Consider the following 72,089-nt stretch of genomic DNA (forward strand, 5'->3'; position numbering starts at 1 on the left):
TAGAAAACACACTTTATGGACTCAATTCGAGATGAGCCCCGGTGCACTTTTAAGGGCTCGAGAGGAACCCGGAAGTTCCCCTTCCAACAGGAAAGGGGAACTGACTTCCCTGAAGTAACCCCAGCGAGTTCCTGAGGTCCCAGTCGCAACTCTTGAAGCACCCCCAGCTTCCCGCCGCAACTCGAGAAACACCCCAAAATTAACAAATACATGCGAGATGAGGAAATTTTGCGATGTAGCATCTCAAGAGAAATACAACATTCCCTCTTGAAAGGCAAAATGTACTTGACACCCTTTATTCGACTCAGAATGTTCCCTCACACAACCGTCCCATTTGAGAGGAGTATACACTTCATTGACACAATTCGAGATGAGCTTCTGTGCACATTTAAGGGCTCGAGAGGAACGTGGAAGTTTCCCTTCAAACAGCAAAGGGGAACTGACTTCCCTGAAGTAACCCCAGCGAGTTCCTGAGGTCCCCGTCCCAACTCTTGAAGCACCCCCAGCTTCCGGCCGCAACTCGAGAAACACCTCAAAATTAGCCCCTCAATGCGAGATGAGGAAATTTTGCGATGCAGCATCTCAAGAGAAGTACCACATTCCCTCTTGAAAGGCAAAAATTTTCTTTACACCCTTTATTCGACTCAGAAAGTTCCCTCAAACAGCCGTCCCCTTTGGAGACAACACACCTTAAAGATTCAATTCGAGATGAGCCTCCGTGCACATTTAAGGGTTCGAGAGGAACCCGGAAGTTCCCCTTCCAACACCAAAGGGGACCTGACTTCCCTGAAGCAACCCCAGCGAGTTCCTGAGGTCCCCGTCGCAACTCTTGAAGCACCCCCAGCTTCCGGCCGCAACTCGAGAAACACCCCAAAATTATCGCCTCAATGCGAGATGAGGAAATTTTGCTATGCACCATCTCAAGAGAAATACCACATTCCCTCTGGAAAGGCAAAAAGTTACTTGACACCCTTTATTCGAATCAGAAAGTTCTCTCACACAGCCGTCCCCTTTGGAATGAACACAGTTATGGACTCAATTCGAGATGAGCCCCTGTTCACATTTAAGGGCTCGAGAGGAACCAGGAAGTTTCCTTTCCCACAGCAACGGGGACCTGACTTCCCTGAAGCAACCCCAGCGAGTTCCTGAGGTCCCCGTCTCAACTCGAGAAGCACCCCCAAGTTCCCGGCGCAAGTCGAGAAACACCCCAAAATTATCCCCTCAATGTGAGATGAGGAAATTTTGCGATTGAGCATCTCAGGAGAAATACCACATTCCCTCTTGACAGTCAAAAATGTACTCGACACACTTTATTCGACTCAGAAAGTTCCTTCACACAGCCGTCCCCTTTTAGAGGAGAACACACATTATGGATCAATTCGAGATGACCCCTGTGCACATTTAGGGGCTCGAGAGGAACCCGGAATTTCCCCTTCCAACAGCAAAGGGGACCTGACTTCCCTAAAGAAACCCCAGCGAGTTCCTGAGGTCCCCGTCGCAAGTCGAGAAGCACCGCCAGCTTCCCACCGCAACTCGAGAAACACCCCAAAATTATCCCCTCCATGCGAGATGAGGAAATTTGGCGATGCAGCATCTCAAGAGAAATACCACATTCCCTCTTGAAAGGCAAAAAGGTACTTGACACCCTTTATTCGACTCAGAAAATTCACTCACACAACCGTCAACTTTGGAGAGAACACACTTTATGGACTCAATTCGAAATCAGCCCCTGTGCATATTTCGGGGCTCGAGAGGAACCCGGAACTTCCCCTTCCATCAGCAAAGGGCACCTGACTTCCCTGAAGCAAACCCAGCGAGTTCCTGAGGTCCCCGTTGCAACTCGAGAAGCACCCCCAGCTTCCCGCCGCAACTCGAGAAACACCCCAAAATTATCCCCTCAATGTAAGATGAGGATATTTTGCGACGCAGAATCTCAAGAGAAATACTACATTCCCTCTTGAAAGGCAAAAATGTACTTGACACCCTTTATTCGACTCAGAAAGTTCCCTCACACAGCCGTCCCCTTTTAGAGAAGAACACACTTTATGGACTGAATTCGAGATGAGCCCCTGTGCACATTTAATGGCTCGAGAGGAACCCGGAATTTCCCTTCCAACAGCAAAGAGGACCTCACTTCCCTGAAGCAACCCCAGCGAGTTCCTGAGGTCCCCGTCGAAAATCGAGAAGCACACCCAGCTTCCCGCCGCAACTCGAGAAATACCCCAAAATTATCCCCTCAATGCGAAATGAGGAAAATTTGCGAGGCAGCATCTTAAGAGAAATACCACATTTCCTCTTTAAAGGCAAAAAAAGTTCTTGACACCCTTTATTCGACTCAGAATGTTCCCTCACACAGCCGTCCCTTTTGGAGTGATCACAGTTTATGGACTCAATTCGAGATGAGGCCCTGTGCACATTTCAGGTCTCCAGAGGAACCAGGAAGTTCCCTTCCAACATCAAAGGGGACCTGACTTCCGTGAAGCAAACCCTGAGAGTTTTTGAGGTCCCCGTCGCAACTCGAGAATCACCCCCAGCTTTCCGCCGCAACTCGTGAAAAACCCCAAAATTATCCCCTCAATGCGAGATGAGGAAATTTGTCGATGCAGCATCTCAAGAGAAATACCACATTCCCTCTTGAAAGGCAAAAAGGTACTTGACACCCTTTATTCGACTCAGAAAGTTCCCTCACACAGCCGTCCCCTTTGGAGTGAACACACTTTATGGACTCAATTCGAGATGAGCCCCTGTGCACATTTAAGGGCTCGAGAGGAACCCGGAAGTTCACCTTCCAACACCAAAGGGGACTTGACTTCCCTGAAGTAACCCCAGCGAGTTCCTGAGGTCCCCGTCGCAACTCGAGAAGCACCCCCAGGTTTCCGCCGCAAGTCGAGAAACTACCCAAAATTATCCCCTCAATGCGAGATGAGGAAATTTTGCGATGCAGCATCTCAAGGGAAATAACACATTCCCTCTTGACAGGCAAAAAGGTACTTGACACCCTTTATTCGACACAGAAATTTCCCTCACACAGCCGTCCCCATTGGAGAGGAGAACACACTATATGGACTCAATTCGAGATGAGCCCCTGTGCACATTTAAGGGCTCGAGAGGAACCTGGAAGTTCCCCTTCTAATACCAAAGGGTACCTGACTTCCCTGAAGCAACCCCAGCGAGTTACTGAGGTTCCCTTCGCAACTCGAGAATCACCCCAAAATTATCCCCTCAAAGCCAGATGAGGAAATTTTGCGATGCAGCATCTCAAGAGAAATACCACATTCCCTCTTGAAAGGCAAAAAGCTACCTGATACCCTTTATTCGACTCAGAAAGTTCCCTCACACAGCCGTGCCCTTTGGAGAGAACACACTTTATGGACTCAATTTGAGATGAGCCCCTGTGCACATTTAAGGGCTCTAAAGGAACCCGAAGTTCCCCTTCCAACACCAAAGGGGACCTGTCTTCCCTGAAGTAACCCCAGCGAGTTCCTTAGGTCCCTGTCGCAACTCGAGAAGCACCCCGAGCTTCCCGCCGCATTTCGAGAAACACCCCAAATATCCCCTCAAAGCGAGATGAGGAAATTTTGCAATTCAGCATCTCAAGAGAAATACCACATTCCCTCTTGAAAGGCAAAAAGGTACTAGACACCCTTTATTCGACTCAGAAAGTTCACTCACACAACCGTCCCCTTTGGAGAGAACACACTATATGGACTCAATTCGAGATGATCCCCTGTGCACATTTAAGGGCTCGAGAGGAACCCGGAAGTTCCCCTTCCAATAGCAAAGGGGACCTGACTTCCCTGAAGCAACCCCAGCGAGTTCCTCAGGTCCCCGTCACAACTCGAGAAGCACCCCAAGCTTCCCGCCGCAACTCGAAAAACACCCCAAAATTATCCACTCAATGGGAGATGAGGAAATTTTGCGACGCAGCATTTCAAGAGAAATACCACATTACTCTTGAAAGGCAAAAAGGTACTTGAAATCCTTTATTCGACTCAGAAAGTTCGCTCACACAGCAGTCCCCTTGGGAGAGAACACACTTTACGGACTCAATTTGAGATGAGCCCCTGTGCACATTTAAGGGCTCGAAAAGAACCCGGAAGTTCCCCTTCCAACAGCAAAGGAGACCTGACTTCCCTGAAGCAACATCAGCCAGTTCCTGAGGTCCCCGTCGCAACTCGAGATGCACCCCCAGCTTCCCGAAGCAACTCGAGAAACACCCCAAAATTATCCCCTCAATACGAGATGGGAAATTTTGCGATGCAGCATCTCAAGAGAAATACCACATTCCCTCTTGAAAGGCAAAAATTTACTTGACACCCTTTATTCGACTCAGAAAGTTCCCTCACACAGCCGTCACCTTTTAGAGCGGAACACACTTTATGGACTCAATTCGAGATGAGCCCCTGTGCACATTTAAGGGCTCGAGAGGAACCCGGAAGTTCCTCTTCTAATACCAAAGGGGACCTGACTTCCCTGAAGCAACCCGAGCGAGTTCCTGAGTTCCCCGTCGCAACTCGAGAAGCACCCCCAGCTTCCCGCCGCAACTCGAGAAACACTCCAAAATTATCCCCTCAATGCGACATGGGGAAATTTTGCGATGCAGCATCTCAAGAGAAATACCACATTCCCTCTTGAAAGGCAAAAAGGTACTTGACACCCTTTATTCGACTCAGCAAGTTCCCTCAAACAGCCGTCCTCTTTTAGAGGAGAACACACTTTATGGACTCAATTTGAGATTAGCCCCTGTGCACATTTAAGGTCTCGAGAGGAACCCGGAAGTTCCCCTTCCAACACCAAAGGAGACCTGACTTCCCTGAAGCAACACCAGCCAGTTCCTGAGGTCCCGTCGCAACTCGAGGAGCACCTCCAACTTCCCACCGCAACTGGAGAAACACCCCAAAATTATCCCCTCAATACGAGATGAGGAAGTTTTGCGATGCAGCATCTCAAGAGAAATACCACATTCCCTCTTGAAAGGCAAAAAGGTACTTGACACCCTTTATTCAACTCAGAAAGTTCCCTCACACAGCCGTCCCCTTTGGAGAGGAGAACACACTTTATGGACTCAAATCAAGATGAGCCCCTGTGCACATTTAAGGGCTCGAGAGGAACCCAGAAGTTCCCCTTCGAACAACAAAGGGGACCTGACTTCCTTGAAGCAACCCAGGAGAGTTCTTGAAATCCCCGTCGCAACTCGAGGAGCACTTCCAACTTCCCACCACAACTCGAGAAACACCCCAAAATTATCCCCTCAATAAGAGATGAGAAAATTTTGCGATGCAGCATCTCAAGAGAAATACCACATTCCCTCTTGAAAGGCAAAAATGTACTTGACACCCTTTATTCGACTCAGAAAGTTCCCTCACATAGCCGTCCCATTTTAGAAGAGAACACACTATATGGACTCAATTCGAGATGAGCCCCTGTGCACATTTAAGGGCTCCAGAAGAACCCGGAAATTCCCCTTCCAAACCAAAGGGGACCTGACTTCCCTGAAGCAACACCAGCGAGTTCCTGAGGTCCCCGTCGCAACTCTTGAAGCACCCCAGCTTCCCGCCTTAACTCGCTAAACACCCCAAAATTATTCCCTCAATGCCAGATGAGGAAATTTTGCGATGCAGCATCTCAAGATAAATACCACATTCCGTCTTGAAAGGCAAAAAGTTACTTGACATCCTCTATTCGACTCAGAATGTTCCCTCACACAGTGTCCCCTTTGGAGAGAATACACTTTATGGACTCAATTTGAGATGAGCCCCTGTGCACATTTAGGGTTCCAGAGGAACCCGGAAGTTCCCCTTCCAACAGCAAAGGGGACCTAACTTCCTTGAAGTAAAACCAGCGACTTCCTGAGGTCCCCGTCGCACCTCGAGAAGCACCCCCAGCTTCCCGCCTTAACACGTGAAACACTCCAAAATTATTCCCTCAATGGGAGATGAGGAAATTTTGCGATGCAGCATCTCAAGAGAAATAACACATTCCCTCTTGAAATGCAAAAAGGTACTTGACACCCTTTTTTCGACTCAGAAAGTTCACTGACACAGCCGTCCCCTTTTAGAGGAGAACACACTTTATGGACTCAAATCGAGATGAGCCCCTGTGCACATTTAAGGGCTCGAGAGGAACCCGGAAGTTCCTCTTCTAATACCAAAGGGGACCTGACTTCCCTGAAGCAACCACAGCGAGTTCCTGAGATCCCAGACGCAACTCGAGAAACACCCCCGGCTTCGCGCCGCAACTCGATAAACACCCCAAAATTAACCCTCAATGCGAGATGAGGAAATTTTGCGAGGCAGCATCTCATGAGAAATACCACATTCCCTCTTGAAAGGCAAAAAGGTACTTGACACCCTTTATTCGACGCAGAAAGTTCCCTCACACAGTCGTCCCCTTTTAGAGGAGAACAGACTTTATGGACTCAATTCGAGATGAGTTCCTGTGCACATTTAAGGGCTCGAGAGGAACACGGAAGTTCCTCTTCTAATACCAAAGTGGACCTGACTTCCCTGAAGCAACCTCAGCGAGTTCCTGATGTCCCCGTCGCAACTCGAGAAACACCCCCAGCTTCCCGCCTTAACTCGATAAACACCCCAAAATTATTCTCTCAATGCCAGATGAGGAAATTTTGCGATGCGGCATCTCAAGATAAATACCACATTCCGTCTTAAAAGGCCAAAAGGTACTTGACACCCTTTATTCGACTCAGAAAGTTCCCTCAAACAGCCGTCCCCTTTGGAGAGAACACACTTTATGGACTCAATTCGAGATGAGCCCCTGTGCACATTGAAGGGCTCGAGAGGAACCCGGATGTTCCCCTTCCAATACCAAAGGGGACCTGACTTCCCTGAAGCAACCCCATTGAGTTCGTGAGGTCCCCGTCGCAACTCGAGAAGCACACCCAGCTTACCGGCGAAACTCGATTCACACACCAAAATTAACCCCTCAATGCGAGATGAGGAAATTTTGCGATGCAGCATCTCAAGAGAAATACCACATTCCCTCTTGAAAGGCAAAAAGGTACTTGACACCCTTTATTCAACTCAGAAAGTTCCCTCACACAACAGTCCCATTTGAGAGGAGTATACACTTCATTGACTCAATTCGAGATGAGCCCCTGTGCACATTTAAGGGCTCGAGAGGAACCCGGAAGTTCCCCTTCCAACACCAAAGGGGAACTGACTTCCCTGAAGCAACCCCAGGGAGTTCCTGAGGTCCAGTTGCAACTCTTGAAGCACTCCCAGCTTCCAGCCCCACCTCGAGAAACACCCCAAATTATTCCCTCAATGCGAGATGATGAAATTTTGCGATGCAGCATCTCAAGAGAAATACCACATTCCCTCTGCAAAGGCCAAAAGGTACTTGACACCCTTTGTTCGACTCAGAAAGTTCCCTCACACAGCCGTCCCCTTGGAGAGAACACATTTTATGGACTCAATTCGAGATGAGCCCCTCTGCACATTTAAGGTCTCGAGAGGATCTTGGAAGTTCCACTTCCAACAGCAAATGGGACCTGAATTCCCTGAAGAAACCCCAGCGAGTTCCTGAGGTCCCCGTCGCAACTCCAGAAGCACACCCATTTCCCCCCTTAACTCGAGAAACAAACCAAAATTATCCCCTCAATACGAAATGAGTAAATTTTGCAATGCAGCATCTCAAGAGAAATACCACATTCCCTCTTGAAAGGCAAAAAGGTACTTTAGACCCTTTATTCGACTCAGAAAATTCCCTCACACAGCCGTCCCCTTTTAGAGGACAACACACTTAATGTACTCAATTTGAGATGAGCCCCTGTGAATATTTCAGGGCTCGAGAGGAACAAGGAAGTTGCCCTTCCAACAACAAAAGGGACCTGACTTCCCTGAAGCAACCCCAGCGAGTTCCTGAGTTCCCCATCGCAACTTGAGAAGCATCCCCAGCTTCCAGCCGCAACTCGAGAAACACTCCAAAATTATCCCTTCAATGAGAGATGAGGAAATTTTGCGATGCAGCATCTCAACAGAAATACCACATTCCCTCTTGAAAGGCAAAAAGGTACTTGCCACCCTTTATTCGACACAGAAATTTCCCTCACACAGCCGTCCCCTTTTAGAGGAGAACACAATATATGGAATCAAATCCAGATGAGCCCCTGTGCACATTTAAGGGCTCGAGATGAACCCGGAAGTTCCCCTTTCAACAGCAAAGAGGAACTGACTTACCTGAAGCAACCCCAGCGAGTTCATGAGGTCCCCGTGGCAACTCGAGAAGCACCCCCACGTTTCTGCCGCAACTCGTGAAACATCCCAAAATTATTCCCTCAATGGGAGATGAGGAAATTTTGCGATGCAGCATCTCAATGGAAATACCACATTCCCTCTTGAAAGGCAAAAAGGTACTTCACACCCTTTATTCGACCCAGAAATTTCCCTCACAAAGCCATCCCCTTTGGAGAGGAGAACATACTTTATGGACTCAATTCGAGATGAGCCCCTGTGCACATTTAAGGCCTCGAGAGGAACCCGGAAGTTCCCCTTCTAATACCAAAGGGTACCTGACTTCACTGAAGCAACCCCAGCGAGTTCCTGAGGTCCCGTCGCAACTCGAGAATCACCCCAAAATTATCCCCTCAATGCCAGATGAGGAAATTTTGCGATGCAGCATCTCAAGAGAAATACGACATTTCCTCTTGAAAGGCAAAAAGGTACTTGATACCCTTTATTCGACTCAGAAAGTTCCCTCACACAGCCGTCCCCTTTGGAGAGAACACACTTTATGGACTCAATTCGAGATGAGCCCCTGTGCACATTTAAGGGCTCTAAAGGAACCCGGAAGTTCCCCTTCCAACACCAAAGGGGACCTAACTTCCCTGAAGTAACCCCAGCGAGTTCCTTAGGTCCCAGTCGCAACTCGAGAAGCACCCCCAGCTTCCAGCCGTATTTCGAGAAACACCCCAAATATCCCCTCAATGCGAGATGAGGAAATTTTGCGATTCAGCATCTCAAGAGAAATACCACATTCCCTCTTGAAAGGCAAAAAGGTACTAGACACCCTTTATTCGACTCAGAATGTTCCCTCACACATCCGTCCCCTTTAAGAGGAGAACACACTTTATGGAATCTCTTCGAGATGAGCCCCTGTGCACATTTAAGGGCTGGAGAGGAACCCGGAAGTTCCCCTTCCAACAGCAAAGGGGACCTGATTTCCCTGAAGAAACCCCAGGGAGTTCCTGAGGTCCCCGTTGCAATTCGAGAAGCACCCCCAGCTTCCCGCCGCAACTCGAGAAACACCCCAAAATTATACCCTCAATGCGAGATGAGGAAATTTTGCGATGCAGCATCTCAAGAGAAATACCACATTCCCTCTTGAAAGGCAAAAAGGTACTTGACACCCTTTATTCGACTCAGAAAGTTCCCTCACACAGCCGTCCCCATAAGAGGAGAACACATTTTATGGACTCAATTCGATGAGCCCCGGTTCACACTGAATGGCTCGAGAGAAAACCCGAAGTTCCCCTTCCAACAGCAAAGGGGACCTGACTTCCCTGAAGCAACCCCAGCGAGTTCCCGATGTCCCCGTCGCAACTGGAAGAGCACCCTCAGATTCCCGCCGCAACTCGAGAAACACCCCAAAATTATCCCCTCAATGCCAGATGAGGAAATTTTGCGATGCAGCATCTCAAGAGAAATACCACATTCCCTCTTGAAAGGCAAAAAGGTACTTGACACCCTTTATTCGACTCAGAACGTTCCCTCACACAGCCGTCTCCATTTAGAGGAGAACACACTTTATGGACTCAATTCGAGATGAGCCCCTGTGCACATTTAAGGGCTCGAGAGGAACCCAGAAGTTCCCCTTCCAACACCAAAGGGGACCTGACTTCCCTGAAGCAACCCCAGCGAGTTCCTGAGGTCCCCGTCGCAACTCGAGAAGCACCCCCAGCTTCCCGCCGCAACTCGAGAAACACCCCAAAATTATCCCCTCAATACGAGATGAGGAAATTTTGCGATGCAGCATCTCAAGAGGAATACCAATTTCACTGTTGACAGGCAAAAAGGTACTTGTCACCCTTTATTCGACTCAGAATGTTCCTCCAAACAGCCTTCCACTTTTAGAGGAGAACACACTTTATGGACTCAATTCGAGATGAGCCCCTGTGCACATTTAAGGGCTCGAGGGGAACCCGGAAGTTCCCCTTCCAACACTAAAGGGGATTTGACTTCCCCGAAGCAACCCCAGCGAGTTCTTGTGATTCCCGTCGCAACTCGAGAAGCACCCACATTTTCACCCCGCAACTCGAGAAAGAGACCAAAATTATCCCCTCAATGCGAGATGAGGAAATTTTGCGATGCAGCATCTCAAGAGAAATACCACATTCCCTCTTGAAAGGCAAAAAGGTACTTGAAACCCTTTATTCGTCTCGGAATGTTCACTCACACAGCTGTCCCCTTTGGAGAGGAGAACATATTTTATGGACTCAATTCGAGATGAGCCCCTGTGCACATTGAAGGGCTCGAGAGAAAACCGCAAGTTCCCTTCCAACACCAAAGGGGACCTGACTTCCCTGAAGCAACCCCAGCGAGTTCCTGAGGTCCTCGTCGCAACTTGAGAAGCATCCCCAGATTCCCGCCGCAACTCGAAAAACACACCAAAATTATCCCCTCAATTTGAGATGAGGAAAATTTGGATGCAGCATCTCAAGAGAAATACGACATTCCCTCTTGAAAGGCAAAAAGTTACTTGACAACCTTTATGCAACTCAGAAAGTTCCCTCAAACAGCCGTCCCCTTTGGAGAGAACACACTTTATGGAGTCAATTCCAGATTAGCCCCTGTGCATATTTAAGGGCTAGAGAGGAACCCGGAAGTTCCCCTTCCAACACCAAAGGGGACCTGAATTCACTGAAGCAACCCCAGGGAGTTCCTGAGGTCCCCGTCGCAATTCGAGAAGCACCCCCAGCACCCCGTCGCAACTCGAGAAACACACCAAAAATATCCCCTCAATGCGAGATGAGGAAATTTTGCGATGCAGCATGTCAAGAAAATACCACATTCCCTCTTGAAAGGCAAAAAGGTACTTGACACCCTTTATTTGACTCAGAAAGTTCCCTCACACAGAGGACCCCTTTTAGAAGAAAACTCACTTTATGGACTCAATTCCACATGAGCCCCTGTGCACATTTAAGGGCTCGAGAGGAACCCGGAAGTTCCCCTTCCAACACAAAAGGGGACCTGACTTCCCTGACGCAACCACAGCGACTTCCTGAGGTCCCTGTCGCAACTCGAGAAGCACCACCAGCTTCCTACTGCAACTCGAGAAACACGCCAAAATTATCACCTCCATGCGAAATGAGGAAGTTCTGCGATGCAGCATCTCAAGAGAAATACCACATTCCCTCTTGAAAGGCAAAAAGTTACTTGACACCCTTTATTCCAATCAGAAAGTTCCCTCACAAAGCCGTCCCCTTTGGAGTGGAGAACACACTTTGTGGACTCAATTCGAGATGAGACCCTGTGCACATTTAAGGGCTCGAGAGGAACCCGGAAGTCCCCCTTCCAACACCAAAGGGGACCTGACTTCCATGAAGCAATTCCAGCGAGTTCCTGAGGTCCCCGTTGCAACTCTTGAAGCACCCAAAGCTTCCCGCCGCAAATCGAGAAACACCCCAAAATTATCCCCTCAATGCGAGATGAGGAAATTTTGCGATGAAGCATCTCAAGAGAAATACCACATTCCCTCTTGAAAGGCAAAAAGGTACTTGACACCCTTTACTCGACTCAGAAAGTTCCCTCACACAGCTGTCCCCATTTAGAGGAGAACACACATTATGGACTCAATTCGAGATGAGCCCCTGTGCATATTTAAGGGCTCGAGAGGAACCCGGAAGTTCCCCTTCCAACACAAAAGGGGACCTGACTTCCCTGAAGCAACTCCAGCGATTTCCTGAGGTCCCCGTCGCAACTCGAGAAGCACCCCCAGCTTCCCGCCGCAACTCGAGAAACACCCCAAAATTATCCCCTCAATGGGAGATGAGGAAATTTTGTGATGCAGCATCTCAAGAGGAATACCACATTCACTCTTGACAGGCAAAACGGTACTTGACACCCTTTATTCGACTCAGAAAGTTCCCCCACACAGCATTCCACTTTTAGAGGAGAACACACTTTATGGACTCAATTCGATATGAGCCCCTGTGCACATTTAAGGGCTCGAGGGGAACCCGGAAGTTCCCCTTCCAACACTAAAGGGGATTTCACTTCCCCGGAGCAACCCCAGCGAGTTCCCGAGGTCCCCGTCGCAACTGGAAGAGCACCCTCAGATTCCCGCCGCAACTCGAGAAACACCCCAAAATTATCCCCTCAATGCCAGATGAGGAAATTTTGCGATGCAGCATCTCAAGAGAAATACCACATTCCCTCTGGAAAGGCAAAAAGATACTTGACACCCTTTATTCGACTCAGAAAGTTCCCTCACACAGCCGTTCCCTTTTAGAGGAGAACCCACTTTATTGACTCAATTCGAGATGAGCCCCAGTGCACATTTAAGGGGTCGAGAGGAACCCAGAAGTTCCCCTTTCAACACGAAAGGGGACCTGACATCCTGAAACAACCCCAGCGAGCTCCTAATGTCCGCGTTGCAACTCGTGAAGCACCCCCAGCTTCGCGCCGCACCTCGAGAAACACCCCAAAATTATCCTCTCAATGCGAGATGAGGAAATTTTGCCATGCAGCATCTCAAGAGAAATACCACATTCACTCTTGAAAGGCAAAAAGGTACTTGACACCCTTTATTTGACTCAGAAAGTTCCCTCACAGAGCCGTCCCCTTTGAAGAGTAGAACAGACTATATGGACTCATTTCGAGATGAGCCCCTGTGCACGTTTAAGGGCTCGAGAGGAACCCGGAAGTCCCCCTTCCAACACCAAAGGGGACCTGACTTCCATGAAGCAATTCCAGCGAGTTCCTGAGGTCCCCGTCCCAACTCTTGAAGCACCCAAAGCTTCCCGCCGCAACTCGAGAAACACCCCAAAATTATCCCCTCAATGCGAGATGAGGAAATTTGGCGATGCAGCATCTCAAGAGGAATACCACATTCCCTCTTGAAAGGCAAAAAGGTACTTGACACCCTTTATTCGACTCAGAAAGTTCCCTCTCACAGCCGTCCCCTTTGGAGAGGAGAACACACCATATGGACTCAATTCGAGATGAGCCCCTGTTCACATTGAAGGGCTCGAGAGGACACCGGAAGTTCCGCTTCCAACAGCAAAGGGGACCTGTCTTCCCTGAAGCAATCCCAGCGAGTTCTTGACGTTCAGGTCGCAACTCGAGAAGCACCCCAAGCTTCTAGCCGTAACTCGAGAAACACCCCAAAATTATCCCCTCAATGCGAGATAAGGAAATTCTGCGATGCAGGATCTCAAGAGGAAGACCACATTCCCTCTTGAAAGTCAAAAAGGTAATTGACACCCTTTATTCGTCTCGGAATGTTCACTCACACAGCTGTCCCCTTTGGAGAGGAGAACAGATTTTATGGACTCAATTCGAGATGAGCCCCTGTGCACATTGAAAGGCTCGAGAGAAAACCGCAAGTTCCCTTCCAACACCAAAGGGGACCTGACTTCCCTGACGCAACCCCAGCGAGTTCCTGAGGTCCTCGTCGCAACTCGAGAAGCATCCCCAGATTCCCGCCGCAACTCGAAAATCACACCAAAATTATCCCCTCAATTTGAGATGAGGAAAATTTGCGATGCAGCATCTCAGGAGAAATACCACATTCCCTCTTGAAAGGCAAAATGTTACTTGACAACCTTTATGCAACTCAGAAAGTTCCCTCACACAGCCGTCCCCTTTGGAGAGAACACACTTTATGGAATCAAATCCAGATTAGCCCCTGTGCATATTTAAGGGCTAGAGAGGAACCCGGAAGTTCCCCTTCCAACACCAAAGGGGACCTGACTTCCCTGAAGCAACCCCAGCGAGTTCCTGAGGTGCCCGTCGCAACTCGAGAAGCCCCCCAGCTTTCCGTCGCAACTCGAAAAACACCCCAAAATTACCCCTCAATGCGAAATGAGGAAATTTTGCGATGCAGCATCTCAAGAGAAATACCACATTCCCTCTTGAAAGGCAAAAAGTTACTTGACACCCTTATTCGATTCAGAAAGTTCTGTCACACAGCCGTCACCTTTGGAGAGAATACACTTTATGGACTCAATTCGAGATGAGCCCCTGTGCACATTTAAGGGCTCGAGAGGAACCCGGATGTTCCCTTCCAACACCAAAGGGGACTTGACTTCCCTGAAGCAACCCCAGCGAGTTCCTGATGTCCCCGTAGCAACTCGAGAAACACCCACAGCACCCCGCCGAAACTCGAGAAACACCCCAAAAATTTCCCCTCAATGCGAGATGAGGAAATTTTGCGATGCAGCATGTCAAGAGAAACACCACATTCCCTCTTGAAAGGCAAAAAGGTACTTGACACCCTTTATTCGACTCAGAAATTTCCCTCACACAGAGGACCCCTTTTAGAAGAAAACTCACTTTATGGACTCAATTCCACATGAGCCCCTGTGCACATTTAAGGGCTCGAGAGGAACCCGGAAGTTCCCCTTCCAACACAAAAGGGGACCTGACTTCCCTGACGCAACCACAGCGACTTCCTGAGGTCCCTGTCGCAACTCGAGAAGCACCACCAGCTTCCTATCGCAACTCGAGAAACACGCCAAAATTATCACCTCCATGCGAAATGAGGAAATTCTGCGATGCAGCATCTCAAGAGAAATACCACATTCCCTCTTGAAAGGCAAAAAGTTACTTGACACCCTTTATTCGAATCAGAAAGTTCCCTCACACAGCCGTCCCCTGTGGAGTGCAGAACACACTTTGTGGACTCAATTCGTGATGAGACCCTGTGCACATTTAAGGGCTCGAGAGGAAGGCGGAAGTCCCCCTTCCAACACCAAAGGGGACCTGACTTCCATGAAGCAATTCCAGCGAGTTCCTAAGGTCCCCGTCGCAACTCTTGAAGCACCCAAAGCTTCCCGCCGCAAATCGAGAAACAAACCAAAATTATCCCCTCAATGCGAGATGAGGAAATTTTGCGATGAAGCATCTCAAGAGAAATACCACATTCCCTCTTGAAAGGCAAAAAGGTACTTGACACCCTTTACTCGACTCAGAAAGTTCCCTCACACAGCTGTCCCCATTTAGAGGAGAACACATTTTATGGACTCAATTCGCGATGAGCCCCTGTGCACATTTAAGGGCTCGAGAGGAACCCGGAAGTTCCCCTTCCAACAGCAAAGGGGACCTGACTTCCCTGAAGCAACCCCAGCGATTTCCTGAGGTCCCCGTTGCAACTCGAGAAGCACCCCCAGCTTCCCGTCGCAACTCGAGAAACACCCCAAAATTATCCCCTCCATACGAGATGAGGAAATTTAGCGATGCAGCATCTCAAGAGGAATACCACATTCACTCTTGACAGGCAAAAAGGTACTTGACACCCTTTACTCGACTCAGAAAGTTCCCTCACACAGCTGTCCCCATTTAGAGGAGAACACACTTTATGGACTCAATTCGAGATGAGCCCCTGTGCACATTTAAGGGCTCGAGAGAAACCCGGAAGTTCCCCTTCCAACAACAAAGGGGACCTGACTTCCCTGAAGCAACCCCAGCGAGCTCCTGAAGTCACCGTCTCAACTCTTGAAGCACCTCCAGCTTCCCGCCGCAACTCGAGAAACACCCCAAAATTATCCCCTCAATGCGAGATGAGGAAATTTTGCGATGCAGCATCTCAAGAGAAATACCACATTCCCTCTTGAAAGGCAAAAAGGTACTTGACACCCTTTATTCGACTCAGAAAGTTCCCTCACACAGCCGTCCCCTTTGGAGAGAACACACTTTATGGACTCAGTTGGAGATGAGCCCCTGTGCACATTTGTGGGCTCGAGAGGAACCCGGAAGTTCCCCTTTCCAAACCAAAGGGGACCTGACTTCCCTGAAGCAACCCCAGCGAGTTCCTGAGGTCCCCGTCGCAACTTGAGAAGCACCCTCAACTTCCCGCCACAACTCAAAAAACACACCAAAATTATCCCCTCAATGCGAGATGAGGAAAGTTTTCAATGCAGCATTTTAAGAGAAATAAAAAATTCCCTCTTGAAAGACAAAAAGATACTTGATACCGTTTATTTGACTCAGAAAGTTCCCTCACACAGCCGTCCCCTTTGGAGAGAACACGCTTTATGGACTCAATTCGAGATGAGCCCCTGTGCACATTTAAGGGCTCGAGAGGAAACCGGAAGTTCTCCTTCCAACACCAAAGGGGACCTGACTTCCCTGAAGCAACTCCAGCGAGTTCCTGAGGTCCCCGTCGCAACTCGAGAAGCACCCCCAGCTTCCCGCCGCAACTCGAGAAACACCCCAAGATTATCCCCTCAATGCGAGATGAGGAAATTTTGCGATGCAGGATCTCAAGAGAAATACCACATTCCCCCTTGAAGGCAAAAAGGTATTTGACACCCTGTATTCGACTCAGAAAGTTTCCTCACACAGCCGTCCGCTTTTAGAGGAGAACACACTTTATGGACTCAATTCGAGATGAGCCCCTGGGCACATTTAACGGCTCGAGAGGAACCGGGTAGTTCCATTTCCAACAGCAAAGGGGACCTGACTTCCCTGAAGTAACCCCAGCGAGTTCCAGAGGTCCCCGTCGCAACTCTTGAAGCACCCCCAACGTCCTGTCGCAACTCGAGAAACATCCCAAAATTATCCCCTCAATGAGAGATGAGGAAATTTTGACATGCAGCATCTCAAGAGAAATACCACATTCCCTCTTGAAAGGCAAAAAGTTACTTGACACCCTTTATTCGAATCAGAAAGTTCCCTCACACAGCCGTCCCCTGTAGAGTGCAGAACACACTTTGTGGACTCAATTCGTGATGAGACCCTGTGCACATTTAAGGGCTCGAGAGGAAGCCGGAAGTCCCCCTTCCAACACCAAAGGGGACCTGACTTCCATGAAGCAATTCCAGCGAGTTCCTGAGGTCCCCGTCGCAACTCGAGAAGCAAACCCAGCTTCCCGCCGCAACTCGAAAAACACCCCAAAATTAACCCCTCAAAGCGAGATGAGGAAATTTTGCGATGCAGCATCTCAAGAGAAATACCACATTCCCTCTTGAAAGGCAAACAGGTACTTGAAACCCTTTATTCGACTCAGAAAGTTCCCTCACACAGCCGTCTCCTTTTAGAGGAGAACACACTTAATGGACTCAATTCGAGATGAGCCCCTGTGCACATTTAAGGGCTCGAGAGGAACCCGGAAGTTCCCCTTCCAACACCAAAGGGGACCTGATTTCCCTGAAGCAACCCCAGCGAGTTCCGAGGTCCCCGACGGAACTCGAGAAGCACCCCCAGCTTCCCGCCGCAACTCTAAAAACACCCCAAAATTATCCCCTCAATGCGAGATGAGGAAATTTTGCGATGCAGCATCTCAAGAGAAATACCACACTTCCTCTTGAAAGGCAAAAATGTACTTGACACCCTTTATTCTACTCAGAGTGCTTCCTCACACATCCGTACCCTTTGGAGAGGAGATCACACTTTAAGGACTCAATTTGAGATGACCCCTGTTCACATTGAAGGGTTCGAGAGGAAATCGGAAGTTCCCCTTGCAATACTATTACCAACCTGACTTCCCTGAAGCAACCCCAGTGAGTTCCGGAGTTCCCCGTCGCAACTCGAGTAGCAACCCAGCTTCCCGCCGCAACTCGAGAAACACCCCAAAATTATCCCCTCAATGCGAGATGAGGAAATTTTGCAATGCAGCATCTCAAGAGAAATACCACATTCCCTCTTGAAAGGTAAAAAGGTACTTGACACCCTTTATTTGACTCTTAAAGTTCCCTCACACTGCCGTCCCCTTGGAGAGGAGAACACGCTTTATGGACTCAAATCGAGATGAACCCCTGTTCACAATGAAGGGCTCGAGAGGAAACGGAAGTTCCCCTTCCAACCACAAAGGGGACCTGACTTCCCTGAAGCAAACCCAGCGAGTTCCTGAGGTCCCCGTTCCAACTCGAGAAGCACCCCCATCTTCCCGCCGCAACTCGAGAAACACCCCAAAATTATCCCCTCAATGCGAGATGAGGAACTTTTGTGATGCAGCATCTCAAGAGAAATACCACATTCCCTCTGGAAAGGCAAAAAGGTACTTGACACCCTTTATTCGACACAGAAAGTTCCCTCACAAAGCCGTCCCCTTTGGAGAGGAGAAGACACTTTATGGACTCAATTCCAGATGAGCCCCTGTTCACATTTAAGGGCTCGAGAGGAAAACGGAAGTTCCCCTTCCAACACCAAAGGGGACCTGACTTCCTTGAAGCGACCCGAGCGAGTTCCTGAGATCCCCGTAGCAAACTGAGATGTACCCCCAGCTTCCTGCCGCAACTCGAGAAACACCACAAAATTTTTCCCTCAAGGCGAGATGATGAAATTTTGCGCTGCAGACTTTCAAGAGAATACCACATTCCTCCTTGCAAGGCAAAAGACTACAGGAAAGCCTTTTTGCGACTCAGAAAGTTCCCTCACACAGCTGTCCCCTTTCTAGAGGAGAACACACTTTATGGACTCAATTCGAGATGAGCCCCTGTTCACATTTAAGGGCTTGAGAGGAAACCGGAAGTTCCCCTTCCAACACCAAAGGGGACCTGACTTCCCTGAAGCAACCCCAGCGAGTTCCTGAGGTCCCCTTCGCAACTCGAGAGGCATCCCAGCTTCACGCCTCAACTCGAGAAACACTACAAAATTATCCCCTCAATGCGAGATAAGGAAATTTTCCCATGCAGAATCTCAAGATAATACCACATTGCCTCTTGAAAGGCAAAAAGGTATTTGACACCCTTTATTCGACTCTGAAAGTTCCCTCACACAGTCGTCCACTTTGGAGAGGAGAACACACTTTATGGACTCAATTCGAGATGAGCCCCTGTTCACATTGAAGGGCTCGAGAGGAAATGGAAGTTCCTCTTCCAACACCAAAGGGGACCTGACTTCCCTGAAGCAACCCCAGCGAGTTCCTGTGGTCCCCGTCGCAACTCGAGTAGAACCCCCAACTTCCCGCCGCAACTTGAGAAATTATCCCCTCAATGCGAGATGAGGAAATTCTGCGAAGCACCATCTCAAGTGAAATACCACATTCCCTCTTAAAAGGCAAAAAGGTACTTGACACCCTTTATTCGACTCAGAAAGTTTTCTCACACAGCCATCCCCTTACGTGAGGAAAACAGACTTTATGGACTCAATTCGAGATGAGCCCCTGTGCACACTTAAGGGCTCGAGAGGAAACCGGAAGTTCCCTTTCCAACACCACAGAGGACCTGACTTCCCTGAAGCAACCCCAGCGAGTTCCTGAGGTCCCCGTCGCAACTCGAGCAGCACCCAAAGCTTCCCGTCGCAACTCGAGAAACACCACAAAATTATACCTTCAATGCGAGATGAGGAAATTTGGCGATGCAGAATCTCACGAGAAATACCACATTCCCTCTGGAAAGGCAAAAAGTTTTTTTACACCCTTTATTTGACTCAGAAAGTTCCCTCACACAGCCGTCCCTTTGGAGAGGAGAAGACACTTTATGGACTCAATTCCAGATGAGCCCCTGTTCACATTTAAGGACTCGAGAGGAAAACGGAAGTTCCTCTTCCAACACCAAAGGGGACCTGACTTCCTTGAAGCGACCCGAGAGAGTTCCTGAGGTCCCCGTAGCAAATTGAGATGTACGCCCAGCTTCCTGCCGCAACTCGGGAAACACCAAAAAATTATCCCCTCAATGCGAGATGAGGAAATTTTGCGCTGCGGAATCTCAAGAGAAATACCACCTTCCCTCTTGAAAGGGAAAGGTTTCTTGACACCCTTTTTTGGGACGCAGAAATTTCACTATCATCCATCCCCATTGGAGAGGAAAATAAACTTTACGAACTTAATTCGAGATGAGCCCCTATTCCCATTTAACGACTCTGGAGTAAACCTAAAATTTCCCTTCCAAGAAAATGAGGACCTGACTTCCCTGAAGAAACCTGAGCAAGGTCCTGAGGTCCCCATCGTACCTCGAGAATACCCCAGATTCCCGCTGCAACTCGAGAAACACCACAAAATTATTCCCTGAATGCGAGATGATGAAATTTTGCGCTGCGGACTTTCAAGAGAATACCACATTCCTCCTTGCAAGGCAAAAGAGTACAGGAAAGCCTTTTTGCGACTCAGAAAGTTCCCTCACACAGCTGTCCCCTTTGGAGAGGAGAACACACTTTATGGACTCAATACGAGATGAGCCCCTATTCCCATTTAATGGCTCGTGAGTAAACCGGAAGTTCCGCTTCCAATTCCAATGGGGACCTGACTGCCCTGAAGCAACCAGAGCGACTTCCTGGGGTCCCCGTCGCAACTCGAGCAGTTACCCCAGCTTCCCGCCGCAACAAGAGAAAAACCACAAAATTTTCCCGGCAACGCGAGGTGAGGAAATTTTGTGCTGCATCTCAAAAGAAATATCACATTCTCTCTTGAAAGGCAAAAGGGTACTTGAAACCCTTTTTGCGACTCAAAAAGTTCCCTCACACAGCCGTCTCCGTTGGAGAGGAGAACACACTTTAAGGACTCAATTCCAGAGGAGGCCCTATTCCCTTTTAAAGGCTCCAGAGTAAACCGGACGTTCCTATTCCAAAACGAAAGGGGACCTGACTTCCCGAGCGAGTTCCTGAGGTCCCCGACGCACTTCGAGAAGTACCCCCAGCTTCACCCCGCAACTATAGAAACACCACAATATTATAGACTCAATGTGAGATGAGGAAATTTTGCGCTGCAGAATCTCAAGGGAAATACCACATTCCCGCTTGAAAGGCAATGGGTACTTGACACCCTTTATTCGACTCAGAAATTTCACTAACATCAGTCCCCATTGGAGAGGAGAACACATTTTATGGACTCAATTCAAGATGAGCCCCTATTCCCATTAACGGCTCGAGAGTAAACCGGAGGTTCCCCTTCCAACAAAAAAGGGGTTCTGACTGCTGTGAAGCAACCCCAGCGATTTCCTGAGGTCCCCGTCGCAACTGGAGAAGCACCCCCAGCTTCCCGTCACAAGTCGAGAAACACCCCAAAATTATCCCCTCAATGCGAGATGAGGAAATTTTGCGCTGCAGAATCTCAAGAGAAATACCACATTTCCTCATAAAAGGCAAAAGGGTACTGAACTCCCTTTATGCAACTCAGAAAGTTCCCTCACACAGCCGTCCCCAATGCGAGGAGAACACACTTTATGGACTCTATTCGAGAAGAGGCCCTATTCACATTAAAGGGTTCAAGAGTAATACGGAAGTTCCCCTTCCCACACAAAATGGGACCAGACTTCCCTGAAGTAACTCGAGTGTGGTCCAGAGGTACTCGTCGGAACTGCAGAAGTACCCCCAGCTTCCCAACCCAATTCGTGAAACACCAAAAAAATTATCCCTTCCATGCGAGATGAGGAAATTTTGCGCTGCAGAATCTCAAGAGAAATCCCACATTCCCGGTTGAAAGGCAACAGTGTACATGACTCCCTTTAGGCGACTCAGAATGTTCCCTAACATCCGTCCTCAGTGCAGAGGAGAACACGCTCTCTGGACTCAAATCAAGAAGAGGCAATGTTCCCATTTAACGGCTCGAGAGTAATCTGGAAGTTCCCCTTCCAACACAAAAGGGGACTTGACTTCGCTGAAGCAACCCGAGCGAGTTCCTGAGGTCCCCGTTGCAAGTCGAGAAGTATCCCCTGCTTCCCTCTGCAACTCGAGAAATACCACAAAATTATCCCCTCAATGCGAGATGAGGAAATTTTGCGCTGCAGAATCTCAAGAGAAATACCACATTTCCTCATAAAAGGCAAAAGGGTACTAAACACCCTTTATGCAACTCTGAAAGTTCCCTCACACAGCAGTCCCCATTGGGAGGAGAACACACTTTATGGACTCTATTCGAGAAGAGGCCCTATTCACATTAAAGGGTTCGAGAGTAATAGGGAAGTTCCCCTACCAGCACAAAATGGGACCAGACTTCCCTGAAGTAACTCGAGTGTGGTCCTGAGGTACTCGTCGGAACTGCAGTAGTACCCCCAGCTTCCCAACCCAATTCGTGAAACACCAAAAAATTATCCCCTCCATGCGAGATGAGGAAATTTTGCGCTGCAGAATCTCAAGAGAAATCCCACATTCCCGCTTGAAAGGCAACAGTGTACTTGACTCCCTTTAGGCGACTCAGAATGTTCCGTAACATCCGTCCTCAGTGCAGAGGAGAACACACTCTCTGGACTCAAATCGAGAAGAGGCAATATTCCCATTTAACGGCTCGAGAGTAATCTGGAAGTTCCCATTCCAACACAAAAGGGGACTTGACTTCGCTGAAGCAACCTGAGCGAGTTCCTGAGGTCCCCGGTGCAAGTCGAGAAGTATCCCCTGCTTCCCTCTGCAACTCGAGAAATAACACAAAATTATCCCCTCAATGCGAGATGAGGTAATTTTGCGCTGCAGAATATCAAGAGAAACCCCACATTCCCTCTTGAAAGGCAAAAGGGTACTTGACACACTTTATGCTACTCAGAAATTTCCCTAACATCCGTCCCCATTGGAGAGGAGAACACAATTTATGGACTCAAATCGAGAGGAGGCCCTATTCCCATTAAAGGGCTCGAGAACAATCCGGAAGTTTCCCTTCCAGCACAAAAGGGGATCTGATTTCCCTGAAGTAATCCGAGTGTGTTCCAGAGGTCCTCGTCGCAACTGGAGAATCACCCCCAGCTTCCCAGCCCAATTCGTGTAACAGCACATAATTATCCCCTCCATGCGAGATGAGGAAATTTTGCACAGCAGAATCTCAAGAGAAATCCCACATTCCCGCTTGAAAGGCAAAAGGGTACTTGACTCCCTTTAGGCGAATCAGAATGGTCCCTAACATCCGTCCTCAGTGGAGAGGAGAACACACATTAAGGACTCAAATCGAGAAGAGGCAATATTCCCATTTAACGGCTCGAGAGTAATCCGGAAGTTCCCCTTCCAGCACAATCGGGGACCTGACTTCCCTGAAGTAACTCGAGTGAGTTCCTGAGGTCCCCTTCGCACCTCGAGGAATACCCCCAGCTTCCCGCCGCAATTCGAGAAACACCACACAATTATCCCCTCAATGCGAGATGAAGAAATTTTGCGCTGCAGAATTTCAAGAGAAATCCCACATTCCTGCCTGAAAGGGAAAAGGGTATTTGACACACTTTATTCTGTTCAGTTCAGTTCAGTCGCTCAGTCGTGTCCGACTCTCTGCGACCCCATGAATCACTGCATGCTAGGCCTCCCTGTCCTATACCAACTCCCGGAGTTCACTCAAACTCATGGCCACAGAGCCGGTGATGCTATCCAGCCATCTCATTCTCTGTCGTCCCCTACTCCTCCAGCCCCCAACCTCTCCTAGCATCAGAATCTTTTCCAGTGAGTCAACTCATCGCATGAGGTGGCCGAAGTATTGCAATTTCAGCTTTACCATCAGTCCTTCCAATGAACACCGACGATTGATCTCCCTTAGAATGGACTGGTTGGATCTTCTTGCAGTCCAAGGGACTCTCAAGAGTCTTCTCCAATACCACAGTTCGAAAGCATCAGTTCTTCGGCGATCAGCTTTCTTCACAGTCCAAACCTCACATCCATACATGACCACGGGAAAAACCATAGCTTTGACTAGATGGAGCATTTTTGGCAAAGTGATGTCTCTGCTTTTTAATATACTATCAAGGTTGATCATAACTTTCCTTCCAAGGAGTAAGCGCCTTTTAATTTCATGGCTTCAATCAGCATCTGCAGTGATTTTGGAGCCCCCAAAAATAAAGTGTGACACTGTTTCCACTGTTTTTCCATCTATTTCCCGTGAAGTGTTGGGACCAGATTCCATCACCTTTGTTTTCTGAATGTTGAGCTTCAAGCCAACCTTTTCACTCTCCTCTTTCACTTTCATCAAGAGGCTTTTGAGTTCCTCCTCACTTTCTGCCCTAAAGGTGGTGTCATCTGCATATCTGAGGTTATTGATATTTCTCCCAGCAATCTTGATTCCAGTTGTTCTTCTTCCAGCCCAGCATTTCTCATGATGCACTCTGCATATAAGTTAAATAAGCAAGATTACAATATACAGCCTTGACGTACTCCTTTTCCTATTTGGAACCAGTCTGTTGTTCCATGCACAGTTCTGACTGTTGCTTCCTGACCTGCATACAGGTTTCTAAAGAGGCAGGTCAGGTGGTCCCGTATTCCCATCTCTTTCAGAATCTTCCACAGTTTATTGTGATCCACACAGTCAAAGGCTTTGGCATAGTCAATGAAGCAGAAATAGATGTTTTTCTGGAACTCTCTCGCTTTCTCCATGATCCAGCGGATGTTGGCAATTTGATCTCTGGTGCCTCTGCCTTTTCTAAAACCTGCTTGAACATCTGGGAGTTCACGGATCACATATTGCTGAAGCCTGGCTTGGAGAATTTTGAGCATGACTGTACTAGCGTGTGAGATGAGTGCAATTGTGCAGTAGTTTGAGCATTCTTTGGCATTGCCTTTCTTTGGGATTGGAATGAAGACTGACCTTTTCCAGTCCTGTGGCCACTGCTGAGTTTTCCAAATTTGTTGGCATATTGAGTGCAGCACTTTCATAGCATCATCTTTCAAGATGAAATAGCTATTTCAACTTTCACATTGAAATAGCTCAACTGGAATTCCATCACTTCCACTAGCTTTGTTCGTAGTGTTGCTTTCTAAGGCACACTTGAATTCACATTCCAAGATGTCTGGCTCTAGGCCAGTGATCACATTTTCGTGACTATCCTGGTCGTGAAGATCTTTTTTGTACAGTCCTTCTGTGTATTCTTGCCACCTCTTCTTAATATCTTCTGCTTCCGTTAGGTCCATACCATTTCTGTCCTTTATCGAGCCCATCTTTGCATGAAATATTCCCTTGGAATCTCTAGTGTTCTTGAAGAGATCTCTTGTTTTTCCTATTCTGTTGTTTTCCTCTATTTCTTTGCGTTGATCACTGAGGAAGGCTTTCTTATCTCTCCTTGCTCTTCTTTGGAACTCTGCATTCTAATGCTTATATCTTTCCCTTTCTCCTTTGCTTTTCGCTTCTCTTCTTTTCACAGCTATTTGTAAGGCCACCTCAGACAGCCGTTTTGCTTTTTTTGCATTTCTTTTCCATGGGGATGCTCTTGGTCCCTGTCTCCTGTACAATGTCACGAACGTCCATCCAGAGTTCATCAGGCACTCTATCTATCAGATCTAGTGCCTTAAATCTATTTCTCACTTCCACTGTATAATCATAAGGGATTTGATTGAGGTCATATCTGAATGGTCTAGGGTTTTTCCCTACTTTCTTCAATTTAAGTCTGAATTTGGCAATAAGGAGTTCATGATCTGAGCCACAGTCAGCTCCTGGTCTTGTTTTTGTTAACTGTATACAGCTTCTCCATCTTCGGCTGCAAAGAATATAATCAATCTGATTTCGGTGTTGACCATCTGGTGATGTCCACGTGTAGAGTCTTCTCTTGTGTTGTTGGAAGAGGGAGTTTGCTATGACCAGTGCGTTCTCTTGACAAAACTCTATTAGACTTGGCCCTGCTTCATTCCGTGCTCCAAGGCCAAATTTGCCTGTTACTCCAGGTGTTTCTTGACTTCGTACTTTTGCATTCCAGTCCCCTATAATGAAAAGGACATCTTTTTGGGTGTTAGTTCTAAAAGGTCTTGTAGGTCTTCATAGAACCGTTCAACTTCGGCTTCTTCAGCGTTAGTGGTTGGGGCATAGGCCTGGATTACTGTAATGTTGAACGGTTTGCCTTGGAAACGAACAGAAATCATTCTGTTGTTTTTAAGATTGCATCCAAGTACTGCATTTCAGAGTCTCTTGTTGACCATGATGGCTACTCCATTTCTTCTAAGGGATTTCTGCCCACAGTAGTATATATATAATGGTCATCTGAGCTAAATTCACACATTCCAGTCCATTTTAATTCACTGATTCCTAGAATGTCTATGTTCACTCTTGCCATCTCCTGTTTGACCACTTCCAATTTGCCTTGATTCCTGGACCTTACATTCCAGGTTCCTATGCAATATTGCTCTTTACAGCACCAGACCTTGCTTCTATCACCGGTCACATCCACAACTGGGTACTGGTTTTGCTTTTGCTCCATCCCTTCATTCCTTCTAGAGTGATTTCTCCACTGATCTCCAGTAGCATACTGGGCACCTACAGACCTGGGGAATTCCTCATTCAGAATCCTGTGATTTTGCCCTTTGATACTGTTCATGGGGTTCTCAATGCAAATATACTGAAGTGGTTTGCCGTTCCCTTCTCCAGTGGACCACATTCGGCTGTGGTCCATGTGATCAGATCGAGTAGATTCCTGTGATGATGATTTCAGTGTGTCTGCCATGTGAAGCCCTCTCGCAATACCTACCATCTGATTTGAGTTTCTCTTACCTTGGGTGTGGGATATCTCTTCACAGCTGCTCCAAGAAAGCACAGCTGCTGCACCTTAACTTGGATGAGGGGTATGTCCCCAAGGCCACCCCTCCTGACCTAGAACGTGAGTACCTCCTCTCGGCCCTCCCCCGCACAGCCATCGCCTATTGGAGGTGGGGTACCTCCTCTTGGCCGCCTGCCCTGGCCTCAGGCATGGGGTAGCTCCTCACCGCTGGGCATCTTTGCATGGTCGGTTGCGCCAGGGCCGGCTTCTCTCCAGTCTGCGCAGCCGGGGCCTGCGTATCCCTCATCTGGTGGGCGGGGCCGGGGTCTCTCCCATCTGGGCGGGCGGGGCAAGGTTCTCTCGCATCTGCGAAGGCGGGGCCGGCTTCTCTTGCGTCTGCGCGGGCGGCGCCAGCAACAATAGCATCTGAGCGGGCGGGGCCGAGGTCTCTCGCGTCTGAGTGGGCGGGGCCAGGGTCTCTCGAGTCTGCGCGAGTGGGGCCGGGTTCTCTCCCGTCTGCGCGGGTGGGGAAGGCCTCTCTCGCGTCTGCGCTGGCAAGGCCCGTGTCTCTGGCGTCTCTGCCGCCTGGGCCGGCATCTCTCGTGTCTGCGCGGGTGGGGCTGGTATTTCTCCCGTTTGCACAGCCGGGTGAGACTCAAAAAATTCCCTCAAACAGTCGTCCCCATTGGAGAGGAGAACACACTTTACGGACTTAACTCGAGAAGAGGCCCTATTCCCATTTAAAGGCTCAACAGTAATCCCGAAATTCCCCTTCCAACACAAAAGGGTTCCTGACTTCCCTGAAGCAGCCAGAGAGAATTCCTGAGGTCCTGTTCGCTACCTGAGAAGTTCAACCAGGTTCCCGCCGCAACTCTAGAAACACCACAAAATTATCCCCTCAATGCGAGATCAGGAAAATATTCCGCTGCACAATTCAAGAGAAATCCCACGTTCCCCTGGAAAGGCAAAACTGTATTTGACACCCTTTATGCGACTCAGAAAATTCCCTCACACAGCCATCCCCATTGGAGAGGAGAACACAATTTATGGACTCAACTTGGGAAGAGGCCCGATTCCCATTTAACGGCTCGAGAGTAATCCCGAAATTCCCGTTCCGGTAGAAAAGGGTGACTAACTTCCCTGAAGCAACACAAGCGAGTTCCTGAGGTCCCCGTCGCAACTCGAGAAGTACCCCCAGCTTCCCGCCTCAAAAGGGGAAACACCAAAAAATTATCCGCTCAATGTGAGATGAGGAAATTTTGCACTGCACAATTAAATAGAAATCCCACATTCCCGCTTGAAAGGCAAAAGGGCACTTGACACACTTTATGCGATTCAGATAGTTTCCTAACACCCGTACTTATTGGAGCGGAGAACACACTTCATGGACTCAAATCTAGAAGAGGACCTATTCCCATTTAAGGGCTCGAGAGTAATCTGGAAGTTCCACTTCCAAAAAAAGGGGACCTGACTTCCCTGAAGCAACACGAACGAGTTCCTGAGGTCCACGCTGCAACTCGAGAAGTACCCCCAGATCCAAGCCGAAACTCGAGACACAACAAAATTATCCCCACAACGCGAGATGAGGAAATTTTGCGCTCCGAAATCTCAAGAGAATTCCCACATACCCGCTTGAAAGGCAAAAGGTCACTTGGCACACTTTATGTGACCCAGAAAGTTCGCTCACAGAGCCGTACCCATTGGAGAGGTAAAAACACCTTTTGGACTCAACTCCAGATGAATCCGTATTCCCAATTAACGGCTCGAAAGTAAACCGGAAGTTCCCGTTCCAACACAAAAGGGGACCTGACTTCCCTGAAGCAACCCGAGCCACTTCCTGAGGTCCCCGTTGCAACTCGAGAAGCACCCCCAGCATCCCGCCGCAACTCGACAAACACCACAGAATTATCCCCTCAATGCGAGATGAGGAAATTGTGCGCTGCAGAATCTCAAGAGAAATACCACATTCCCGCTTGAAAGGCAAAAAGGTACTTGACACCCTTTATGCGACTCAGAAAGTACCCTCACACAGCCGTCCCCATTGGAGAGGAGAACACACTTTACGGACTCAATTCGAGATGAAGCCCTATTCCCATTTAATGGCTGGAGAGTAAACAGGAAGTGCCCTTTCCAACACAAAAGGGGACCTGCCTTACCTGAAGAAACCCAAGCAAGTTCTTGAGGTCCACATGGCAATTCGAGAAGTACCCCAAGCTTCCTGCCGCAACTAGAGAAACACCACAAAATTGTCCCCTCAATGCGAGAAGAGGAAATTTTGGGCTGCAGAATCTCAAGAGAAATACCACTATTCCCTCTTGAAAGGCAAAAAGTACTTCATACCGTTTATGCGACTCAGAAATTTCACTAATATCATTCCCCATTGGAGAGGAGAACACACTTTATGGACTCAATTCGAGATGAGGCCCTATTCCCATTTAACGGCTCCAGACTAAACCGGAAGTTCCCCTTCCAACACAAAAGGGGACCTGACTTTCCAGAAGCAACTCGAGCAAATTCCTGAGGTCCTCGTCGCAACACGAGAAGTAATCCAAAATTCCCGCCACAACTTGACATACACCACAAAATTATCTCCAATTCGAGATGAGGATATTTTGCGCTGCAGAATCTCAAGAGAAATACCACATTCTCTCTTGAAATGCAAAAGGGTACTTGACATCCTTTATGCGACTCAGAAATTTCACTAACATCAGTCCCCATTGGAGAGGTGAACGAACTTTATGTGCTCAATTCAAAATGAGGCACCATTGCCAATTAACTCCTCGAGAGTAAATCGGAAGTTCCCCTTCCAACAAAAAGGAGACCTGCCTTACCTGAAGAAACCCGAGTGAGTTCCTGAGGTATGCATAGCAACTTGAGAAGTACTCCCAGCTTCCCTCCGCAACTCGAGAAACACCACAAAATTATCCCCTCAATACAAGAATAGGAAATTTTGCGGTACAGAATCTCAAGAGAAATACCACATTCCCTCTTGAAAGGCAAAATGGTTCTTGAAACCCTTTATGGCTAATTGCAAGAATAGGAAATTTTGCGTTACAGAATCTCAAGAGAAATACCACATTCCCTCTTGAAAGGCAAAATGGTTCTTGAAACCCTTTATGCGACTCAGAAAGTTCCCTCACACAGCCGTCCTCATTGGACAGGAGAACACACTTTACGGACTCAAATCAAGATGAGGCCCTATTCCCAATAAACGGCTCGAGAGTAAACCGGAAGTTCCCCTTCCAACACCAAAGGGGACCTGACTTCCCTGAAGCAACCCAAGTGAGTTCCTGAGGTCCCCGTCGCAACTCGAGAAATACCCTAGCCTCCAGCCGCAACTCGAGAAACACCACAAATTTATCCCCTCAGTGTGAGATGAGGAAATTTTGCGCTGCAGAATCTCAAGAGAAATACCACATTCCCTCTTGAAGGCAAAAGGACTCTTAACACCCTTTATGCGATTCAGAAAGTTCCCTCACACAGCAGTGCCCATTGGAGAGGAGAACACACTTTATGGACTCAATTCGAGATGAGGACCGATTCCCACTTAACGGCTCGATAGTGAACCGGAAGTTCCCCTTCAAACACAAAACGGGACCTGCCTTACCTGAAGAAACCCGAGCGAGTTCCTGATGTCCCCATCGCAACTCGAGAAGTACCCCCAGCTTCCCGCCGCAACTGGACATACACCACAAAATTATCACCTCAATGCGAGATGAAGAAATATTGCTCTGCAGAATCTCAAGAGAAATATCACATTACCTCTTGAAAGGCAAAAGGGTTCTTGACTCCCTTTATGCGACTCAGAATGTTCTCTAAAATCCATCCTCAGTGCAGAGGAGAACACTCTTCATGCAGTCAAATCGAGAAGAGGCAATATTCCCATTAAAAGCTCAAGAGTAATGAAGAAGTTCCCCTTCCAACACAAAAGGGGACTTGACTTCCCTGGAGCAACCTGAGAGAGTTCCTGAGGTTCCCGTTTCAACTCCAGAAGTATCCCCTACTTCCAACCACAACTCGAGAAACAGCACAGTATTATCCCCGCAATGCGACATGAGGTAATTTTGCGCTGCAGAATCTGAAGAGAAATCCCACATTCCCGCTTGAAAGGCAAAAGGGAACTTGGCATACTTTATGCTCCTCAGAAAGTTCCCTAAAATCCGTCCCCATTGCAGAGGCATACACAATTTATGGACTCAACTCCAGAAGAGCCCATATTCCCTTAAAGGCCTCGAGAGTAATCCGGAAGTTCCCCGTCCAGCACTAAAGGGGACCTGACTTCCCTAAAGTAACTCCAGTGAGTTCCTGAGGTCCCCGTTGAAACTCGAGAAGTACCCCCAGCTTCCCGCCGAAATTCGGGAAACACCACAAAATTATCCCCTCAATGAGAGATGAGGAAACTTTGTGCTGCAGAATCTGAAGAGAAATCCCACATTCCCAATTGAAAGGCAAAAGCATACTTGACTCCCTTTATGTCACTCAGAAAGTTCCCTAACATCCTTCCCCATTGGAGAGGAGAACGCACTTTATGGACTCAACTCCAGAAGAGGTCCTATTCCCATTAAAGGGCTCGAGACTAATCCAGAAGTTCCCTTTCCAGCACAAAAGAGGACCTGACTTCCCTGAAGAAACTCGAGTGATTTCCTGAGGTCCCCATCTAAACTCAAGAAGTACCCCCAGCGTCCCGCCGCAATTCGAGAAACACCACAAAATATTCCCCTCACTGCGAGATGAGGAAATTTTGCGCTGCAGAATCTCAAAAGAAATCCCACATTCCGGCTTGAAAGGCAAAAGGGTACTGACTCCGTTTATGCGACTCAGAATGTTCCCTAACATCCTTCCTCAGTGGAGAGGAAAACACACTTTATGGACTCAAATCGAGAAGAGGCATTTTTCCCATTTAACAGCTCGAGAGTAATCCGGAAGTTCCCCTTCCAACACAAAAAAGGACTTGACTTCCCTGAAGCAACCCGAGAGAGTTCCTTAGGTCCCCGCTGCAACTCGAGAAGTACCCCCAGCTTCCCGCCGCAACTCGAGAAACACCACAAAATTATCCCCTCAATGGAAGATGAGGAAATTTTGCGCTGCAGAATCTCAAGAGAAATCCCACATTCCCGCTTGAAAGCCAGAAGGGTACTTGACTCCGTATAGGCGACTCAGAATGTTCGCTAACATCCATCCTCAGTGGAGAGGAGAACATAATTTATGGACTTAAATGGAGAGGAGGCAATATTCCCTTTTAACGTCTTGACAGTAACCCGGAAGTTCCCCTTCCAACACAAAAGGCGACTTGACTTCCCTGAAGCAACCCGAGCGAGTTCCTGAGGTGCCCGCCATAGCTAGAGAAGTGCCCCCGGCTTCCCACCACAACTGGAGAAACACCACAAAATTATCACCGCAATGCGAGATGAGGAAATTTTGCGCTGCAGAATCTCAAAAGAAATCCACATTACCATTGAAAGGCAAAAGTTTACTTGACACACTTTATGCCACTCAGAAAGTTCCCTAAGCTCCGTCTCCACTGGAGAGGATATCACACTTTAGAGACTCAACTGGAGAAGAGGCCCTATTCCCATTACAGGGCTCAAAAGTATTCCGGAAGTTCCCCTTCCAGCACAAATGGCACCTGATTCCCTGAAGTAACTCGGGTAAGTTTCTGAGGTATTCGCAACTCGAGAAACACCACAAAATTATCCCCACAACGTGAGATGAGGAAATTTTGCGCTGCAGAATCTCAAGTGAAATCCCACATTTCCGCTTGAAAGGCAAAAGGTTACTTGACTCCCTTTAGGCGACTCAGAATGGTCACTAACATTTGTCCTCAGTGGAGAGGAAAACACACTTTATGGACTCAACTCCAGAAGAGGCCATATTCCCATTAAAGGGCTCAAGAGTAATCCGGAAGTTCTCCTTCCAGGAAAAAAGGGGCCTGATTTCCTGAAGTACCTCGGGAAAGTTTCTGAGGTCCCCTTCGCAACTCGAGAAACACCACAAAATATTCCCCTCACTGCGAGATGAGGAAATTTTGCGCTGCAGAATCTCAAGAGAAATCCTACATTCCGGCTTGAAAGGCAAAAGGGTACTGACTCCGTTTATGCAACTCAGAATGTTCCCTAACATCCTTCCTCAGTGGAGAGGAAAACACACCTCATGGACTCAAATCGAAAAGAGGCAATATTGCCATTTAAAGGCTCAAGAGTAATCAAGAAGTTCCCCTTCCAACACAAAAGGGAGCTTGACTTCCCTGGAGCAAACCGAGAGAGTCTTAGGTTCCCGTTTCAACTCCAGAAGTATCCCCTACTTCCCACCACAACTCGAGAAACAACACAATATTATCCCCTCAATGCGACATGAGGTAATTTTGCGCTGCAGAATCTCAAGGGAAATCCCACATTTCCGCTTGAAAGGCAAAAGGGAACTTGGCATACTTTATGCCCCTCAGAAAGTTCTCTAAAATCCGTCCCCATTGCAGAGGCGTACTCAATTTATGGACTCAACTCCAGAAGAGCCCCTATTCCCATTAAAGGGCTCCAGAGTAATCCGGAAGTTCCCCGTCCAGCACAATGGGGGAACTGACTTCCCTGAAGTAACTCCAGTGAGTTCCTGAGGTCCGCGTTGAAACTCGAGAAGTACCCCCAGCTTCGCGCCGAAATTCGGGAAACACCACAAAATTATCCCCTCAATGCGAGAGGAGGAAACGTTGCGCTGCAGAATCTGAAGAGAAATCCCACATTCTCAATTGAAAGGCAAAAGCTTACTTGACTCCCTTTATGTCACTCAGAAAGTTCCCTAACATCCTTCCCCATTGGAGAGGAGAACACACTTTGTGGACTCCACTCCAGAAGAGGCCCTATTCCATTTAAAGGGCTCCAGAGTAATACGGAAGCTCCCCTTCAAGAACAAAAGGGGTCTTGACTTCCCTGAAGTAACTGGAGTGAGTTCCTGAGGTCCCCGTCGCAAATCCAGAAGTACCCCCATCTTCCCGCCTCAATCGAGAAACACCACAAAATTATCCCCTCAATGCGAGATGAGGAAAATTTGTGCTGCAGAATCTCAAGAGAAATCCCACATTCCCGCTTGAAAGGCAAAAGGGTACTTGACTCCCTTTATGCGATTCAGAATATTCCCTAACATCCATCTTCAGTGGAGAGGAAAACATATTTTATGGACTCAAAAGGAGAAGAGGCAATATTCCCTTTTAATGGCTCGAGAGTATTCCGGAAGTTCCCCTTCCAACACAAAAGTGGACTTGACTTCCCTGAAGCAACCCGAGCGAGTTCCTGAGGTCCCCGCCGCAACTCGAGAAGTACCCCCAGCTTCCCGCCGCAATTCGAGAAACACCACAAAATTATCCCCTCAATGGAAGATGAGGTTTTTTGCGCTGCAGAATCTCAAGAGAAATCCCACATTCCCGCTTGAAAGGAAAAAGCGTACTTGACAAACTTTATGCCTCTCAGAAAGTTCAATAATATCCGTCCCATTGGAGAAGATAACACACTTTAGGGACTCAACTGGAGAAGAGGCCCTATTCCCATTAAAGGGCTCAAAAGTATTCCGGAAGTTCCCCTTCCAGCAAAAATGGTACCTGATTCCCTGAAGTAACTCGAGTAAGTTTCTGAGGTCCCCATCACAACTGGAGAAACACCACAAAATTTTCCAACAATGTGAGATGAGGAAAATTTGCGCTGCAGAATCTCAAGTGAAATCCCAGATATCCGCTTGAAAGACAAAAGGGTACTTGACTCCCTTTAGCCGACTCAGAATGGTCCCTAACATTCGTCCTCAGTGGAGAGGATAACACACTTTATGGACTCAACTCCAGAAGAGGCCCTATTCCCATTAAAGGGCTCAAGAGTAATCCGGAAGTTCTCCTTCCAGGAAAAAAGGGGCCTGATTCCCTGAAGTAACTCGAGAAAGTTCCTGAGGTCCCCTTCGCAACTCGAGAAGCACAACAAAATTATCCCCTCAATGAGGAAATTTTGCGCTGCAGAGTCTCAAGTGATATCCCACATTCCCGCTTGAAAGGCATAATGGTACCTGACTCCCTTTAGGCGACTCAGAATGTTCCCTAACATCCGTTCTCAGTGGAGAGGAAAACACACTTCATGGACTCAAATCGAAAAGAGGCTATATTCCCATTTAAAGGCTCGAGAGTAATCAAGAAGTTCCGCTTCCAACACAAAAAAGTACTTGACTTCCCTGAAGCAACCTGAGCGAGTTCCTGAGGGTCCCGTCTCAACTCCAGAAATACCCCCTGCTTCCCGCCCCAACTCGAGAAACGACACAATATTATCCCCTCAGTGTGAGATGAGGTAATTTTTTGCTGCAGAATCTCAAGAAAATCCCGCATTCCCGCTTGAGAGCAAAAGGGAACTTGACACACTTTATGCCACTCACAATGTTCCCTAACATCCGTCCCCATTGGAGAGGCATACACACTTTATGGACTCAACTCCAGAAGAGGCCCTATTCCCATTAAAGTGCTCGAGACTAATCCGGAAGTTCCCCTTCCAGCACAAAAGGGGACCTGACTTCCCTGAAGAAACTCGAGTGAGTTCCTGAGGTCGCCATCTAAGCTCAAGAAGTACCCCCAGTGTCCCGCCGCAATTCGAGAAACACCACAAAATATTCCCCTCACTGCGAGATGAGGAAATTTTGCGCTGCAAAATCTCAAGAGAAATCCTACATTCCATCTTGAAAGGCAAAAAGGGAACTGACTCCGTATAGGCGACTCAGAATGTTAATGTTCCCTAACATCCTTCCTCAGTGGAGAGGAAAACACACATTTTGGACTCAAATCTAGAAGAGGCATTTTTCCCATTTAACAGCTCGAGAGTAATCCGGAAGTTCCCCTTCCAAAACCAAAGGGGACCTGACTTCCCTGAAGCAACCCCAGCGAGTTCCTGAGGTCCGCGCTGCAACTCGAGAAGTACCCCCATCTTACCGCCGCAACTCGAGAAATACCCCAAAATTATTCCCTCAATGGGAGATGAGGAAATTTTGCGATGCAGCATCTTAAGAGAAATACCACATTCCCTCTTGAAAGGCAAAAAGGTACTTGACGCCCTTTATTCGACTCAGAAAGTTCCCTCACACAGCCGTCCCCTTTGTAGAGGAGAACACACTTTATGGACTCAATTCGAGATGAGCCCCTGTGCACATTTAAGGGCTCGAGAGGACACCGGAAGTTCCCCTTCCAACACCAAAGGGGACCTGACTTCCCTGAAGCAACCCCAGCGAGTTCCTGAGGTCCCCGTCGCAACTCGAGTAACACACCCAGCTTCCCGCCGCAACTCGAGAAACACGCCAAAATTATCCCCTCCATGCGAGATGAAGTAACTTTGTGATGAAGGATCTCAAGAGAAATACCATATTCCCTCTTGAAAGGCAAAAAGGTACTTGACACCCTTTATTCGACTCAAAAGTTCCCTCATACAGCCGTCCCCTTTGGAGAGGAGAACTCACTTTATGGACTCAATTCGAGATGAGCCCCTGTGCACATTTAAGGGCTCGAGAGGAAACCGGAAGTTCCCCTTCCAACACCAAAGGGGACCTGACTTCCCTGAAGCAATCCCAGCGAGTTCCTGAGGTCCCCGTCGCAACTGGTGAAGCACCTCCAGCTTCCCGCCGCAACTGGAGAAACACCACAAAATTATCCCCTCAATGCGAAATGAGGAAATTTGGCCAGGCAGAATCTCAAGAGAAATACCACATTCGCTCTTGAAAGGCAAAAAGGTACTTGACACCCTTTATTCGACTCAGAACGTTCCCTCACACAGCCGTCCCCTTTGTAGAGGAGAACACACTTTATGGACTCAATTCGAGATGAGCCCTTGTTCACATTTAAGGGTTCGAGAGGAACCCGGAAGTTCCCCTTCTAACTCCAAATGGGTCCTGACTTCCCTAAAGCAACCCCAGCGAGTTCCTGAGGTCCCGTCGCAACTCGCGAAGAACCCCCAGCTTCCCGTTCAACTCGGGAAACACCACAAAATTATCCTCTCTAAGCGAGATGAGGAAATTTTACGATGCAGAATTTCAAGAGAAATACCACATTCCCTCTTGAAAGGCAAAAAGGTACTTGACACCCTTTATTCGACTCAGAAACTTTTCTCACTGCCATCTACATTAGAGAGGAGAACACACTTTATGGACTCCATTCGAGATGAGCCCCTGTTCACATTTAAGGGCTCGAAAGGAAACCGCAAGATCCCCTTCCAACACCAAAGGGGACCTGACTTCCCTGAAGCAATCCGAGCGAGTTCTTGTGGTCCCCGTCGCAACTCGAGTAGTACCCCCAGTATCCCGCCGCAACTCGAGAAACACCACAAAATTATCCCCTCAATGAGAGATGAGGAAATTTTGTGATGCATAATTTTAAGAGAAATACCACATTCCCTCTTGAAAGACAAAAAGGTACTTGACACCCTTTATTGGACTCAGAAATTTTCCTCACACAGTCGTCCCCATTGGAGAGGAGAACACACTTTATGGACTCAATTCGAGATGAGCCCCAGTTCACAATTAACGGCTAGAAAGTAAACCGGAAGTTCCACTTCCGACAACAAAGGGGACCTTTCTTCTGTGAGGCAACCCGAGCGAGTTTTTGAGGTCCCCGTCACAATTCGAGAAGCACCCCCAGCTTCCCGCCACAACTCAAGAAATACCACAAAATTATCCCCTCAATGCGAGATGAGGAAATTTTGCGATGCAGAATCTCAAGAGAAATACCACATTCCCTCCTGAAATGCAAAACGATACTTGACACCCTTTATTGGTCTCAGAAATTTCCCTCACAGCCATCCCCATTGGAGAGGAGAACAGACTTTATGGACTGCATTCGAGATGTGCCCCTGTTCACATTTGAGGGCTCTAACGTAAACCGGCAATTCCACTTCAAAAACCAAAGGGGACCTGACTCCCCTGAAGCAAACCGAGCGAGTTCCTGAGGTCCCCGTCGCAACTCGAGAAGCATCCCCAGCTTCCCGCCGCAACACGAGAAACACCACAAAATTATCCCCTCAATGCGAGATGAAGAAATTTTTCGCTGCAGAATTTCAAGAGAAATCTCACATTCCCGCCTGAAAGGGAAAAGGGTATTTGACACACTTTATTCAGTTCAGTTCAGTTCAGTCGCTCAGTCGTGTCCGACTCTCCGCGACCCCATGTATCACTGTACGCTAGGCCTCCCTGTCCTACACCAACTCCCGGAGTTCACTCAAACTCATGGCCACAGAGTCGGTGATGCTATCCAGCCATCTCATTCTCTGTCGTCCCCTTCTCCTCCAGCCCCCAACCTCTCCTAGCATCAGAATCTTTTCCAGTGAGTCAACTCATCGCATGAGGTGGCCGAAGTATTGCAATTTCAGCTTTAGCATCAGTCCTTCCAATGAACACCGACGATTGATCTCCCTTAGAATGGACTGGTTGGATCTTCTTGCAGTCCAAGGGACTCTCAAGAGTCTTCTCCAATACCACAGTTCGAAAGCATCAGTTCTTTGGCGATCAGCTTTCTTCACAGTCCAACTCTCACATCCATACATGACCACGGGAAAAGCCATAGCTTTGACTCGATGGAGCTTTTTTGGCAAAGTGATGTCTCTGCTTTTTAATATACTATCAAGGTTGATCATAACTTTCCTTCCAAGGAGTAAGCGCCTTTTAATTTCATGGCTTCAATCAGCATCTGCAGTGATTTTGGAGCCCCCAAAAATAAAGTGTGACACTGTTTCCACTGTTTTTCCATCTATTTCCCGTGAAGTGTTGGGACCAGATTCCATCACCTTTGTTTTCTGAATGTTGAGCTTCAAGCCAACCTTTTCACTCTCCTCTTTCACTTTCATCAAGAGGCTTTTGAGTTCCTCCTCACTTTCTGCCCTAAAGGTGGTGTCATCTGCATATCTGAGGTTATTGATATTTCTCCCAGCAATCTTGATTCCAGTTGTTCTTCTTCCAGCCCAGCATTTCTCATGATGCACTCTGCATATAAGTTAAATAAGCAAGATTACAATATACAGCCTTGACGTACTCCTTTTCCTATTTGGAACCAGTCTGTTGTTCCATGCACAGTTCTGACTGTTGCTTCCTGACCTGCATACAGGTTTCTAAAGAGGCAGGTCAGGTGGTCTCGTATTCCCATCTCTTTCAGAATCTTCCACAGTTTATTGTGATCCACACAGTCAAAGGCTTTGGCATAGTCAATGAAGCAGAAATAGATGTTTTTCTGGAACTCTCTCGCTTTCTCCATGATCCAGCGGATGTTGGCAATTTGATCTCTGGTGCCTCTGCCTTTTCTAAAACCTGCTTGAACATCTGGGAGTTCACGGATCACATATTGCTGAAGCCTGGCTTCGAGAATTTGGAGCATGACTGTACTAGCGTGTGAGATGAGTGCAATTGTGCAGTAGTTTGAGCATTCTTTGGCATTGCCTTTCTTTGGGATTGGAATGAAGACTGACCTTTTCCAGTCCTGTGGCCACTGCTGAGTTTTCCAAATTTGTTGGCATATTGAGTGCAGCACTTTCATAGCATCATCTTTCAAGATTTGAAATAGCTCAACTGGAATTCCATCACTTCCACTAGCTTTGTTCGTAGTGTTGCTTTCTAAGGCACACTTGAATTCACATTCCAAGATGTCTGGCTCTAGGCCAGCGATCACATTTTCGTCACTATCCTGGTCGTGAAGATCTTTTTTGTACAGTCCTTCTGTGTATTCTTGCCACCTCTTCTTAATATCTTCTGCTTCCGTTAGGTCCATACCATTTCTGTCCTTTATCGAGCCCATCTTTGCATGAAATATTCCCTTGGAATCTCTAATGTTCTTGAAGAGATCTCTTGTTTTTCCTATTCTGTTGTTTTCCTCTATTTCTTTGCGTTGATCACTGAGGAAGGCTTTCTTATCTCTCCTTGCTCTTCTTTGGAACTCTGCATTCTAATGCTTATATCTTTCCCTTTCTCCTTTGCTTTTCGCTTCTCTTCTTTTCACAGCTATTTGTAAGGCCACCTCAGACAGCCGTTTTGCTTTTTTTGCATTTCTTTTCCATGGGGATGCTCTTGGTCCCTGTCTCCTGTACAATGTCACGAACGTCCATCCAGAGTTCATCAGGCACTCTATCTATCAGATCTAGTGCCTTAAATCTATTTCTCACTTCCACTATATAATCATAAGGGATTTGATTGAGGTCATATCTGAATGGTCTAGGGGTTTTCCCTACTTTCTTCAATTTAAGTCTGAATTTGGCAATAAGGAGTTCATGATCTGAGCCACAGTCAGCTCCTGGTCTTGTTTTTGCTAACTGTATACAGCTTCTCCATATTTGGCTGCAAAGAATATAATCAATCTGATTTCGGTGTTGACCATCTGGTGATGTCCACGTGTAGAGTCTTCTCTTGTGTTGTTGGAAGAGAGAGTTTGCTATGACCAGTGCGTTCTCTTGACAAAACTCTATTAGACTTGGCCCTGCTTCATTCCGTGCTCCAAGGCCAAATTTGCCTGTTACTCCAGGTGTTTCTTGACTTCCTCCTTTTGCATTCCAGTCCCCTAGAATGAAAAGGACATCTTTTTGGGTGTTAGTTCTAAAAGGTCTTGTAGGTCTTCATAGAACCGTTCAACTTCGGCTTCTTCAGCGTTAGTGGTTGGGGCATAGGCCTGGATTACTGTAATGTTGAATGGTTTGCCTTGGAAACGAACAGAAATCATTCTGTCGTTTTTAAGATTGCATCCAAGTACTGCATTTCGGAGTCTCTTGTTGACCATGATGGCTACTCCATTTCTTCTAAGGGATTTCTGCCCACAGTAGTATATATATAATGGTCATCTGAGTTAAATTCACACAGTCCAGTCCATTTTAATTCACTGATTCCTAGAATGTCTATGTTCACTCTTGCCATCTCCTGTTTGACCACTTCCAATTTGCCTTGATTCCTGGACCTTATATTCCAGGTTCCTATGCAATATTGCTCTTTACAACACCAGACCTTGCTTCTATCATCGGTCACATCCACAACTGGGTACTGGTTTTGCTTTTGCTCCATCCCTTCATTCCTTCTAGAGTGATTTCTCCACTGATCTCCAGTAGCATACTGGGCACCTACAGACCTGGGGAATTCCTCATTCAGTATCCTGTCATTTTGCCCTTTGATACTGTTCATGGGGTTCTCAATGCAAATATACTGAAGTGGTTTGCCGTTCCCTTCTCCAGTGGACCACATTCGGCTGTGGTCCATGTGATCAGATCGAGTAGATTCCTGTGATTATTATTTCAGTGTGTCTGCCATGTGAAGCCCCCTCGCAATACCTACCATCTGATTTGAGTTTCTCTTACCTTGGGTGTGGGATATCTCTTCACAGCTGCTCCAAGAAAGCACAGCTGCTGCACCTTAACTTGGATGAGGGGTATGTCCCCAAGGCCACCCCTCCTGACCTAGAACGTGAGTACCTCCTCTCGGCCCTCCCCCGCACAGCCATCGCCTATTGGAGGTGGGGTACCTCCTCTTGGCCGCCTGCCCTGGCCTCAGGCATGGGGTAGCTCCTCACCGCTGGGCATCTTTGCATGGTCGGTTGCGCCAGGGCCGGCTTCTCTCCAGTCTGCGCAGCCGGGGCCTGCGTATCCCTCATCTGGTGGGCGGGGCCGGTGTCTCTCCCATCTGGGCAGGCGGGGCCGGGGTCTCTCCCATCTGGGCGGGCGGGGCAAGGGTCTCTCGCATCTGCGAAGGCGGGGCCGGCTTCTCTTGCGTCTGCGCGGGCGGCGCCAGCAACAATAGCATCTGAGCGGGCGGGGCCGAGGTCTCTCGCGTCTGAGTGGGCGGGGCCAGGGTCTCTCGAGTCTGCGCGAGTGGGGCCGGGTTCTCTCCCGTCTGCGCGGGTGGGGAAGGCCTCTCTCGCGTCTGCGCTGGCAAGGCCCGTGTCTCTGGCGTCTCTGCCGCCTGGGCCGGCATCTCTCGTGTCTGCGCGGGTGGGGCTGGTATTTCTCCCGTTTGCACAGCCGGGTGAGACTCAAAAAATTCCCTCAAACAGTCGTCCCCATTGGAGAGGAGAACACACTTTACGGACTTAACTCGAGAAGAGGCCCTATTCCCATTTAAAGGCTCAACAGTAATCCCGAAATTCCCCTTCCAACACAAAAGGGTTCCTGACTTCCCTGAAGCAGCCAGAGAGAATTCCTGAGGTCCTGTTCGCTACCTGAGAAGTTCAACCAGGTTCCCGCCGCAACTCTAGAAACACCACAAAATTATCCCCTCAATGCGAGATCAGGAAAATATTCCGCTGCACAATTCAAGAGAAATCCCACGTTCCCCTGGAAAGGCAAAACTGTATTTGACACCCTTTATGCGACTCAGAAAATTCCCTCACACAGCCATCCCCATTGGAGAGGAGAACACAATTTATGGACTCAACTTGGGAAGAGGCCCGATTCCCATTTAACGGCTCGAGAGTAATCCCGAAATTCCCGTTCCGGTAGAAAAGGGTGACTAACTTCCCTGAAGCAACACAAGCGAGTTCCTGAGGTCCCCGTCGCAACTCGAGAAGTACCCCCAGCTTCCCGCCTCAAAAGGGGAAACACCAAAAAATTATCCGCTCAATGTGAGATGAGGAAATTTTGCACTGCACAATTAAATAGAAATCCCACATTCCCGCTTGAAAGGCAAAAGGGCACTTGACACACTTTATGCGATTCAGATAGTTTCCTAACACCCGTACTTATTGGAGCGGAGAACACACTTCATGGACTCAAATCTAGAAGAGGACCTATTCCCATTTAAGGGCTCGAGAGTAATCTGGAAGTTCCACTTCCAAAAAAAGGGGACCTGACTTCCCTGAAGCAACACGAACGAGTTCCTGAGGTCCACGCTGCAACTCGAGAAGTACCCCCAGATCCAAGCCGAAACTCGAGACACAACAAAATTATCCCCACAACGCGAGATGAGGAAATTTTGCGCTCCGAAATCTCAAGAGAATTCCCACATACCCGCTTGAAAGGCAAAAGGTCACTTGGCACACTTTATGTGACCCAGAAAGTTCGCTCACAGAGCCGTACCCATTGGAGAGGAAAAAACACCTTTTGGACTCAAATCCAGATGAATCCGTATTCCCAATTAACGGCTCGAAAGTAAACCGGAAGTTCCCGTTCCAACACAAAAGGGGACCTGACTTCCCTGAAGCAACCCGAGCCACTTCCTGAGGTCCCCGTTGCAACTCGAGAAGCACCCCCAGCATCCCGCCGCAACTCGACAAACACCACAGAATTATCCCCTCAATGCGAGATGAGGAAATTGTGCGCTGCAGAATCTCAAGAGAAATACCACATTCCCGCTTGAAAGGCAAAAAGGTACTTGACACCCTTTATGCGACTCAGAAAGTACCCTCACACAGCCGTCCCCATTGGAGAGGAGAACACACTTTACGGACTCAATTCGAGATGAAGCCCTATTCCCATTTAATGGCTGGAGAGTAAACAGGAAGTGCCCTTTCCAACACAAAAGGGGACCTGCCTTACCTGAAGAAACCCAAGCAAGTTCTTGAGGTCCACATGGCAATTCGAGAAGTACCCCAAGCTTCCTGCCGCAACTAGAGAAACACCACAAAATTGTCCCCTCAATGCGAGAAGAGGAAATTTTGGGCTGCAGAATCTCAAGAGAAATACCACTATTCCCTCTTGAAAGGCAAAAAGTACTTCATACCGTTTATGCGACTCAGAAATTTCACTAATATCATTCCCCATTGGAGAGGAGAACACACTTTATGGACTCAATTCGAGATGAGGCCCTATTCCCATTTAACGGCTCCAGACTAAACCGGAAGTTCCCCTTCCAACACAAAAGGGGACCTGACTTTCCAGAAGCAACTCGAGCAAATTCCTGAGGTCCTCGTCGCAACACGAGAAGTAATCCAAAATTCCCGCCACAACTTGACATACACCACAAAATTATCTCCAATTCGAGATGAGGATATTTTGCGCTGCAGAATCTCAAGAGAAATACCACATTCTCTCTTGAAATGCAAAAGGGTACTTGACATCCTTTATGCGACTCAGAAATTTCACTAACATCAGTCCCCATTGGAGAGGTGAACGAACTTTATGTGCTCAATTCAAAATGAGGCACCATTGCCAATTAACTCCTCGAGAGTAAATCGGAAGTTCCCCTTCCAACAAAAAGGAGACCTGCCTTACCTGAAGAAACCCGAGTGAGTTCCTGAGGTATGCATAGCAACTTGAGAAGTACTCCCAGCTTCCCTCCGCAACTCGAGAAACACCACAAAATTATCCCCTCAATACAAGAATAGGAAATTTTGCGGTACAGAATCTCAAGAGAAATACCACATTCCCTCTTGAAAGGCAAAATGGTTCTTGAAACCCTTTATGGCTAATTGCAAGAATAGGAAATTTTGCGTTACAGAATCTCAAGAGAAATACCACATTCCCTCTTGAAAGGCAAAATGGTTCTTGAAACCCTTTATGCGACTCAGAAAGTTCCCTCACACAGCCGTCCTCATTGGACAGGAGAACACACTTTACGGACTCAAATCAAGATGAGGCCCTATTCCCAATAAACGGCTCGAGAGTAAACCGGAAGTTCCCCTTCCAACACCAAAGGGGACCTGACTTCCCTGAAGCAACCCAAGTGAGTTCCTGAGGTCCCCGTCGCAACTCGAGAAATACCCTAGCCTCCAGCCGCAACTCGAGAAACACCACAAATTTATCCCCTCAGTGTGAGATGAGGAAATTTTGCGCTGCAGAATCTCAAGAGAAATACCACATTCCCTCTTGAAGGCAAAAGGACTCTTAACACCCTTTATGCGATTCAGAAAGTTCCCTCACACAGCAGTGCCCATTGGAGAGGAGAACACACTTTATGGACTCAATTCGAGATGAGGACCGATTCCCACTTAACGGCTCGATAGTGAACCGGAAGTTCCCCTTCAAACACAAAACGGGACCTGCCTTACCTGAAGAAACCCGAGCGAGTTCCTGATGTCCCCATCGCAACTCGAGAAGTACCCCCAGCTTCCCGCCGCAACTGGACATACACCACAAAATTATCACCTCAATGCGAGATGAAGAAATATTGCTCTGCAGAATCTCAAGAGAAATATCACATTACCTCTTGAAAGGCAAAAGGGTTCTTGACTCCCTTTATGCGACTCAGAATGTTCTCTAAAATCCATCCTCAGTGCAGAGGAGAACACTCTTCATGCAGTCAAATCGAGAAGAGGCAATATTCCCATTAAAAGCTCAAGAGTAATGAAGAAGTTCCCCTTCCAACACAAAAGGGGACTTGACTTCCCTGGAGCAACCTGAGAGAGTTCCTGAGGTTCCCGTTTCAACTCCAGAAGTATCCCCTACTTCCAACCACAACTCGAGAAACAGCACAGTATTATCCCCGCAATGCGACATGAGGTAATTTTGCGCTGCAGAATCTGAAGAGAAATCCCACATTCCCGCTTGAAAGGCAAAAGGGAACTTGGCATACTTTATGCTCCTCAGAAAGTTCCCTAAAATCCGTCCCCATTGCAGAGGCATACACAATTTATGGACTCAACTCCAGAAGAGCCCATATTCCCTTAAAGGCCTCGAGAGTAATCCGGAAGTTCCCCGTCCAGCACTAAAGGGGACCTGACTTCCCTAAAGTAACTCCAGTGAGTTCCTGAGGTCCCCGTTGAAACTCGAGAAGTACCCCCAGCTTCCCGCCGAAATTCGGGAAACACCACAAAATTATCCCCTCAATGAGAGATGAGGAAACTTTGTGCTGCAGAATCTGAAGAGAAATCCCACATTCCCAATTGAAAGGCAAAAGCATACTTGACTCCCTTTATGTCACTCAGAAAGTTCCCTAACATCCTTCCCCATTGGAGAGGAGAACGCACTTTATGGACTCAACTCCAGAAGAGGTCCTATTCCCATTAAAGGGCTCGAGACTAATCCAGAAGTTCCCTTTCCAGCACAAAAGAGGACCTGACTTCCCTGAAGAAACTCGAGTGATTTCCTGAGGTCCCCATCTAAACTCAAGAAGTACCCCCAGCGTCCCGCCGCAATTCGAGAAACACCACAAAATATTCCCCTCACTGCGAGATGAGGAAATTTTGCGCTGCAGAATCTCAAAAGAAATCCCACATTCCGGCTTGAAAGGCAAAAGGGTACTGACTCCGTTTATGCGACTCAGAATGTTCCCTAACATCCTTCCTCAGTGGAGAGGAAAACACACTTTATGGACTCAAATCGAGAAGAGGCATTTTTCCCATTTAACAGCTCGAGAGTAATCCGGAAGTTCCCCTTCCAACACAAAAAAGGACTTGACTTCCCTGAAGCAACCCGAGAGAGTTCCTTAGGTCCCCGCTGCAACTCGAGAAGTACCCCCAGCTTCCCGCCGCAACTCGAGAAACACCACAAAATTATCCCCTCAATGGAAGATGAGGAAATTTTGCGCTGCAGAATCTCAAGAGAAATCCCACATTCCCGCTTGAAAGCCAGAAGGGTACTTGACTCCCTATAGGCGACTCAGAATGTTCGCTAACATCCATCCTCAGTGGAGAGGAGAACATAATTTATGGACTTAAATGGAGAGGAGGCAATATTCCCTTTTAACGTCTTGACAGTAATCCGGAAGTTCCCCTTCCAACACAAAAGGCGACTTGACTTCCCTGAAGCAACCCGAGCGAGTTCCTGAGGTGCCCGCCATAGCTAGAGAAGTGCCCCCGGCTTCCCACCACAACTGGAGAAACACCACAAAATTATCACCGCAATGCGAGATGAGGAAATTTTGCGCTGCAGAATCTCAAAAGAAATCCACATTACCATTGAAAGGCAAAAGTTTACTTGACACACTTTATGCCACTCAGAAAGTTCCCTAAGCTCCGTCTCCACTGGAGAGGATATCACACTTTAGAGACTCAACTGGAGAAGAGGCCCTATTCCCATTACAGGGCTCAAAAGTATTCCGGAAGTTCCCCTTCCAGCACAAATGGCACCTGATTCCCTGAAGTAACTCGGGTAAGTTTCTGAGGTATTCGCAACTCGAGAAACACCACAAAATTATCCCCACAACGTGAGATGAGGAAATTTTGCGCTGCAGAATCTCAAGTGAAATCCCACATTTCCGCTTGAAAGGCAAAAGGTTACTTGACTCCCTTTAGGCGACTCAGAATGGTCACTAACATTTGTCCTCAGTGGAGAGGAAAACACACTTTATGGACTCAACTCCAGAAGAGGCCATATTCCCATTAAAGGGCTCAAGAGTAATCCGGAAGTTCTCCTTCCAGGAAAAAAGGGGCCTGATTTCCTGAAGTACCTCGGGAAAGTTTCTGAGGTCCCCTTCGCAACTCGAGAAACACCACAAAATATTCCCCTCACTGCGAGATGAGGAAATTTTGCGCTGCAGAATCTCAAGAGAAATCCTACATTCCGGCTTGAAAGGCAAAAGGGTACTGACTCCGTTTATGCAACTCAGAATGTTCCCTAACATCCTTCCTCAGTGGAGAGGAAAACACACCTCATGGACTCAAATCGAAAAGAGGCAATATTGCCATTTAAAGGCTCAAGAGTAATCAAGAAGTTCCCCTTCCAACACAAAAGGGAGCTTGACTTCCCTGGAGCAAACCGAGAGAGTCTTAGGTTCCCGTTTCAACTCCAGAAGTATCCCCTACTTCCCACCACAACTCGAGAAACAACACAATATTATCCCCTCAATGCGACATGAGGTAATTTTGCGCTGCAGAATCTCAAGGGAAATCCCACATTTCCGCTTGAAAGGCAAAAGGGAACTTGGCATACTTTATGCCCCTCAGAAAGTTCTCTAAAATCCGTCCCCATTGCAGAGGCGTACTCAATTTATGGACTCAACTCCAGAAGAGCCCCTATTCCCATTAAAGGGCTCCAGAGTAATCCGGAAGTTCCCCGTCCAGCACAATGGGGGAACTGACTTCCCTGAAGTAACTCCAGTGAGTTCCTGAGGTCCGCGTTGAAACTCGAGAAGTACCCCCAGCTTCGCGCCGAAATTCGGGAAACACCACAAAATTATCCCCTCAATGCGAGAGGAGGAAACGTTGCGCTGCAGAATCTGAAGAGAAATCCCACATTCTCAATTGAAAGGCAAAAGCTTACTTGACTCCCTTTATGTCACTCAGAAAGTTCCCTAACATCCTTCCCCATTGGAGAGGAGAACACACTTTGTGGACTCCACTCCAGAAGAGGCCCTATTCCATTTAAAGGGCTCCAGAGTAATACGGAAGCTCCCCTTCAAGAACAAAAGGGGTCTTGACTTCCCTGAAGTAACTGGAGTGAGTTCCTGAGGTCCCCGTCGCAAATCCAGAAGTACCCCCATCTTCCCGCCTCAATCGAGAAACACCACAAAATTATCCCCTCAATGCGAGATGAGGAAAATTTGTGCTGCAGAATCTCAAGAGAAATCCCACATTCCCGCTTGAAAGGCAAAAGGGTACTTGACTCCCTTTATGCGATTCAGAATATTCCCTAACATCCATCTTCAGTGGAGAGGAAAACATATTTTATGGACTCAAAAGGAGAAGAGGCAATATTCCCTTTTAATGGCTCGAGAGTATTCCGGAAGTTCCCCTTCCAACACAAAAGTGGACTTGACTTCCCTGAAGCAACCCGAGCGAGTTCCTGAGGTCCCCGCCGCAACTCGAGAAGTACCCCCAGCTTCCCGCCGCAATTCGAGAAACACCACAAAATTATCCCCTCAATGGAAGATGAGGTTTTTTGCGCTGCAGAATCTCAAGAGAAATCCCACATTCCCGCTTGAAAGGAAAAAGCGTACTTGACAAACTTTATGCCTCTCAGAAAGTTCAATAATATCCGTCCCATTGGAGAAGATAACACACTTTAGGGACTCAACTGGAGAAGAGGCCCTATTCCCATTAAAGGGCTCAAAAGTATTCCGGAAGTTCCCCTTCCAGCAAAAATGGTACCTGATTCCCTGAAGTAACTCGAGTAAGTTTCTGAGGTCCCCATCACAACTGGAGAAACACCACAAAATTTTCCAACAATGTGAGATGAGGAAAATTTGCGCTGCAGAATCTCAAGTGAAATCCCAGATATCCGCTTGAAAGACAAAAGGGTACTTGACTCCCTTTAGCCGACTCAGAATGGTCCCTAACATTCGTCCTCAGTGGAGAGGATAACACACTTTATGGACTCAACTCCAGAAGAGGCCCTATTCCCATTAAAGGGCTCAAGAGTAATCCGGAAGTTCTCCTTCCAGGAAAAAAGGGGCCTGATTCCCTGAAGTAACTCGAGAAAGTTCCTGAGGTCCCCTTCGCAACTCGAGAAGCACAACAAAATTATCCCCTCAATGAGGAAATTTTGCGCTGCAGAGTCTCAAGTGATATCCCACATTCCCGCTTGAAAGGCATAATGGTACCTGACTCCCTTTAGGCGACTCAGAATGTTCCCTAACATCCGTTCTCAGTGGAGAGGAAAACACACTTCATGGACTCAAATCGAAAAGAGGCTATATTCCCATTTAAAGGCTCGAGAGTAATCAAGAAGTTCCGCTTCCAACACAAAAAAGTACTTGACTTCCCTGAAGCAACCTGAGCGAGTTCCTGAGGGTCCCGTCTCAACTCCAGAAATACCCCCTGCTTCCCGCCCCAACTCGAGAAACGACACAATATTATCCCCTCAGTGTGAGATGAGGTAATTTTTTGCTGCAGAATCTCAAGAAAATCCCGCATTCCCGCTTGAGAGCAAAAGGGAACTTGACACACTTTATGCCACTCACAATGTTCCCTAACATCCGTCCCCATTGGAGAGGCATACACACTTTATGGACTCAACTCCAGAAGAGGCCCTATTCCCATTAAAGTGCTCGAGACTAATCCGGAAGTTCCCCTTCCAGCACAAAAGGGGACCTGACTTCCCTGAAGAAACTCGAGTGAGTTCCTGAGGTCGCCATCTAAGCTCAAGAAGCACCCCCAGTGTCCCGCCGCAATTCGAGAAACACCACAAAATATTCCCCTCACTGCGAGATGAGGAAATTTTGCGCTGCAAAATCTCAAGAGAAATCCTACATTCCATCTTGAAAGGCAAAAAGGGAACTGACTCCGTATAGGCGACTCAGAATGTTAATGTTCCCTAACATCCTTCCTCAGTGGAGAGGAAAACACACATTTTGGACTCAAATCTAGAAGAGGCATTTTTCCCATTTAACAGCTCGAGAGTAATCCGGAAGTTCCCCTTCCAAAACCAAAGGGGACCTGACTTCCCTGAAGCAACCCCAGCGAGTTCCTGAGGTCCGCGCTGCAACTCGAGAAGTACCCCCATCTTACCGCCGCAACTCGAGAAATACCCCAAAATTATTCCCTCAATGGGAGATGAGGAAATTTTGCGATGCAGCATCTTAAGAGAAATACCACATTCCCTCTTGAAAGGCAAAAAGGTACTTGACGCCCTTTATTCGACTCAGAAAGTTCCCTCACACAGCCGTCCCCTTTGTAGAGGAGAACACACTTTATGGACTCAATTCGAGATGAGCCCCTGTGCACATTTAAGGGCTCGAGAGGACACCGGAAGTTCCCCTTCCAACACCAAAGGGGACCTGACTTCCCTGAAGCAACCCCAGCGAGTTCCTGAGGTCCCCGTCGCAACTCGAGTAACACACCCAGCTTCCCGCCGCAACTCGAGAAACACGCCAAAATTATCCCCTCCATGCGAGATGAAGTAACTTTGTGATGAAGGATCTCAAGAGAAATACCATATTCCCTCTTGAAAGGCAAAAAGGTACTTGACACCCTTTATTCGACTCAAAAGTTCCCTCATACAGCCGTCCCCTTTGGAGAGGAGAACTCACTTTATGGACTCAATTCGAGATGAGCCCCTGTGCACATTTAAGGGCTCGAGAGGAAACCGGAAGTTCCCCTTCCAACACCAAAGGGGACCTGACTTCCCTGAAGCAATCCCAGCGAGTTCCTGAGGTCCCCGTCGCAACTGGTGAAGCACCTCCAGCTTCCCGCCGCAACTGGAGAAACACCACAAAATTATCCCCTCAATGCGAAATGAGGAAATTTGGCCAGGCAGAATCTCAAGAGAAATACCACATTCGCTCTTGAAAGGCAAAAAGGTACTTGACACCCTTTATTCGACTCAGAACGTTCCCTCACACAGCCGTCCCCTTTGTAGAGGAGAACACACTTTATGGACTCAATTCGAGATGAGCCCTTGTTCACATTTAAGGGTTCGAGAGGAACCCGGAAGTTCCCCTTCTAACTCCAAATGGGTCCTGACTTCCCTAAAGCAACCCCAGCGAGTTCCTGAGGTCCCGTCGCAACTCGCGAAGAACCCCCAGCTTCCCGTTCAACTCGGGAAACACCACAAAATTATCCTCTCTAAGCGAGATGAGGAAATTTTACGATGCAGAATTTCAAGAGAAATACCACATTCCCTCTTGAAAGGCAAAAAGGTACTTGACACCCTTTATTCGACTCAGAAACTTTTCTCACTGCCATCTACATTAGAGAGGAGAACACACTTTATGGACTCCATTCGAGATGAGCCCCTGTTCACATTTAAGGGCTCGAAAGGAAACCGCAAGATCCCCTTCCAACACCAAAGGGGACCTGACTTCCCTGAAGCAATCCGAGCGAGTTCTTGTGGTCCCCGTCGCAACTCGAGTAGTACCCCCAGTATCCCGCCGCAACTCGAGAAACACCACAAAATTATCCCCTCAATGAGAGATGAGGAAATTTTGTGATGCATAATTTTAAGAGAAATACCACATTCCCTCTTGAAAGACAAAAAGGTACTTGACACCCTTTATTGGACTCAGAAATTTTCCTCACACAGTCGTCCCCATTGGAGAGGAGAACACACTTTATGGACTCAATTCGAGATGAGCCCCAGTTCACAATTAACGGCTAGAAAGTAAACCGGAAGTTCCACTTCCGACAACAAAGGGGACCTTTCTTCTGTGAGGCAACCCGAGCGAGTTTTTGAGGTCCCCGTCACAATTCGAGAAGCACCCCCAGCTTCCCGCCACAACTCAAGAAATACCACAAAATTATCCCCTCAATGCGAGATGAGGAAATTTTGCGATGCAGAATCTCAAGAGAAATACCACATTCCCTCCTGAAATGCAAAACGATACTTGACACCCTTTATTGGTCTCAGAAATTTCCCTCACAGCCATCCCCATTGGAGAGGAGAACAGACTTTATGGACTGCATTCGAGATGTGCCCCTGTTCACATTTGAGGGCTCTAACGTAAACCGGCAATTCCACTTCAAAAACCAAAGGGGACCTGACTCCCCTGAAGCAAACCGAGCGAGTTCCTGAGGTCCCCGTCGCAACTCGAGAAGCATCCCCAGCTTCCCGCCGCAACACGAGAAACACCACAAAATTATCCCCTCAATGCGAGATGAAGAAATTTTTCGCTGCAGAATTTCAAGAGAAATCTCACATTCCCGCCTGAAAGGGAAAAGGGTATTTGACACACTTTATTCAGTTCAGTTCAGTTCAGTCGCTCAGTCGTGTCCGACTCTCCGCGACCCCATGTATCACTGTACGCTAGGCCTCCCTGTCCTACACCAACTCCCGGAGTTCACTCAAACTCATGGCCACAGAGTCGGTGATGCTATCCAGCCATCTCATTCTCTGTCGTCCCCTTCTCCTCCAGCCCCCAACCTCTCCTAGCATCAGAATCTTTTCCAGTGAGTCAACTCATCGCATGAGGTGGCCGAAGTATTGCAATTTCAGCTTTAGCATCAGTCCTTCCAATGAACACCGACGATTGATCTCCCTTAGAATGGACTGGTTGGATCTTCTTGCAGTCCAAGGGACTCTCAAGAGTCTTCTCCAATACCACAGTTCGAAAGCATCAGTTCTTTGGCGATCAGCTTTCTTCACAGTCCAACTCTCACATCCATACATGACCACGGGAAAAGCCATAGCTTTGACTCGATGGAGCTTTTTTGGCAAAGTGATGTCTCTGCTTTTTAATATACTATCAAGGTTGATCATAACTTTCCTTCCAAGGAGTAAGCGCCTTTTAATTTCATGGCTTCAATCAGCATCTGCAGTGATTTTGGAGCCCCCAAAAATAAAGTGTGACACTGTTTCCACTGTTTTTCCATCTATTTCCCGTGAAGTGTTGGGACCAGATTCCATCACCTTTGTTTTCTGAATGTTGAGCTTCAAGCCAACCTTTTCACTCTCCTCTTTCACTTTCATCAAGAGGCTTTTGAGTTCCTCCTCACTTTCTGCCCTAAAGGTGGTGTCATCTGCATATCTGAGGTTATTGATATTTCTCCCAGCAATCTTGATTCCAGTTGTTCTTCTTCCAGCCCAGCATTTCTCATGATGCACTCTGCATATAAGTTAAATAAGCAAGATTACAATATACAGCCTTGACGTACTCCTTTTCCTATTTGGAACCAGTCTGTTGTTCCATGCACAGTTCTGACTGTTGCTTCCTGACCTGCATACAGGTTTCTAAAGAGGCAGGTCAGGTGGTCTCGTATTCCCATCTCTTTCAGAATCTTCCACAGTTTATTGTGATCCACACAGTCAAAGGCTTTGGCATAGTCAATGAAGCAGAAATAGATGTTTTTCTGGAACTCTCTCGCTTTCTCCATGATCCAGCGGATGTTGGCAATTTGATCTCTGGTGCCTCTGCCTTTTCTAAAACCTGCTTGAACATCTGGGAGTTCACGGATCACATATTGCTGAAGCCTGGCTTCGAGAATTTGGAGCATGACTGTACTAGCGTGTGAGATGAGTGCAATTGTGCAGTAGTTTGAGCATTCTTTGGCATTGCCTTTCTTTGGGATTGGAATGAAGACTGACCTTTTCCAGTCCTGTGGCCACTGCTGAGTTTTCCAAATTTGTTGGCATATTGAGTGCAGCACTTTCATAGCATCATCTTTCAAGATTTGAAATAGCTCAACTGGAATTCCATCACTTCCACTAGCTTTGTTCGTAGTGTTGCTTTCTAAGGCACACTTGAATTCACATTCCAAGATGTCTGGCTCTAGGCCAGCGATCACATTTTCGTCACTATCCTGGTCGTGAAGATCTTTTTTGTACAGTCCTTCTGTGTATTCTTGCCACCTCTTCTTAATATCTTCTGCTTCCGTTAGGTCCATACCATTTCTGTCCTTTATCGAGCCCATCTTTGCATGAAATATTCCCTTGGAATCTCTAATGTTCTTGAAGAGATCTCTTGTTTTTCCTATTCTGTTGTTTTCCTCTATTTCTTTGCGTTGATCACTGAGGAAGGCTTTCTTATCTCTCCTTGCTCTTCTTTGGAACTCTGCATTCTAATGCTTATATCTTTCCCTTTCTCCTTTGCTTTTCGCTTCTCTTCTTTTCACAGCTATTTGTAAGGCCACCTCAGACAGCCGTTTTGCTTTTTTTGCATTTCTTTTCCATGGGGATGCTCTTGGTCCCTGTCTCCTGTACAATGTCACGAACGTCCATCCAGAGTTCATCAGGCACTCTATCTATCAGATCTAGTGCCTTAAATCTATTTCTCACTTCCACTATATAATCATAAGGGATTTGATTGAGGTCATATCTGAATGGTCTAGGGGTTTTCCCTACTTTCTTCAATTTAAGTCTGAATTTGGCAATAAGGAGTTCATGATCTGAGCCACAGTCAGCTCCTGGTCTTGTTTTTGCTAACTGTATACAGCTTCTCCATATTTGGCTGCAAAGAATATAATCAATCTGATTTCGGTGTTGACCATCTGGTGATGTCCACGTGTAGAGTCTTCTCTTGTGTTGTTGGAAGAGAGAGTTTGCTATGACCAGTGCGTTCTCTTGACAAAACTCTATTAGACTTGGCCCTGCTTCATTCCGTGCTCCAAGGCCAAATTTGCCTGTTACTCCAGGTGTTTCTTGACTTCCTCCTTTTGCATTCCAGTCCCCTAGAATGAAAAGGACATCTTTTTGGGTGTTAGTTCTAAAAGGTCTTGTAGGTCTTCATAGAACCGTTCAACTTCGGCTTCTTCAGCGTTAGTGGTTGGGGCATAGGCCTGGATTACTGTAATGTTGAATGGTTTGCCTTGGAAACGAACAGAAATCATTCTGTCGTTTTTAAGATTGCATCCAAGTACTGCATTTCGGAGTCTCTTGTTGACCATGATGGCTACTCCATTTCTTCTAAGGGATTTCTGCCCACAGTAGTATATATATAATGGTCATCTGAGTTAAATTCACACAGTCCAGTCCATTTTAATTCACTGATTCCTAGAATGTCTATGTTCACTCTTGCCATCTCCTGTTTGACCACTTCCAATTTGCCTTGATTCCTGGACCTTATATTCCAGGTTCCTATGCAATATTGCTCTTTACAACACCAGACCTTGCTTCTATCATCGGTCACATCCACAACTGGGTACTGGTTTTGCTTTTGCTCCATCCCTTCATTCCTTCTAGAGTGATTTCTCCACTGATCTCCAGTAGCATACTGGGCACCTACAGACCTGGGGAATTCCTCATTCAGTATCCTGTCATTTTGCCCTTTGATACTGTTCATGGGGTTCTCAATGCAAATATACTGAAGTGGTTTGCCGTTCCCTTCTCCAGTGGACCACATTCGGCTGTGGTCCATGTGATCAGATCGAGTAGATTCCTGTGATTATTATTTCAGTGTGTCTGCCATGTGAAGCCCCCTCGCAATACCTACCATCTGATTTGAGTTTCTCTTACCTTGGGTGTGGGATATCTCTTCACAGCTGCTCCAAGAAAGCACAGCTGCTGCACCTTAACTTGGATGAGGGGTATGTCCCCAAGGCCACCCCTCCTGACCTAGAACGTGAGTACCTCCTCTCGGCCCTCCCCCGCACAGCCATCGCCTATTGGAGGTGGGGTACCTCCTCTTGGCCGCCTGCCCTGGCCTCAGGCATGGGGTAGCTCCTCACCGCTGGGCATCTTTGCATGGTCGGTTGCGCCAGGGCCGGCTTCTCTCCAGTCTGCGCAGCCGGGGCCTGCGTATCCCTCATCTGGTGGGCGGGGCCGGTGTCTCTCCCATCTGGGCAGGCGGGGCCGGGGTCTCTCCCATCTGGGCGGGCGGGGCAAGGGTCTCTCGCATCTGCGAAGGCGGGGCCGGCTTCTCTTGCGTCTGCGCGGGCGGCGCCAGCAACAATAGCATCTGAGCGGGCGGGGCCGAGGTCTCTCGCGTCTGAGTGGGCGGGGCCAGGGTCTCTCGAGTCTGCGCGAGTGGGGCCGGGTTCTCTCCCGTCTGCGCGGGTGGGGAAGGCCTCTCTCGCGTCTGCGCTGGCAAGGCCCGTGTCTCTGGCGTCTCTGCCGCCTGGGCCGGCATCTCTCGTGTCTGCGCGGGTGGGGCTGGTATTTCTCCCGTTTGCACAGCCGGGTGAGACTCAAAAAATTCCCTCAAACAGTCGTCCCCATTGGAGAGGAGAACACACTTTACGGACTTAACTCGAGAAGAGGCCCTATTCCCATTTAAAGGCTCAACAGTAATCCCGAAATTCCCCTTCCAACACAAAAGGGTTCCTGACTTCCCTGAAGCAGCCAGAGAGAATTCCTGAGGTCCTGTTCGCTACCTGAGAAGTTCAACCAGGTTCCCGCCGCAACTCTAGAAACACCACAAAATTATCCCCTCAATGCGAGATCAGGAAAATATTCCGCTGCACAATTCAAGAGAAATCCCACGTTCCCCTGGAAAGGCAAAACTGTATTTGACACCCTTTATGCGACTCAGAAAATTCCCTCACACAGCCATCCCCATTGGAGAGGAGAACACAATTTATGGACTCAACTTGGGAAGAGGCCCGATTCCCATTTAACGGCTCGAGAGTAATCCCGAAATTCCCGTTCCGGTAGAAAAGGGTGACTAACTTCCCTGAAGCAACACAAGCGAGTTCCTGAGGTCCCCGTCGCAACTCGAGAAGTACCCCCAGCTTCCCGCCTCAAAAGGGGAAACACCAAAAAATTATCCGCTCAATGTGAGATGAGGAAATTTTGCACTGCACAATTAAATAGAAATCCCACATTCCCGCTTGAAAGGCAAAAGGGCACTTGACACACTTTATGCGATTCAGATAGTTTCCTAACACCCGTACTTATTGGAGCGGAGAACACACTTCATGGACTCAAATCTAGAAGAGGACCTATTCCCATTTAAGGGCTCGAGAGTAATCTGGAAGTTCCACTTCCAAAAAAAGGGGACCTGACTTCCCTGAAGCAACACGAACGAGTTCCTGAGGTCCACGCTGCAACTCGAGAAGTACCCCCAGATCCAAGCCGAAACTCGAGACACAACAAAATTATCCCCACAACGCGAGATGAGGAAATTTTGCGCTCCGAAATCTCAAGAGAATTCCCACATACCCGCTTGAAAGGCAAAAGGTCACTTGGCACACTTTATGTGACCCAGAAAGTTCGCTCACAGAGCCGTACCCATTGGAGAGGAAAAAACACCTTTTGGACTCAAATCCAGATGAATCCGTATTCCCAATTAACGGCTCGAAAGTAAACCGGAAGTTCCCGTTCCAACACAAAAGGGGACCTGACTTCCCTGAAGCAACCCGAGCCACTTCCTGAGGTCCCCGTTGCAACTCGAGAAGCACCCCCAGCATCCCGCCGCAACTCGACAAACACCACAGAATTATCCCCTCAATGCGAGATGAGGAAATTGTGCGCTGCAGAATCTCAAGAGAAATACCACATTCCCGCTTGAAAGGCAAAAAGGTACTTGACACCCTTTATGCGACTCAGAAAGTACCCTCACACAGCCGTCCCCATTGGAGAGGAGAACACACTTTACGGACTCAATTCGAGATGAAGCCCTATTCCCATTTAATGGCTGGAGAGTAAACAGGAAGTGCCCTTTCCAACACAAAAGGGGACCTGCCTTACCTGAAGAAACCCAAGCAAGTTCTTGAGGTCCACATGGCAATTCGAGAAGTACCCCAAGCTTCCTGCCGCAACTAGAGAAACACCACAAAATTGTCCCCTCAATGCGAGAAGAGGAAATTTTGGGCTGCAGAATCTCAAGAGAAATACCACTATTCCCTCTTGAAAGGCAAAAAGTACTTCATACCGTTTATGCGACTCAGAAATTTCACTAATATCATTCCCCATTGGAGAGGAGAACACACTTTATGGACTCAATTCGAGATGAGGCCCTATTCCCATTTAACGGCTCCAGACTAAACCGGAAGTTCCCCTTCCAACACAAAAGGGGACCTGACTTTCCAGAAGCAACTCGAGCAAATTCCTGAGGTCCTCGTCGCAACACGAGAAGTAATCCAAAATTCCCGCCACAACTTGACATACACCACAAAATTATCTCCAATTCGAGATGAGGATATTTTGCGCTGCAGAATCTCAAGAGAAATACCACATTCTCTCTTGAAATGCAAAAGGGTACTTGACATCCTTTATGCGACTCAGAAATTTCACTAACATCAGTCCCCATTGGAGAGGTGAACGAACTTTATGTGCTCAATTCAAAATGAGGCACCATTGCCAATTAACTCCTCGAGAGTAAATCGGAAGTTCCCCTTCCAACAAAAAGGAGACCTGCCTTACCTGAAGAAACCCGAGTGAGTTCCTGAGGTATGCATAGCAACTTGAGAAGTACTCCCAGCTTCCCTCCGCAACTCGAGAAACACCACAAAATTATCCCCTCAATACAAGAATAGGAAATTTTGCGGTACAGAATCTCAAGAGAAATACCACATTCCCTCTTGAAAGGCAAAATGGTTCTTGAAACCCTTTATGGCTAATTGCAAGAATAGGAAATTTTGCGTTACAGAATCTCAAGAGAAATACCACATTCCCTCTTGAAAGGCAAAATGGTTCTTGAAACCCTTTATGCGACTCAGAAAGTTCCCTCACACAGCCGTCCTCATTGGACAGGAGAACACACTTTACGGACTCAAATCAAGATGAGGCCCTATTCCCAATAAACGGCTCGAGAGTAAACCGGAAGTTCCCCTTCCAACACCAAAGGGGACCTGACTTCCCTGAAGCAACCCAAGTGAGTTCCTGAGGTCCCCGTCGCAACTCGAGAAATACCCTAGCCTCCAGCCGCAACTCGAGAAACACCACAAATTTATCCCCTCAGTGTGAGATGAGGAAATTTTGCGCTGCAGAATCTCAAGAGAAATACCACATTCCCTCTTGAAGGCAAAAGGACTCTTAACACCCTTTATGCGATTCAGAAAGTTCCCTCACACAGCAGTGCCCATTGGAGAGGAGAACACACTTTATGGACTCAATTCGAGATGAGGACCGATTCCCACTTAACGGCTCGATAGTGAACCGGAAGTTCCCCTTCAAACACAAAACGGGACCTGCCTTACCTGAAGAAACCCGAGCGAGTTCCTGATGTCCCCATCGCAACTCGAGAAGTACCCCCAGCTTCCCGCCGCAACTGGACATACACCACAAAATTATCACCTCAATGCGAGATGAAGAAATATTGCTCTGCAGAATCTCAAGAGAAATATCACATTACCTCTTGAAAGGCAAAAGGGTTCTTGACTCCCTTTATGCGACTCAGAATGTTCTCTAAAATCCATCCTCAGTGCAGAGGAGAACACTCTTCATGCAGTCAAATCGAGAAGAGGCAATATTCCCATTAAAAGCTCAAGAGTAATGAAGAAGTTCCCCTTCCAACACAAAAGGGGACTTGACTTCCCTGGAGCAACCTGAGAGAGTTCCTGAGGTTCCCGTTTCAACTCCAGAAGTATCCCCTACTTCCAACCACAACTCGAGAAACAGCACAGTATTATCCCCGCAATGCGACATGAGGTAATTTTGCGCTGCAGAATCTGAAGAGAAATCCCACATTCCCGCTTGAAAGGCAAAAGGGAACTTGGCATACTTTATGCTCCTCAGAAAGTTCCCTAAAATCCGTCCCCATTGCAGAGGCATACACAATTTATGGACTCAACTCCAGAAGAGCCCATATTCCCTTAAAGGCCTCGAGAGTAATCCGGAAGTTCCCCGTCCAGCACTAAAGGGGACCTGACTTCCCTAAAGTAACTCCAGTGAGTTCCTGAGGTCCCCGTTGAAACTCGAGAAGTACCCCCAGCTTCCCGCCGAAATTCGGGAAACACCACAAAATTATCCCCTCAATGAGAGATGAGGAAACTTTGTGCTGCAGAATCTGAAGAGAAATCCCACATTCCCAATTGAAAGGCAAAAGCATACTTGACTCCCTTTATGTCACTCAGAAAGTTCCCTAACATCCTTCCCCATTGGAGAGGAGAACGCACTTTATGGACTCAACTCCAGAAGAGGTCCTATTCCCATTAAAGGGCTCGAGACTAATCCAGAAGTTCCCTTTCCAGCACAAAAGAGGACCTGACTTCCCTGAAGAAACTCGAGTGATTTCCTGAGGTCCCCATCTAAACTCAAGAAGTACCCCCAGCGTCCCGCCGCAATTCGAGAAACACCACAAAATATTCCCCTCACTGCGAGATGAGGAAATTTTGCGCTGCAGAATCTCAAAAGAAATCCCACATTCCGGCTTGAAAGGCAAAAGGGTACTGACTCCGTTTATGCGACTCAGAATGTTCCCTAACATCCTTCCTCAGTGGAGAGGAAAACACACTTTATGGACTCAAATCGAGAAGAGGCATTTTTCCCATTTAACAGCTCGAGAGTAATCCGGAAGTTCCCCTTCCAACACAAAAAAGGACTTGACTTCCCTGAAGCAACCCGAGAGAGTTCCTTAGGTCCCCGCTGCAACTCGAGAAGTACCCCCAGCTTCCCGCCGCAACTCGAGAAACACCACAAAATTATCCCCTCAATGGAAGATGAGGAAATTTTGCGCTGCAGAATCTCAAGAGAAATCCCACATTCCCGCTTGAAAGCCAGAAGGGTACTTGACTCCCTATAGGCGACTCAGAATGTTCGCTAACATCCATCCTCAGTGGAGAGGAGAACATAATTTATGGACTTAAATGGAGAGGAGGCAATATTCCCTTTTAACGTCTTGACAGTAATCCGGAAGTTCCCCTTCCAACACAAAAGGCGACTTGACTTCCCTGAAGCAACCCGAGCGAGTTCCTGAGGTGCCCGCCATAGCTAGAGAAGTGCCCCCGGCTTCCCACCACAACTGGAGAAACACCACAAAATTATCACCGCAATGCGAGATGAGGAAATTTTGCGCTGCAGAATCTCAAAAGAAATCCACATTACCATTGAAAGGCAAAAGTTTACTTGACACACTTTATGCCACTCAGAAAGTTCCCTAAGCTCCGTCTCCACTGGAGAGGATATCACACTTTAGAGACTCAACTGGAGAAGAGGCCCTATTCCCATTACAGGGCTCAAAAGTATTCCGGAAGTTCCCCTTCCAGCACAAATGGCACCTGATTCCCTGAAGTAACTCGGGTAAGTTTCTGAGGTATTCGCAACTCGAGAAACACCACAAAATTATCCCCACAACGTGAGATGAGGAAATTTTGCGCTGCAGAATCTCAAGTGAAATCCCACATTTCCGCTTGAAAGGCAAAAGGTTACTTGACTCCCTTTAGGCGACTCAGAATGGTCACTAACATTTGTCCTCAGTGGAGAGGAAAACACACTTTATGGACTCAACTCCAGAAGAGGCCATATTCCCATTAAAGGGCTCAAGAGTAATCCGGAAGTTCTCCTTCCAGGAAAAAAGGGGCCTGATTTCCTGAAGTACCTCGGGAAAGTTTCTGAGGTCCCCTTCGCAACTCGAGAAACACCACAAAATATTCCCCTCACTGCGAGATGAGGAAATTTTGCGCTGCAGAATCTCAAGAGAAATCCTACATTCCGGCTTGAAAGGCAAAAGGGTACTGACTCCGTTTATGCAACTCAGAATGTTCCCTAACATCCTTCCTCAGTGGAGAGGAAAACACACCTCATGGACTCAAATCGAAAAGAGGCAATATTGCCATTTAAAGGCTCAAGAGTAATCAAGAAGTTCCCCTTCCAACACAAAAGGGAGCTTGACTTCCCTGGAGCAAACCGAGAGAGTCTTAGGTTCCCGTTTCAACTCCAGAAGTATCCCCTACTTCCCACCACAACTCGAGAAACAACACAATATTATCCCCTCAATGCGACATGAGGTAATTTTGCGCTGCAGAATCTCAAGGGAAATCCCACATTTCCGCTTGAAAGGCAAAAGGGAACTTGGCATACTTTATGCCCCTCAGAAAGTTCTCTAAAATCCGTCCCCATTGCAGAGGCGTACTCAATTTATGGACTCAACTCCAGAAGAGCCCCTATTCCCATTAAAGGGCTCCAGAGTAATCCGGAAGTTCCCCGTCCAGCACAATGGGGGAACTGACTTCCCTGAAGTAACTCCAGTGAGTTCCTGAGGTCCGCGTTGAAACTCGAGAAGTACCCCCAGCTTCGCGCCGAAATTCGGGAAACACCACAAAATTATCCCCTCAATGCGAGAGGAGGAAACGTTGCGCTGCAGAATCTGAAGAGAAATCCCACATTCTCAATTGAAAGGCAAAAGCTTACTTGACTCCCTTTATGTCACTCAGAAAGTTCCCTAACATCCTTCCCCATTGGAGAGGAGAACACACTTTGTGGACTCCACTCCAGAAGAGGCCCTATTCCATTTAAAGGGCTCCAGAGTAATACGGAAGCTCCCCTTCAAGAACAAAAGGGGTCTTGACTTCCCTGAAGTAACTGGAGTGAGTTCCTGAGGTCCCCGTCGCAAATCCAGAAGTACCCCCATCTTCCCGCCTCAATCGAGAAACACCACAAAATTATCCCCTCAATGCGAGATGAGGAAAATTTGTGCTGCAGAATCTCAAGAGAAATCCCACATTCCCGCTTGAAAGGCAAAAGGGTACTTGACTCCCTTTATGCGATTCAGAATATTCCCTAACATCCATCTTCAGTGGAGAGGAAAACATATTTTATGGACTCAAAAGGAGAAGAGGCAATATTCCCTTTTAATGGCTCGAGAGTATTCCGGAAGTTCCCCTTCCAACACAAAAGTGGACTTGACTTCCCTGAAGCAACCCGAGCGAGTTCCTGAGGTCCCCGCCGCAACTCGAGAAGTACCCCCAGCTTCCCGCCGCAATTCGAGAAACACCACAAAATTATCCCCTCAATGGAAGATGAGGTTTTTTGCGCTGCAGAATCTCAAGAGAAATCCCACATTCCCGCTTGAAAGGAAAAAGCGTACTTGACAAACTTTATGCCTCTCAGAAAGTTCAATAATATCCGTCCCATTGGAGAAGATAACACACTTTAGGGACTCAACTGGAGAAGAGGCCCTATTCCCATTAAAGGGCTCAAAAGTATTCCGGAAGTTCCCCTTCCAGCAAAAATGGTACCTGATTCCCTGAAGTAACTCGAGTAAGTTTCTGAGGTCCCCATCACAACTGGAGAAACACCACAAAATTTTCCAACAATGTGAGATGAGGAAAATTTGCGCTGCAGAATCTCAAGTGAAATCCCAGATATCCGCTTGAAAGACAAAAGGGTACTTGACTCCCTTTAGCCGACTCAGAATGGTCCCTAACATTCGTCCTCAGTGGAGAGGATAACACACTTTATGGACTCAACTCCAGAAGAGGCCCTATTCCCATTAAAGGGCTCAAGAGTAATCCGGAAGTTCTCCTTCCAGGAAAAAAGGGGCCTGATTCCCTGAAGTAACTCGAGAAAGTTCCTGAGGTCCCCTTCGCAACTCGAGAAGCACAACAAAATTATCCCCTCAATGAGGAAATTTTGCGCTGCAGAGTCTCAAGTGATATCCCACATTCCCGCTTGAAAGGCATAATGGTACCTGACTCCCTTTAGGCGACTCAGAATGTTCCCTAACATCCGTTCTCAGTGGAGAGGAAAACACACTTCATGGACTCAAATCGAAAAGAGGCTATATTCCCATTTAAAGGCTCGAGAGTAATCAAGAAGTTCCGCTTCCAACACAAAAAAGTACTTGACTTCCCTGAAGCAACCTGAGCGAGTTCCTGAGGGTCCCGTCTCAACTCCAGAAATACCCCCTGCTTCCCGCCCCAACTCGAGAAACGACACAATATTATCCCCTCAGTGTGAGATGAGGTAATTTTTTGCTGCAGAATCTCAAGAAAATCCCGCATTCCCGCTTGAGAGCAAAAGGGAACTTGACACACTTTATGCCACTCACAATGTTCCCTAACATCCGTCCCCATTGGAGAGGCATACACACTTTATGGACTCAACTCCAGAAGAGGCCCTATTCCCATTAAAGTGCTCGAGACTAATCCGGAAGTTCCCCTTCCAGCACAAAAGGGGACCTGACTTCCCTGAAGAAACTCGAGTGAGTTCCTGAGGTCGCCATCTAAGCTCAAGAAGCACCCCCAGTGTCCCGCCGCAATTCGAGAAACACCACAAAATATTCCCCTCACTGCGAGATGAGGAAATTTTGCGCTGCAAAATCTCAAGAGAAATCCTACATTCCATCTTGAAAGGCAAAAAGGGAACTGACTCCGTATAGGCGACTCAGAATGTTAATGTTCCCTAACATCCTTCCTCAGTGGAGAGGAAAACACACATTTTGGACTCAAATCTAGAAGAGGCATTTTTCCCATTTAACAGCTCGAGAGTAATCCGGAAGTTCCCCTTCCAAAACCAAAGGGGACCTGACTTCCCTGAAGCAACCCCAGCGAGTTCCTGAGGTCCGCGCTGCAACTCGAGAAGTACCCCCATCTTACCGCCGCAACTCGAGAAATACCCCAAAATTATTCCCTCAATGGGAGATGAGGAAATTTTGCGATGCAGCATCTTAAGAGAAATACCACATTCCCTCTTGAAAGGCAAAAAGGTACTTGACGCCCTTTATTCGACTCAGAAAGTTCCCTCACACAGCCGTCCCCTTTGTAGAGGAGAACACACTTTATGGACTCAATTCGAGATGAGCCCCTGTGCACATTTAAGGGCTCGAGAGGACACCGGAAGTTCCCCTTCCAACACCAAAGGGGACCTGACTTCCCTGAAGCAACCCCAGCGAGTTCCTGAGGTCCCCGTCGCAACTCGAGTAACACACCCAGCTTCCCGCCGCAACTCGAGAAACACGCCAAAATTATCCCCTCCATGCGAGATGAAGTAACTTTGTGATGAAGGATCTCAAGAGAAATACCATATTCCCTCTTGAAAGGCAAAAAGGTACTTGACACCCTTTATTCGACTCAAAAGTTCCCTCATACAGCCGTCCCCTTTGGAGAGGAGAACTCACTTTATGGACTCAATTCGAGATGAGCCCCTGTGCACATTTAAGGGCTCGAGAGGAAACCGGAAGTTCCCCTTCCAACACCAAAGGGGACCTGACTTCCCTGAAGCAATCCCAGCGAGTTCCTGAGGTCCCCGTCGCAACTGGTGAAGCACCTCCAGCTTCCCGCCGCAACTGGAGAAACACCACAAAATTATCCCCTCAATGCGAAATGAGGAAATTTGGCCAGGCAGAATCTCAAGAGAAATACCACATTCGCTCTTGAAAGGCAAAAAGGTACTTGACACCCTTTATTCGACTCAGAACGTTCCCTCACACAGCCGTCCCCTTTGTAGAGGAGAACACACTTTATGGACTCAATTCGAGATGAGCCCTTGTTCACATTTAAGGGTTCGAGAGGAACCCGGAAGTTCCCCTTCTAACTCCAAATGGGTCCTGACTTCCCTAAAGCAACCCCAGCGAGTTCCTGAGGTCCCGTCGCAACTCGCGAAGAACCCCCAGCTTCCCGTTCAACTCGGGAAACACCACAAAATTATCCTCTCTAAGCGAGATGAGGAAATTTTACGATGCAGAATTTCAAGAGAAATACCACATTCCCTCTTGAAAGGCAAAAAGGTACTTGACACCCTTTATTCGACTCAGAAACTTTTCTCACTGCCATCTACATTAGAGAGGAGAACACACTTTATGGACTCCATTCGAGATGAGCCCCTGTTCACATTTAAGGGCTCGAAAGGAAACCGCAAGATCCCCTTCCAACACCAAAGGGGACCTGACTTCCCTGAAGCAATCCGAGCGAGTTCTTGTGGTCCCCGTCGCAACTCGAGTAGTACCCCCAGTATCCCGCCGCAACTCGAGAAACACCACAAAATTATCCCCTCAATGAGAGATGAGGAAATTTTGTGATGCAGAATTTTAAGAGAAATACCACATTCCCTCTTGAAAGACAAAAAGGTACTTGACACCCTTTATTGGACTCAGAAATTTTCCTCACACAGTCGTCCCCATTGGAGAGGAGAACACACTTTATGGACTCAATTCGAGATGAGCCCCAGTTCACAATTAACGGCTAGAAAGTAAACCGGAAGTTCCACTTCCGACAACAAAGGGGACCTTTCTTCTGTGAGGCAACCCGAGCGAGTTTTTGAGGTCCCCGTCACAATTCGAGAAGCACCCCCAGCTTCCCGCCACAACTCAAGAAATACCACAAAATTATCCCCTCAATGCGAGATGAGGAAATTTTGCGATGCAGAATCTCAAGAGAAATACCACATTCCCTCCTGAAATGCAAAACGATACTTGACACCCTTTATTGGTCTCAGAAATTTCCCTCACAGCCATCACCATTGGAGAGGAGAACAGACTTTATGGACTGCATTCGAGATGTGCCCCTGTTCACATTTGAGGGCTCTAACGTAAACCGGCAATTCCACTTCAAAAACCAAAGGGGACCTGACTCCCCTGAAGCAAACCGAGCGAGTTCCTGAGGTCCCCGTCGCAACTCGAGAAGCATCCCCAGCTTCCCGCCGCAACACGAGAAACACCACAAAATTATCCCCTCAATGCGAGATGAAGAAATTTTTCGCTGCAGAATTTCAAGAGAAATCTCACATTCCCGCCTGAAAGGGAAAAGGGTATTTGACACACTTTATTCAGTTCAGTTCAGTTCAGTCGCTCAGTCGTGTCCGACTCTCCGCGACCCCATGTATCACTGTACGCTAGGCCTCCCTGTCCTACACCAACTCCCGGAGTTCACTCAAACTCATGGCCACAGAGTCGGTGATGCTATCCAGCCATCTCATTCTCTGTCGTCCCCTTCTCCTCCAGCCCCCAACCTCTCCTAGCATCAGAATCTTTTCCAGTGAGTCAACTCATCGCATGAGGTGGCCGAAGTATTGCAATTTCAGCTTTAGCATCAGTCCTTCCAATGAACACCGACGATTGATCTCCCTTAGAATGGACTGGTTGGATCTTCTTGCAGTCCAAGGGACTCTCAAGAGTCTTCTCCAATACCACAGTTCGAAAGCATCAGTTCTTTGGCGATCAGCTTTCTTCACAGTCCAACTCTCACATCCATACATGACCACGGGAAAAGCCATAGCTTTGACTCGATGGAGCTTTTTTGGCAAAGTGATGTCTCTGCTTTTTAATATACTATCAAGGTTGATCATAACTTTCCTTCCAAGGAGTAAGCGCCTTTTAATTTCATGGCTTCAATCAGCATCTGCAGTGATTTTGGAGCCCCCAAAAATAAAGTGTGACACTGTTTCCACTGTTTTTCCATCTATTTCCCGTGAAGTGTTGGGACCAGATTCCATCACCTTTGTTTTCTGAATGTTGAGCTTCAAGCCAACCTTTTCACTCTCCTCTTTCACTTTCATCAAGAGGCTTTTGAGTTCCTCCTCACTTTCTGCCCTAAAGGTGGTGTCATCTGCATATCTGAGGTTATTGATATTTCTCCCAGCAATCTTGATTCCAGTTGTTCTTCTTCCAGCCCAGCATTTCTCATGATGCACTCTGCATATAAGTTAAATAAGCAAGATTACAATATACAGCCTTGACGTACTCCTTTTCCTATTTGGAACCAGTCTGTTGTTCCATGCACAGTTCTGACTGTTGCTTCCTGACCTGCATACAGGTTTCTAAAGAGGCAGGTCAGGTGGTCTCGTATTCCCATCTCTTTCAGAATCTTCCACAGTTTATTGTGATCCACACAGTCAAAGGCTTTGGCATAGTCAATGAAGCAGAAATAGATGTTTTTCTGGAACTCTCTCGCTTTCTCCATGATCCAGCGGATGTTGGCAATTTGATCTCTGGTGCCTCTGCCTTTTCTAAAACCTGCTTGAACATCTGGGAGTTCACGGATCACATATTGCTGAAGCCTGGCTTCGAGAATTTGGAGCATGACTGTACTAGCGTGTGAGATGAGTGCAATTGTGCAGTAGTTTGAGCATTCTTTGGCATTGCCTTTCTTTGGGATTGGAATGAAGACTGACCTTTTCCAGTCCTGTGGCCACTGCTGAGTTTTCCAAATTTGTTGGCATATTGAGTGCAGCACTTTCATAGCATCATCTTTCAAGATGAAATAGCTATTTCAACTTTCAAATTGAAATAGCTCAACTGGAATTCCATCACTTCCACTAGCTTTGTTCGTAGTGTTGCTTTCTAAGGCACACTTGAATTCACATTCCAAGATGTCTGGCTCTAGGCCAGTGATCACATTTTCGTGACTATCCTGGTCGTGAAGATCTTTTTTGTACAGTCCTTCTGTGTATTCTTGCCACCTCTTCTTAATATCTTCTGCTTCCGTTAGGTCCATACCATTTCTGTCCTTTATCGAGCCCATCTTTGCATGAAATATTCCCTTGGAATCTCTAGTGTTCTTGAAGAGATCTCTTGTTTTTCCTATTCTGTTGTTTTCCTCTATTTCTTTGCGTTGATCACTGAGGAAGGCTTTCTTATCTCTCCTTGCTCTTCTTTGGAACTCTGCATTCTAATGCTTATATCTTTCCCTTTCTCCTTTGCTTTTCGCTTCTCTTCTTTTCACAGCTATTTGTAAGGCCACCTCAGACAGCCGTTTTGCTTTTTTTGCATTTCTTTTCCATGGGGATGCTCTTGGTCCCTGTCTCCTGTACAATGTCACGAACGTCCATCCAGAGTTCATCAGGCACACTATCTATCAGATCTAGTGCCTTAAATCTATTTCTCACTTCCACTGTATAATCATAAGGGATTTGATTGAGGTCATATCTGAATGGTCTAGGGTTTTTCCCTACTTTCTTCAATTTAAGTCTGAATTTGGCAATAAGGAGTTCATGATCTGAGCCACAGTCAGCTCCTGGTCTTGTTTTTGTTAACTGTATACAGCTTCTCCATCTTCGGCTGCAAAGAATATAATCAATCTGATTTCGGTGTTGACCATCTGGTGATGTCCACGTGTAGAGTCTTCTCTTGTGTTGTTGGAAGAGGGAGTTTGCTATGACCAGTGCGTTCTCTTGACAAAACTCTATTAGACTTGGCCCTGCTTCATTCCGTGCTCCAAGGCCAAATTTGCCTGTTACTCCAGGTGTTTCTTGACTTAGTACTTTTGCATTCCAGTCCCCTATAATGAAAAGGACATCTTTTTGGGTGTTAGTTCTAAAAGGTCTTGTAGGTCTTCATAGAACCGTTCAACTTCGGCTTCTTCAGCGTTAGTGGTTGGGGCATAGGCCTGGATTACTGTAATGTTGAACGGTTTGCCTTGGAAACGAACAGAAATCATTCTGTTGTTTTTAAGATTGCATCCAAGTACTGCATTTCAGAGTCTCTTGTTGACCATGATGGCTACTCCATTTCTTCTAAGGGATTTCTGCCCACAGTAGTATATATATAATGGTCATCTGAGCTAAATTCACACATTCCAGTCCATTTTAATTCACTGATTCCTAGAATGTCTATGTTCACTCTTGCCATCTCCTGTTTGACCACTTCCAATTTGCCTTGATTCCTGGACCTTACATTCCAGGTTCCTATGCAATATTGCTCTTTACAGCACCAGACCTTGCTTCTATCACCGGTCACATCCACAACTGGGTACTGGTTTTGCTTTTGCTCCATCCCTTCATTCCTTCTAGAGTTATTTCTCCACTGATCTTCAGTAGCATACTGGCCACCTACAGACCTGGGGAATTCCTCATTCAGAATCCTGTGATTTTGCCCTTTGATACTGTTCATGGGGTTCTCAATGCAAATATACTGAAGTGGTTTGCCGTTCCCTTCTCCAGTGGACCACATTCGGCTGTGGTCCATGTGATCAGATCGAGTAGATTCCTGTGATTATTATTTCAGTGTGTCTGCCATCTGAAGCCCCCTCGCAATACCTACCATCTGATTTGAGTTTCTCTTACCTTGGGTGTGGGATATCTCTTCACAGCTGCTCCAAGAAAGCACAGCTGCTGCACCTTACCTTGGATGAGGGGTATGTCCTCAAGGCTGCCCCTCCTGACCTTGAACGTGAGTACCTCCTCTTGGCCCTCCCCCGCACATCCACCGCCTATTGGAGGTGGGGTACCTCCTCTTGGCCTCCTGCCCTGGCCTCAGGCATGGGGTAGCTCCTCACTGCTGCGCTTCTCTGCATGGTCGGTTGTGCCAGGGCAGGCTTCTCTCCAGTCTGCGCAGCCGGGGCCTGCGTATCCCGCGTCTGGTGGGCGGGGCCGGGGTCTCTCCCATCTGGGCGGGCGGGGCTGGGGTCTCTCGCGTCTGGGCGGGCGGGGCAAGGGTCTCTCGCATCTGCGCAGGCGGGGCAGGCTTCTCTTGCATCTGCGCGGGTGGGGAAGGCCTCTCTCGCGTCTGCGCCGGCAAGGCCCCTGTCTCTGGCCTCTCAGCCACCTGGGCCGTCATCTCTCGTGTCTGCACGGGTGGGGCTGGTATTTCTCCCGTTTGCACAGCCGGGTGAGACTCAAAAAATTTCCTCAACCATTCGTCCCCATTGGAGAGGAGAACACACTTTAAGGACTTAACTCGAGAAGAAGCCCTATTCCCATTTAAAGGCTCAACAGTAATCCCGAAATTCCCCTTCCAACACAAAAGGGTTCCTGACTTCCCTGAAGCAGCCAGAGAGAATTCCTGAGGTCCTGTTCGCTACCTGAGAAGTTCAACCAGGTTCCCGCCGCAACTGTAGAAACACCACAAAATTATCCCCTCAATGCGAGATCAGGAAAATATTCCGCTGCACAATTCAAGAGAAATCCCACGTTCCCCTGGAAAGGCAAAACTGTATTTGACACCCTTTATGCGACTCAGAAAATTCCCTCACACAGCCATCCCCATTGGAGAGGAGAACACAATTTATGGACTCAACTTGGGAAGAGGCCCTATTCCCATTTAACGGCTCGAGAGTAATCCCGAAATTCCCGTTCCAGTAGAAAAGGGTGACTAACTTCCCTGAAGCAACACAAGCGAGTTCCTGAGGTCCCCGTCGCAACTCGAGAAGTACCCCCAGCTTCCCGCCTCAAAAGGGGAAACACCAAAAAATTATCCGCTCAATGTGAGATGAGGAAATTTTGCACTGCACAATTAAATAGAAATCCCACATTCCCGCTTGAAAGGCAAAAGGGCACTTGACACACTTTATGCGATTCAGATAGTTTCCTAACACCCGTACTTATTGGAGCGGAGAACACACTTCATGGACTCAAATCTAGAAGAGGACCTATTCCCATTTAAGGGCTCGAGAGTAATCTGGAAGTTCCACTTCCAAAAAAAGGGGACCTGACTTCCCTGAAGCAACACGAACGAGTTCCTGAGGTCCACGCTGCAACTCGAGAAGTACCCCCAGATCCAAGCCGAAACTCGAAACACAACAAAATTATCCCCACAACGCGAGATGAGGAAATTTTGCGCTCCGAAATCTCAAGAGAAGTCCCACATACCCGCTTGAAAGGCAGAAGGTCACTTGACACACTTTATGTGACCCAGAAAGTTCGCTCACAGAGCCGTACCCATTGGAGAGGAAAAAACACCTCTGGGACTCAACTCCAGATGAATCCCTATTCCCAATGAACGGCTCAAAAGTAAACCGGAAGCTCCCGTTCCAACACAAAAGGGGACCTGACTTCCCTGAAGCAACCCGAGCCACTTCCTGAGGTCCCCGTTGCAACTCGAGAAGCACCCCCAGCATCCCGCCGCAAATCGACAAACACCACAGAATTATCCCCTCAATGCGAGATGAGGAAATTGTGCGCTGCAGAATCTCAAGAGAAATACCACATTCCCGCTTGAAAGGCAAAAAAGTACTTGACACCCTTTATGCGACTCAGAAAGTACACTCACACAGCCGTCCCCATTGGAGAGGAGAACACACTTTATGGACTCAATTCGAGATGAAGCCCTATTCACATTTAATGGCTGGAGAGTAAACAGGAAGTGCCCTTTCCAACACAAAAGGGGACCTGCCTTACCTGAAGAAACCCAAGCAAGTTCTTGAGGTCCACATGGCAACTCGAGAAGTACCCCAGGTTTCTTGCCGCAACTAGAGAAACACCACAAAATTATCCCCTCAATGCGAGAAGAGGAAATTTTGCGCTGCAGAATCTCAAGAGAAATACCACTATTCCCTCTTGAAAGGCAAAAAGTACTTCATACCGTTTATGCGACTCAGAAATTTCACTAATATCATTCCCCATAGGAGAGGAGAACACACTTTATGGACTCAATTCGAGATGAGGCCCTATTCCCATTTAACGGCTCCAGACTAAACCGGAAGTTCCCCTTCCAACACAAAAGGGGACCTGACTTTCCAGAAGCAACTCGAGCAAATTCCTGAGGTCCTCGTCGCAACACGAGAAGTAATCCAAAATTCCCGCCACAACTTGACATACACCACAAAATTATCTCCAATGCGAGATGAGGATATTTTGCGCTGCAGAATCTCAAGAGAAATACCACATTCTCTCTTGAAATGCAAAAGGGTACTTGACATCCTTTATGCGACTCA

This window comes from Moschus berezovskii, chromosome 1, assembly GCF_049115385.1.
Source record: "Moschus berezovskii isolate FMDL1 chromosome 1, NW_MosBer_1.0, whole genome shotgun sequence".
NCBI lineage: Eukaryota > Metazoa > Chordata > Mammalia > Artiodactyla > Moschidae > Moschus > Moschus berezovskii.